The following is a 72,089-nucleotide window of genomic DNA, read 5'->3' on the forward strand; positions in this document are numbered from 1 at the left end:
CTTCAAGGAGATTCAAGCTTCTTTTGAAGGATTCCTCAAGAGTTACACGGTCTTGGAATGGAGCACTTGAAGATTCAACAATCTTCTCCAAGTAGTTTCATCACTATCCGGTGTATATTTCTACACTGTGAGCCAGAGTGAGATGTTTCTCACTCCCTTTTTCTCTTGTGTTGTTTTCCTTGACTGTCTTACAGGTAATTATCAGCATGAGGCTGAGGATGTTGGTGATGAAACTTAGGCTTCTATATTGGGATTTGCTCTGATAGGACATGTGACATCGGGGCGTAGATAGGATTTTATTAAATTATTTTGGAAAGCTTTAAATTAATTCCTTGTAATTTTTGTTGATTAAGCTACCTTTTAAGTTATGGATGTGGACCCTTTATTTAAACATGTTTGGTATTTCAATTTTGAAAAAAAAATTACGTTATTTCAATTTTGTTATTTGTATTATAATATGTGGGGTAGAGGGTGTCACATTTAGTGGTATCATAGCTGGTTGATCCAATCGGTCGTGAGTTATGTACTTATCATGATTCTGTTGTGTACTCTGACAATGTTTTGTTTGTTGTGTACTTTGATGATGCTTTGCTTTGATGATGATGATAATGATGCTCTCCTTTTGTTGATATTGTTGAGTTTGATACTGTTAGATTATATTGTAATTAGATGAATGATGTACATGATAGTGTTAGTTAATATCATTATGATTGTTCTTCTTCATTCTTATGAGTGCTTAATTGATTGATACTTCTTGCTTACGTAAGAAGTAGTGGATGAGTGATATCACTTGTGTTGCAAGCATATGTGCAAGTAGTTGTAGATGAGATATTGTGCTAATCAACTAGAAACTATTGAAACAGATTTGGGTGAGACATTGATTTGTCGAGTGTATTGAGAGTTTATGGTTGATGGAGTTTCTGAAATTTATAGTTTTAGCGATTGAATCCAAGGAGGTTGTATCTTGAGAATTGGAAGTTTTGATATTCTTGATGAGAGATTGAAATGTTGGTATTTTCCTCGAGTGTTGGTGTTTTTTAACCTTTTATGGTTTAGGTAGCATGTGAGTTTTATTTTCTAAGTTTGTTGTGCTAAATATGTGAGTTGTTTTGGTTTAGGATTGTATTGGGAAGCTTGAATATGAAGTTGAGGTGTGAGTTTGGAAGGATTGAGGTATTTGTTGTGGCCTTAGATATATTGATACACTATTACTATCTGGTGTAGAAGATATTTTCGCTGCAGTTTTGTTGTGCCAGTATGAGTACCGTATTAACAGATTTAGATTTTATGGTCTTGATAAAAGTTGTAGCCTTGGACGTTATCATTCCAATGGAACTAAAATCAGGTAAAACAGAGGTCTAGAACTCCAGTTATAGCTACTTTAGTGATCAAAGGTCTAGCTGTAAGCGCTGAATATATCTATGGTGGCTTTTGAATTTTTAGCTAAGAAGATGATCTTTTTAGAATCTCATTTCTTCATAGGAGTTGTAGCTTATTCTTTTATCTTTCTTTTGAGATAGTTTTGAGATCATTTGGATGAGTATAACTCCCTAGGTATCATTTTCTTTGACAGTTGTTGAAGGGATATGTTTGGTGTCATGATATTTTTGAGTTGTTAGGCAATGCAAAGATAAAAATTGATTTTTTTCATGATGTTCTGAGATGTTTTCGTGTGGATTGAGAGGTTGTTTAAGGTTGTATGATGATATGTGGTAAATTTGGTTCATGTACATGCTATATGGAGTAAATGATGATTGATTTGTACATGATTAGGGATGATATATATCGAATGTTTGAAGTAGGTATTTTAATATGATTTGTTATGTATGTATGTTGATACGAGGATTAATTAGTGGATGTTTGTGTGTTTAGTAAGGTTGACCTCAAGGTGTTATATCATCAGATTGGAGTTGAGAGTGAAGATTTATCCGAGACAGCTTTAGGCTAAGTTATCTAAGTATGATTTTTGATTGTATAAGACGAGTTTTCTAGGTCCTATAATTTTAGTGGAGCTATAATATAGATCTATCTAAGGTAGAAGTTGTACTTAAGTGGGAGATACCAAAGTCAATTAGTGAGGTTAAGGGTTTTCTTAGATAAGCTTATTATTATAGGAGAGTTATTAAGGAAATTCCTAAGATAACATTACCTTAGACTAGATTGATGAGGAAGAGGAGTTGCCTTTATGTGGTATGGAAAGTATGAGAGTAGCTTCCAAACTCTTAAGGAAAGGTTGGCTAGTGCTAATATTACTGGATTTTAGTAAGCCTTTTTATGGTATATAGTAGTGCTTCTAAGATAGGTTTGGGTGGAGTGTTGATGCAAGAAGAAACGGTAGTAGCTTATGCTTCTAGGAAATTGAGAAAATCATGAGAGGAATTACCTTACCCATGACCTTGAGTTAGCGGTTATGATATTTACACTAAAATTTGAAGACACTACCTATATGATTCTAAGCTTAAAGTATTTAGTGATCATTAGTGCCTTAAATATCTTTTGATCAAGGGAGAAAGTTGAAATTTCTTAAGGACTAGGATTTTAATCTTAGTTGTTATCTAGGTAAAGCCAATTTGGTGACCGATGCTTTGAGTTTGAGACCTTTATATTTTCCTTTCCTTATGATTAGAGAGATGGATCTTTTAGTTCAAATTAGGGATTTAAGCTTGACTTATGAGGTTATCCTTAGTAGTGTGAGACTAAGTATAACTCGAGTAACTAGTGGATTGTTAAAGGAAAATTGGAGGAACATAATTAGTTGATTCATTTTGGTGATAAGATATGAGGCTATAGGACAAGATAATGGATAAGAGTTTGCCTTGGGTATAGATGAAGTGGTAAGACTTTGAGATCGAGTATGTGTACCTAGTGAACTTATGCTTAGGTGTTTGATCTTTAAAGAGGGTCATAGAAGAAAAGCTAATATTGTGGCAGATGCCTTGAGTAGGATGACCATTCACCTACCATCTTTGATGATTTAAGGGTTGGATTTGATTAAAGAGTTAGAAACTTAAGCGTGATGTGTGAGCTCACCCTTAGGACCATTGAATTGAGTATGTTGAAAGTGACTAGTGAACTAATGAATGAGATTAGAGAAGCCTAAGAGTTAGATCTTTTCTTAGTGAACCAAGTGGAGAGGATTGGTAGGGAGATAGATAGCCCTTTATGAGTGGAAGTTGATGGTGTTTTGGGGTTCAATGATAGGATCTATGTACCTAGTAATCTTGAATTTAGGAAGATGATCTTAGAGGGAGGTCATAAAAGTATTCTTAGCATTCATTTAGGAGCTACTAAGATGTATCAGAGTGGCGTAGTGGAAGTGTGGTGACCTATGGTGAAGAGAGGAGTAGAGGAATTTGTGTACTCATGTCTATTATGCCAGAAATCTAAGGTGGGAACACTAGAAGTTTTTAGGATTTTTATAGCCTTTAGACGTCCTAGTTTGGAAGTGAGATTTTATAAACTTAGTTGTAGTTTTGCCTGATATGCTTAAGAAATTTGATCTTATTTGGTTAGTGGATAGACTCACCAAGGTGGCTCACCTTACCCTTGTTGATATTAGATATTCTTTAGAGAGATTGATAGAGATGTACTTCAACAAGGTAGTGAGGTTACACAAGATATTTTTACTAGTATAGTTTCTGATGGGGAATATTTAGAAAGAAAGATGCGAGAAGTCTACCCATTTCTGTTGCATTAAATTTTGGGGACAAATTTTCAAAAAGAAGGGAAAAATTGTAACATCCTAAATTTTCTACTAGTATAATAGGTTAATTATTGTTTATTTTTATATTTATGGAGGTTATTTTCTTATAGATATTTTAATGGGTTTTATAGAATGTTTTAAAGGATTTTTAATAATTATTAGTATTTTAATAATGAATATTTATGAAAATTATTTTTGTAATATTTTAATTTTTAGTAGCCTAGAACAGAGCGTTCTCAAACTGAAATGGACCGTTCCAAACTACAAAAATGGCCTATAAAGACTATGTTGGAACGGGTTGTTCCAACACAGAATTTTATGAGTAAAACTCAAACCTAGAACGGGCCGTTCTAATTTGGGAACAAGTCGTTCCAATCATGGCCATTATGGGTAAAATGTAAATTCAGAACGGGCCATTCTAGTTTTGGAACAGGTCGTCCTGAATATGAAATTTACGCATGATAAATGATTCCAGAACGGGTCATTCCGGATTCGAAACGGGTCGTTCTGGCCACATCTCATGCCTATAAATAAAACGTTTTGGCACTCCAAAATGCATTTTTTCACTTCTGTCCTATTTTTTCTTCTACACTCTCTGAAGACCCAGGGGAACCTAGAGGAGGAGACTAGCAAGATTCGACTTTAGTTTCAACTCCTTATTGAGGTAAGGGGGGAGTGAGAAACCTTGCTTTGAGTGTGGGAATGTATGTTGGGTAGTGGGATTGGCCTCCGATCCTATGTTTGTTGTATGCTCATGTATGAGGGGGTTTCCCCAATTGTATCTGTTTCATTTATTTTTCCTCTTGTATGTAATTAATTGTATGATTTGAGATTTTTGTGGGTTCCTACGGGAAACCCTATGAGAAATAGACAAATTTTGCATGATATCTAAATATAAATGTATAATTTTGAGATCTCTATGGGTTCCTATGAGAAACTCTAAGGGAATGAATTTGTAATTTTAACAGGCAAAATGTGAATGTTTTCTGTTTCACTCTCTAATTTCTCTATCGTGTTCCTTGTTGAATGAGATGAATGAATATGTGTTTCATTTTGAAAATAAACAAGTTTTGATATGAATTAGAGTGCTATGTGAATTCCTGTGAAAACCCTATGAGAAACAGGCAAATTTTAAATGTTTTTTGTTTTATCCCTTGAGTTTTCTATTGTGTTCCTTGATGTTTATGGAGTGTAAATATGTGTTTAATTTTGAAAATAGACAAGTTTTAATATGGATTAAACTGCTCTGTGAAAATTGTGAATGAGATGTGATAATGTGATATGGTAATGAAATATGATGATGAAACGTGATGATGAAACGTGATCATGAAATGTGATATGATAATGAGACATGATAATGAGACATGATAATATGATATGAGAAAAGCATCGCGTCTTGATTGACATGCATCATGTGCATAAATGTTTTTAAGAGTACGATATGGAATACACTGCCAAAGAAGACCCCCTAGTGTAAAAGCTTTGGGGATTATTCCTTGGGGATAGCTTGGTTTGTAAGTCCCAGTCCCGCCCATTGTGTGCATGAGATGTATCTTGCACGACTTAGCTATCCCGACGAGACTCTGGTAGTATGTCCTTCTAGTGAGAGTGCGCAGAGGGTGTGACCCGGCGTGTACTCCTAGACTACTCTTCGTGTATTGTTAGCGGCAATATGCCATGTGATATGTTACTGGCGCTACATGCATGATAAAATGTAGTTCGTGTCCTTACATGTGCATTTTAATGTTATATGAAGAATTAATATGTCTTGGATGAGTGAGATGTGATGTTATTATTAATTTATATATGTTATACATGTTTTGTTTGTGTTTGGCTATCTGGCGTATATTTCTACACTGTGAGCCAGAGTGAGATGTTTCTCACTCCCTTTTCTCTTGTGTTGTTTTCCTTGACTGTCTTACAGGTAATTATCAGCATAAGGCTGAGGATGTTGGTGATGAAACTTAGGCTTCTATATTGGGATTTGCTCTGATAGGACATGTAATATCGGGGCGTAGATAGGACTTTATTAAATTGTTTTGGAAAGCTTTATATTAATTCCTTGTAATTTTTGTTGATTAAGCTACCGTTTAAGTTATGGATGTGGTACCCTTTATTTAAACATGTTTGGTATTTCAATTTTGAAAAAAAAATTGTTATTTCAATTTTGTTATTTGTATTATAGGGGTAGAGGCTGTCACACAACACACCTAAGGTAGTCTAGGAGTACATGTAGGGAGCTACCCATACACTCTCAACTAGAAGGATGTACTGCTAGGGTCTGGTCGGGATAGCAAAGCTGCACAAGTTACGTCTCGTGCTCACAAATGGGCATAATCGAGACATCTAAACCGCACTATCACCTAAGACTCCCCAAAGTTGTTACACAAGGAGGGCCTTTCCTAACAGTGTACTCCATATTGTACCCTTCACATAGATGCACATGATGCATGTTACACACATTCACACTTCATGGACTTATCACTTTACTTGTTATGGAATCTCATGTCTTATCTCATTTCATCACGTTTCATATTCTCATAGTCATAATGTTCATAATAGCACGTATTTCACACCATGTCTAAAAAAAACATCACTTATGTTAACACAGCAATAAGGCAATTCCCACACAATTTGCACCATCAAACTAGACATAAAACATATAAAACATCATAGGGATCACGCCCGGCATGCCCCAACTCGCACCCGGTGCATTTAATGTCGTGCATAAAGCGGAGAATCTCGCCCAGCGCAGCTTCACATGCGCCCGACGTGGCTTTACTACTCCCGGCGCACCTTTCTTGCGCCCGACACAACTTTACTGAGCTCGGCTCAACTTTTCTTGGGAAACTATGAATTTGCGCCTGGCACAAAGAACTGTGCTCGGTGCACTTAGTGCGAACCTACACTTTGAAATCAGACGATTTTTCACAACAAACATGTAATCATATAAATCAATTAGTAAAAGTCCTCCAAATAACACCTAGAACATAAATCCATTCTCAATTTTACATAAAATACCTTAAATCTTGTCAAAAGATCATACCCCTAATTGTTTCTCATAGGGTTTCCCATGGGAACCTATAGAGCACTCTAATTCATATCAAAACTTACTTAATTTAGAAATTAAACACATATTCACGCATAACATCCAACAAGGAACACAACAGAAAACTCATACATCAAAACAGAAAACATTCATATTTTGTTTGTTCCTAAAAGCATGCATCAAGCAAGGGATTGGGAGTCAATCCTGTTACCCGACAATTATTCTCACACCCCCAAGCGAGGTTTCTCACTCTCCCTTACCTTGATGAGAAAAAGGTGAAGCTTTATCAGAATCTAGTTGGTATCATTCTCTTGATTCTCCTTGATCTTTAGAGAGCGTAGAAATGAAACACTACAAAAAATATGCAATTTAGCGACCACCAAAATCGGTCGCTAAATTGCAAAAATCGGTCGCTATTTACCTTAGCGACCGAATTCAATCATTCGCTAAAACCCTGGTCGCTAAGCTATTTAGCAACGAAAAAATTTTTGGTCGCTAAATGGTTGAAATGATTTTGGTCGTTGAAGTATATGAGACCAAATTAGTGACCGAATAAATCGGTCGCTAAATATTTTTTTTTTATTTTATTAAATTTTATAGACGTCGCAAATTTGGTCGCTATGAACCACTCATATTTGGCCTCTTAAAGATTTTATTTCATAAGTATTTAGCATGTTTTGTCCTTAATTACACAATTTTTGGAAACTTTCCAAAAGGTCACCCATCCCTATATTACTCCAAGTCAAGCACACTTAACTGTGAAGTTCTTATGAGATAAGTTATCGAAAAGCAAATGCATGTTTTTAGTATAAGTAGTACAAATTAATTCATTTAAGTCATCCTCAACTATCTAGTCCCATACTTATATTATTTTTGGATCCTTATCATTTTGGTATATCCGGACCGTTATAAATATATAATAATATATATAATAATTATATTACTAATAATAATTATATTATATTTAATTAATCTTTATTTATATATACTTACTTTTATAATTAACAATCTACTTATTTCTATTTAAAATTAATTTTATGATACAATTTAAATTATTTATTATAAATTTAAAAGTTTAAGTAATAATTTATATATTTTAAAATGAGAAGGGTTATAATAACATTGGTATAACTTTTAGTAAGTATTACACCACTCAATAAATTTATATTAAATGTGAATTTTGTAAATCCAATCGATAGATTAAAAGTTCATATCACTTTATATGTTTATATCAATTTTTGTTAAAATTGAACAACAACTTAAAAGTAATCAAAGTGCTCATATTTTATTTGAAATGTATATATTACGTCAATTTTGTTTTACAAGAATGAAGTATCAAATTATCTTGAATTCATATAAGATTCTGTATATATGATCTAAGAGTAAAAAACTTTCAATCGAACGGTTGAATTTATAAAATTCACATTTAATATAAAGTTATTGAGTGATGTAATACTTAGTAAAAGTTACACCGATGTCATTATAACCCTTCTCTTTTAAAATATTATTTTTATAAATTAAATTTTTAACATTTTAAATAAATTTTTAATTAACTTAATATATTTATTCATCTTAAATCTAAGATATAAAATTCAAAAAATGTATTTATCCTTGTTTTATTTTCTAATTATCAATCATTAATAAAATATTAATTTAAAATTTAAATATAAAAATTTATTTAAAAATAAAGTTATCATAAATTAGAAATATATATTATAAATATGGATCAAAATAAATAAGAAATTTTAAAATTCATATACTCTAATTAAAAAACTGTCTAAAAATCCAATCGTAAAAAAAAAATCTCTAAATATTTTTTCACATAAATAACTATTGATATTAATTATGTAGGAGTGCATATAAATATTTTTTTATTATAAATTAATGTCTTGCTCTTACAAAAAAAAAGTAAATGGGATTGATACTCAACAACAATATTATCATCACTTTTAAGCAATTTATAAATTTTGTTAAGTTTTACTTAGTGATCGAATAGAATTTTGTCGCTAATTTTGACTAATATTTAGCGACCGAATAGAATTCTGTTGCTAATTTTAACTAATATTTAGCGACCGAATAGAATTACATCGCTAATTGTAACTAATATTTATCGATCGAATTTAATTTTTGTCACTTAAAAAATCAAAATTTTTGATTTAGAGACCAACTTAATTCCGTCACTAATTTTAACTAATATTTAGCGACCAAATTTAATTCCATCGCTAAAAATCAAAATTTCTGATTTAGCGACCGAATTAAATTTCGTCGCTAAATATTAGTTATATTTAGCGACCAAATTTAATTCGGTCGCTAAATTTAACTAATATTTAGGGACCGAATTCAATTCTGTCGCTAAATTTAACTACTATTTAGCGACCGAATTCGATTTTGTCGCTAATTTTAACTAATATTTAGCGACCGAATTAAATTCCATCGCTAAAAAAATCAATTTATAATTTAGCAACCGAAATAGCGACCGAATTCAATTTCGTCACTAAATTTAACTACTACTTAGCGACCGAATTTAATTTCGTCGCTAATGTTAACTACTATTTAGCAACCGAATTAAATTCTGTTGCTAAAAAAATCAAAATTTATAATTTAGCGACCGAAATAGCGACCGAATTCAATTCCGTCACTAATTTTAACTACTATTTAACGACTGAATTCAATTTCGTCGTTATTTTTAACTAATATTTAGCGACTGAATTCAATTCCGTCACTATTTTTAACTAATATTTAGCGACCAAAATAACGACCGAATTCAATTTCGTCATTAAATTTAACTACAACTTAGTGACCAAATTTAATTCCACCGCTAATTTTAACTACTATTTAGCGACCGAATTAAATTTCATCGCTAAAAAAAATCAATTTATAATTTAGCGACCGAAATAGTGACCGAATTCAATTCTGTCACTAATTTTAACTACTATTTAGCGACTGAATTCAATTCCGTCGCTATTTTTAACTAATATTTAGCGACCGAATTAAATTTCGTCGCTAAAAAAAATCAAAATTTATAACTTAGCGACCGAATTTAATTCCGTCGCTAAAAAAATCAAAATTTAACATTTAGCGACTGAAATAGCGACCGAATTTAATTTCGTCGCTAAAAAAACAAAATTTCTTATTTAGCAACCAATTTTCTAGCGACGACTTATTTTGGTCGCTAAATCGGTTGCTATTTTGATTATTCATAATCGGTCACTAAATCAGTTGCTAAATAGCGACTGATAAATTTCGGTTGCTAATTTCGGTCGCTATTTTGCAATTTTCTAGTAGTGAAAATAATGAAGTTAGAAGCGTAAAATGATTTTGGTAGCCTCAAGTAACTTCCTAACTCCTGATAACTTCTTTCTTAATAAATAAATAAATAATAAATTAAGACATTTACCAAAACGTCTTTCCTTCCTTTCTCATAAAAATAAATAATAATTAAAGTATACTCCCTCTTTAATAATCAACATAAACATAAGCGTACATATTAATAAAATACATTTTATAAAATGTCTCTTGCTTCACTAAGAATTCATAATAACAAATCATGTTTCATAAATAAAATAGAGCTCATATAATTAAATAATATTAAAACTCTAAAATAAATACATTTAAATATCAAAATAATTTCTAAAATACCTTAATATAATTTATGAAAATTGTTACAACAAGTTTGTTTCTTTTGTTATAATTTTTGGTTCTGACAGGAAGCATAATCTTGTTCTCTTTAACATATTTGTAAGTTCCAAAATGATTTTCTAGTTCGATTTGTTAAGAAATTAAGCATTCAAATGAATTTTGTCATTAGTCTTAATAAATAATGAATATTTAATATATATGAGATATATTATATGTTTTGTTTGATTCACATTATTTTATAGACGATATGAGTCTTACACTTTGTTTGATAAGTATTTTTAAAAGCATTTTCTCTAGTAAAAATGTTTCTTTGTTAATATTAAAAAATCTAAAACTTGAGATATTCAATATAGTGTTTTGACCACAAAATCCATATATAAAATTAACTAGGTTAATCCTTCATTTTGGGGTTGATAGTTGATGAACTTGACTTGTCTCATAACTATAAATAATAATAATAAAATTAAAAAGTTATTTACAAAAATTTAAATAAATTGTTGCCATAATGAAAAGATAGTCAACATTAACCTTGTTTTTGAAAGTTGTTATCTCTGGTATAGCTTCATCAATGAATACATCGGAACCATACATTGAGTTTGATATAGATACCGGAAACATGCCTATAATAAAAATGAGTTAGTGAATTTCAAAACATACAAGAAAAATATAAAGTTCAATTAGGTAAAATTTAATCATTAAACCTTGTGTCTATTTGATCCTTACTTGGGTTAAAAAAATAATGATTGGTCCTGATCAAGTTTCTCATTTAAAAAAGGCGAACAATTTCACTGCATGTTGCTCCCACAATGTACAACTAATAACCTACCATTACATTGTCATTTACAACATAATTAAGATGAGAATAATTTAAAAAAAAAGTTAAAAATTGGGAATCAAATGAACTATTTATATATATATATATAAGTATTACCTAAAATACTTCATTGTAAATACAACCTTCTTTGAATTTTTGTTAGACTATTGGTAAATAATTTCATGTAAAGCACCAATAACATCTGTATAATTTATGAATTCTTATTTTTAATAATAAAAAAAAAGAAGTTAAAAAATAGTACCTACTAACATGTCACAATGATACTTTCCACTAATTATATTAGTAAAACTCTTAAACTTGACGATATTCTTTGGATCATCTAGAAGATTTTGTTCTTCAGGGTTGTGTCACCATAAACAATAGCTTGTGCTTATGGTCACAAACTTTACATTGTCCCTGTTTAATAGCACTTTAAAGTTATGCATGACATAAGTATTATTATCTTTCAATTTATTTCTCCACATCACTAACTCATCATTCTTCATCCACACTTGAATCTTATCCACTATTTGATTAAGAGCAACAACAAAGATCTTATTAGATACAATCATATCTATATATAATTAAATAGTGGGATGAAAAACGATAACTGATAAAGTTATATGATGAAATGGTACATTTGCATCCAAAATAACCATCTCAAGTTGTGTCCCTTATTTTGGTTTTGGACTAACCAGATATCTACAATTCTAAGGCCTAATTTCAAAGTGTTTTTCTTTGTCCTCTATATCTTTGATCGTCATAAACTTATGCGCATGCAATCTTCAATAATTGTTTGACATTGAAGGCAAAATTGAATTGTATTTGGATGAATATATGATCAAGTCAAACATTAAAATCATAACAAGTAGAGAATAAAAAAAAAAGATTAATACTAGTGCGAGGAGAAAACTCTTGCAATATGTTCTTAAAACAATATATTTTCGTGAGTGTTTCCTTCCTTTCTTGTATTGTGACTATTTATAGTTAAATTGGAGACAGCTCCACTAATTATGGATTAAGGTTTTGTAATTGACATATTTAAATTATTTAATTTTTAGATAATTTCATAAATTAAAATTATTTTATAATAGAAAGGTTTCATATTTGTGGATTTTGTAATTGGCATATCCTTTTTTTAATTTATATTTTGTAATTATTCTAGTAATTCTTTTTGTAATTGAAATATTTTAAATAAAAAAATTTCAGCTAATTTAATAAATAAAAAAAGTTTTATATTTAGGATTTTAAGGTTTATGATTTAGTGGATTTTTTTATATTAGAATTATCTTCAGGTAAAAAAATGTTTATAAATTTTATAATTATTCTAGTGATTTTTTTAATGTAAATCACATTTAAAAATTTTAACTTTAAATTTTTATAGAATTTGATAAATTAATTTTTTTATATAAATATAATAATTATATTATAATTTTCTTTGTAACTGAACTATTTAAAATCTAAAATTTTCAGATAATTTTATAAATTAGAAAAAAAAATTAGGGTTTAGAGTTTTAAGGTTTAGTGGATTTTTTATATTAGAATTAACTTTTTCTAAAAAGGATTTGTAAATTTTATAATTATTCTAGTGGTTTCTTTTTGTAACTGAAATAATTTTAAAATTTCTAAATTTAAGATTTAGGAATTAGTGATTTTCTTTTTATATTAGAATTATCTTCTAGTAGAAAAGATTTAAAAAATTTCATAATTCTTTTAGTGATTAGATTTGATTTAAAAATTTCTTATTTGGTGATTTTTTTAACAAAATTATTTGAAATTTAAATTTTTAGATAATTTGATAAATTAAAAATATAAGGTTAAAAGATAAAAATTAAAAAAAAAAAAAAAAAACCAAATCTTAACCATAAAAATACTTTATTAACCCAAGGTGATACAATTTTTTTATATTCTATTTTAGCTATTTTTTAAAATTACTTTTAAACAAATGTGATACAATTATATATATATATATATATATATATATATATATATATATATATTATGATATGCGATATTTTTTTCATATCTAACATAAATCTTTTATTAATATTTTATATGAATGATTTATAGTGTACCAGAATACCAGTAGTAATAATAATAATAATAATTATTATTATTATTATTATTATTATTTTAGTCCATTTGAAGACAATATTTTTTCACAACAACTTTAATTAATATATTGCGCTGAAATTCAAATTTATAAAAAATTTAAAATTTTGTAAATATGAAAAGACTTGACATTAATTTCAAGATAATTTAGAATTGATAGATTTCAAGATTTGAAGAGAATTATTCAATCAAATTTTATTGATTTTTTTCCTCTATCTATTAATTGATTTTGTTTTAAAATTTAAATTTAATTGAATTAAATATAATCTGACATAAAATCTGAAATATTTTAAATTGCATTGATGTTAAGAAGATAATTTATTAAGATAATTAAACTGTCAGTTTTTAAAACTAATCATTAGATGGCCTAAATCAGTGGAACCACACCCATGGACCCTCAACAAAATTAATGAAACAATCGCAATATACAAATGTTCGAAGAAAAATTAAGATATATAAGATTAGTTGATAAGGGAAATCAACAAATCAAAAAAATCAATAACGGTTATAAGGAAGATTAAATATGAAAATTTCCTTAAATATTTGCCTTATATATTCTATATATATATTATAATACTTTTATCAATTCAAGTATCATCACTTTTTCTCTATAATACTCTTTTCTATATCATTGATTCTTGTTAATTCAAACAAGAAGAAGGAGGATTATTAACCAAGATTCATCTAACATCTTAGAAACATCCATTCAAGCTTTGAATGTTTGAGGTGAAGAGATGCAACGATCAATTGTAGATACTGCTTATATATTTAATTCCATGGACTTGGGTCACAACAATAATAGAGAGACCAACGATAGACCTTTAGAATTAACTGCAGATGATGTTTATATCCTTGATTCAATGTTAGGTCCAAATCACAATGATGATGATGATTTTGAAGTGCCTCCTGCAAATCAAGACTCTATTAAAAATCTTGAAGTTGTCACAATTCAAGAAAATGCAAACAAACCTATGGATTCACCATCATGTTCCATATGCCTAGAGGTACTTTCCAATGGATCAAAAGCAATTTGCATGCCTCAACCTTGTTTTCATATCTTTCATCAAAATTGCATTGTAAAGTGGCTCAACATTAGTGGCACATGTCCTTTGTGTCGTAGGACTATCTAGTTACAAAATTATCCAATTATTATATATATTCTTTTTGGGTAGGATAAATGGTTATGTTCAGTGTATGGTGTCCTCCCTTTTGATGATTTTGTAATTTTTTTTACTCATAAAAATTACAAAATTTATTGTATAGACTGAATCCCATTTCTTAAAAAAACATTGAATTAAATTCATATTATTTGTAATAAAAATTCTAAAAGTTTATTATCATGGTTTGGTTTATTGCTTATTTTATGTGTGCGCAAGAGCATATTTATATATATGTATAATTAGGCGTTCATGTATGTGTATAATTTTGATGTGATTGACAACTACAGAAAATCAATTTGTTTAAGCATTTTTTTTTTATAATTTCATAATATAAAATCATGTATTTGATATATTAGCCTTATTTGTGTAGAAAACTGGCAATGTTAATCAAGAACATAGTATATGGTCAAGATTTATCGGTGGGTATACGAGTATGTATGGGCTGATTTTTTTAAAATTTTAAAATTTTTATTTTATTTATTAAATTTAGTTTGGTAATTTATCTATTCATTTATCTCTTTATCTCATTGATTTGATTCAATTTAATTTTTTTAAAATAAAGAATGTTTTCAATTATAAGATATGATCTTGGATATTTTTTTATTGATTTAAAACTTGAAATTTATTTCATTAGATTCATTTATATAAAAATTATTAGAAATTCAAATAAAAAGGTGTTAAAAACATGATGAAAATTGTACAAGAAAAAATCTAAAGATAATTAAAAAATTAAAAAATATAATTTCATACTATTTTCTAGTTGTTTATGAGACATTTTTTTATATAATTTTTATTATGTATGTTTATAGCTTTTTAGATTCGAATGTCAATTAAATTTTATAGATTTTATATAATTAAATATAATATTATAAGTTTCACATCTTAAATTAGTTAAAAGTTAACTAAAAATATGTCAAAAATTATAAATTATTAATTTTAAAAGGATTAAATTAATCTAAATTTAAAAATAAAAGATCAAAACAAACTTCAACATATTAAAAAAGTTAAAATAAATCTAAAAATAAGATAAAAGGAATAATAATAATAATAATAATAATAATTTAACTAACATATGTATGTAAATTAAATTATCCCTTTCACTTATGATTTTAGAATAACTCAGAACTCGATCTCTAACACGAGAGGTTTGACTCTGGTTTGTTTGCTCTTGCCTTTGTTATGGTGTTCTTGTTTAGTACAGAAATTTGACAAATATGAAAGCTCGACACAAGTCACGTTTGTAGAAAAGAAAGCAATTATTGTTGCAAACGTATAGTATATAACTCCAACATCTAGTCATGACAATTTAACTCGTACTCGTGGGTACCCGTCTCAACCTGCTCAATTTGGATGGGAAAAACCTGTATTCATCAGGTTCGGGTTCGGGTTTTTCTTGATTGATAAAACTGGGGTTGAGAGCAGAATGGAGATATTAATACTCGCCTGCCCTTGCCCCCATACCCACTCTCGCTCCCGCCCCGCTTAATAATATAATTAAAAAATTATATATATATATATATATATATATATATAAACTAAAATTAGAAATATTTATATGTAAAAATTTATATTATTTCACTTTACTTTTATTTTTTTAAAATTTGTTCATATTTATTTAAAAGAAAAAAAATAAGAACAGGAGCGGGACGGGGCAGGAAAACCTGAACCTCGCCAAGGGCGGAGATGGATACCCAATTTTATCCCTAGCGAATATCAAGGGCGGAGGTAGGGACGGTTTAAATTTGCAGGGACGGGGCAGGGAACGTAAAACCTGCCCCCGCCCCGCCCCGTTGCCATGCCAATATCTATTATATATTACAAAAGAATTTTTTTAATCAGGAACACCACATTTATTCTTTTATTCAAAATATTACAAAATTATTTTATTATTTTAATACATACAAATATAATTATAGTAATTAGGAGATTACGAAGATAATATATTTTTGATTTAAAATAATTAAGTTTTTAATATATTTTTAGTTTTTTACAATGTATGAGTTTTGATTTCGCTTTTTGTTAAAAGATTTTTGTTTTATTCTTATAAAATTTGTAAACAATTTTTTCTTCCTTGTAAAATATTTTAAAATGAGTAAATTCTACTATTGGTTCTTTTAAAATATTTTTCTCTTAATTTTTATCTCTCTAAAATATAAAATCATTAATTTTTTATCTTTAATGATGATTTTAAAGTAGATAAATAATTTTTATTTTAAAGACTCATAAAAAATTTAGTAAGTGTCGGATACTAATACAGTATCATTAACAATTATATATGAATAACACTCGATATTCTCACTTAACCTTATATAAAAACAAATAAATAGTTTAAAATGATTGTATAATAACAAAGACTAAAAAATATAATAGTTAAAAATTTTATAAGGATGAAAAATAATTTTTTTTAAATAACTAAAATCAAAACTTACTCTTTTTACAAAAATTTTAAATCATATTTAAACTAATAATTAATGTAATTATGATTGATGCATACATTTCAATAATATTTTAATTAAGATAATTATATTATTTTATATATGAGAATAATTTTGATATATGGGGAATGTTAATATACTGCCACCTATTTTTTAGTGGGAGTATGTTAGCAACCTACACCAAAAATTTAGGACAAGAAAATCACTCATTTCTTTTAATTTAGTTAATTTGTACAAATGATATTATAGTAATTTAATTTAATTTTAAAAGAAAATAAAATATTTTCTCTCTCTTATTAACTTCATTCTTAAATTCATTTTTTTTTATTAATTAGGAGAAAGATAAATAAGTTAGAGAAAGAATTTAATAGGAAAGAGAAATGGGTTGGAGAAAGAATTTAATAGGAGAGAGAAATGACTTAGAGAATGAAGTTAATAAGAGAGAGAATATTTTAATTTCATTTAAAATTAAATTAAATTACTATAATATCCTTTATACAAATTAACCAAATCAAAAGAATTAGGTGGTTTTTTTGTCCTAAAATTTTAGTGTAGATTGCTAACATACTCCAACTAAAAAATAAGTAGGAGTATATTAACATTCCCCTTTATATTATATTATATTATATTATATTATATATATATATATATATATATATATATATATATATATATATTTAAAAGAAGGTGAATGTACTATAGTATTACTATACAAGGTGAGATCCTAACTAAATTAACTTCCCACTATACATCAATCATCATATGGAATACATAAAAAAAAAAAAAAAAAAAAAAAAACTACTATTAAAAGTGAAAAGTAACAAAGCGACGGTGTCAAATCTAGCCCATAACGAAATTAGAGGAACCTGATTCATCATTTGAGTCAGAATTAGAGTCAACAAAAAGGGACTAATCCTTGTGTTTGGCAGCAAAACAAGGATCAGAATCCAGTCTAGGGGCCACAACATCAAAGTGCTTGCCCCAAGTCTGCCTAACAGGTTCTAAAACAGCTACTTTGGCAATTCCCAAAGAAATTGAAGTACCATAAGATTGAATATTATTTTTTTTTTTAAGAAAATGAACTTAATTCATTTCATTAATAATAAGAGTAGCAATACATAGAGGAATAAAATCAAAAGAGTGGTGACTAGCATAAGATCTTGACACTCTTGCTAAAGTGTGGGGGACACGATTAGCTTGTCTCCTAATAAACCTAACCTTATGATTTTGATGGGAACGTAATAGGGATCTACATTGATTTATAATAATCTCATAGTCAAAGTGAAGAACGTATGTGTTGTTTAGATGATCCGCTACTTGCATACAGTCAGTTTCCACACAGACATTTTCATATGGAGAATGAATGAGGTATTGGAGTGCTTCCAACATAGCTCCTGCTTCTGCTTCCTAAGGTGGTGATTGAATTTTTAATCAATGTATTGTGCTGGAATTAAAATTTATGAATTTCAAATTTTGTAAATATGGAAAGATTTGATATAGTATCGAGATAATTCAGAATTGATAAAATTCATGAATTGAAGAGAATTATTCATCAATTTTTATTGATTTTTTTCTTCTATCTATTAATTGATTTTGCTTTTAAATTTAAATTTAATTGAATTAAATGTAATCTAATCTAAAATTTAAAATATCTTAAATTGCATTAATGTTAAGAAGATAATTTAAGAGAATTAAGTCACCAAATCTTAAAATTAAATCATCAAATGACCTAAATCAGTGGAATCGACACAATCATGGACACTTAACAAAATTAACGAAACAATTGCAACAAATCTTGTAGGAAAAATTAAGATATACAAGATTAATCAATATGGGAAATCAACAAAATTAATAACGGTTATAAGGAAGATTAAATAAGGAAATTCACTTAAATATTTGTCTTATGCTATTCTATATATATTACATTACTTTATCAATTTTAGTATCATCACTCTTTCTATAACTATCTTTCCTATACGAGTGAATCATGTTAATTCAAGTAAGAAAAAGAAGAAGGTTCATTAACCAAAAATCATTTAGCATCTTAGAAACATTTATTCAAGCTTTGAATGTTTGAGGTGAAAAGATGTAACGATCAATTGTAAATGCTATTTATATCTTTGATTCCATGGACTTGGGTAACAAAAATAACACAAAGAACAATGTTAGAATTTTAAGATCAAATGAAGATGATGTTTATATCTTTGATTCAATGTTGGGTCGCAACCACAATAATGGTGGTGTTTTAGGAGTGAATCCTGCAAATCAACGCTCTATTAGAAATCTTGAAGTTGTTACAATTCAAGAAAAAGTAGACAAATCTACAAATTCACCATCTTGTTCCATATGTCTAGGGGTTCTTTCAAATGGATCAAAAGCAATTCGCAAGCCCCAACCATGTTTTCATATCTTTCATCAACATTGCATTGTAAAGTGTCTTAACTGTCATGGCACATGTCTTTTGTGTCATAGGAATATTTAGTTACAAAATTATCCAATTATTATATGTTGTTCTTTTTGGGTTGGGCATGTGGTTATGTTTTATGTCGGTGTCCATCCTTTTAGTCATTTTGTAATCTATTTTATTTGTGGTAATTACAATGATGGTAACAAGGTTCGAGCTTATTTTGTATATATTACACCAATATTCACTAGGGAGACCTTAGTAGTTTGAGGATAAAATTGAACTATAATACATTACAAGAAATATTACATATAGTAACATATAAAAAGTGTCACTATAGATATATTATATGCAAACATAAATTTATTTAACATATAGTTACACATAATGTTAGTGTTGATTTTGAATGAGATTTAACAATATATATTGTGTGTCACTATAGTCTATACTTATAATTTTTAACAATATACCAACATATATTGTATCTATAGGTAAAAGTAGTTTTTAGTGACAAGTATTATATCACTATAAAGTATGTGTCAATTTTTTTTGTAGTGATATTGTTTATATGATTTTAAGGAAAGCAATATAAGAAGATAAAGCTCATTTATGAAATATGTACTTTGTGTATGTATTGAGACACTCACTTTAATTTCTATTATATTGACAAAATTAGCTTTTCTGGTTTTTATAAAAGTTGTAGCATTGAATGTTATCTTTCCAATGGCACCGGAATTATGTAAAACGAAGGTCTAGAACCCCAGTTATGGTTGTTTTAGTGAACAAAGGTCGAGCTGTAAGCACTGATTATATCAGTTGCAGTTTTTGAAATTTTTGGCTAAGTAGATGATATTTTTAGAATTTCATGTTTTCATAAGAATAGTAGTTTATCCGCTTGACTTTCTTTTGAGATAAGTTTGAGCTTAATTTGATGAGTATAACTCTCTATATGTTATTTTCTTTGACAGTTGTTGAAGGGAGATATATATTGTTATGATGTTTTGAGTTGTTATGCAATGTAGGCATGAAAACTAATTTTTTTATGATGTTTTAAGGTGTTATCATGTGGATTAAAAAGTTGTTTGAGGTTGATTGGTGCTATGTGGTAAAGTTGGTTCATATACATGCTATATGGTGTAAATGGTGATTGATTCATATAAATGCTTAGGGATGAGATATATGAATGTTTAAACATAGGTTCTAACATGATTTGATATGCATGTATGTTGATGTGAGGATAGATGACCTTGTGAATCAATTAGTGGGTACTTGTGTGTTTAACAAGATTGATCTTAGGTTGAAATATCATTGGATTAGAATGAAGGGTGAGGATATACCCAAGATAACTTTTAGGAGACGTTGTGGGTACTATGAATATGTAGTAATACCTTTTGGTGTGATGAATGCTCTAACTATTTTTATGGATTATATAAATCGTATTTTTCATCCGTAATTAGATAAATTTGTAGTTGTCTTCATAAATGACAAAGTAGTTTATTCCAAGACTAGAGAGGAGCATGAGGAGCACTTGAAGGTAGTACTTCAAACTCTTAGGAATAGAGAACTTTATGCTAAGTTTCCTAAGTGTGATTTTTGGTTGTATGAGGTGAGTTTTCTAGGTCCTATAATTTCTAGTGGAGGTATAACAATAAATCCATCTAAGGTAGAAGTTGTACTTGAGTGGAAGACACCTAATTCAATTATTGAGGTTAGAAGTTTCCTTGGGTTAGCTAGTTATTATAGGAGATTTATAGAGGGATTTTCCAAGATAGCCTTACCTTTGACTGGATTGTCTAGGAAAGAAGTTGCCTTTGTGTGTGATAGTAAATGTGAAAGTAGTTTTCAAACATTTAAGAAAAGATTGACTAGTGCATCGATGTTAGTAGTGCTTGATCATAGCAAATCTTTTGTAGTATAATGTGATGCTTCTAAGGAGGGTTTGGGTGGACGTATTAATGCAAGAAGGAAGGTGGTAGCTTATGCTTCTAGGCAATTGGAAATTAATTGGAGGAATTACCTTGCCCATGACCTTGAGTTAGTAGTTGTAATATTTACACTAAGATTTGGAGACACTACTTGTATGGTTCTAAGCTTGAGGTATTTAGTGATCATAAGAGCCTTAAATATCTTTTTGACAAAGAGGAGTCGAATATGAGACAAAAGGGGATAGTTGGAATTTCTTAAGGACTAGGATTTTGATCTTAGTTGTTATCTGGGCAAAGCCAATGTGGTGGTTGATGCTTTGAGTAAGAAATCTCTATATTTATCTTCCCTTATGAGTAGAGAGATGGATAGTTTGGCTCAAATTTGGGATTTGAGTTTAGCTTATAAGGTTACCTCTAGTATTGTGAGACTAGGTATGACTCGAGTAACTAGTGGATTGTTGAAGGAAATTGGAGAAGCACAATTAGATGATTCATTTTTTTGTGGCAAAATGTGAGGCTGTGGGACAATATAGTGGAGGGAAATTTACTTTGGGTGTAGATGGAGTGGCAAAATTTAGAGATCTGGTATGTGTACCTAGCGAGCCTATGCTTAGGAGCTTGATCTTTGGAGAAGGTCATAAAAGTAAAACTAATGTTGTAGTAGATGCCTTGAGAAGGATGACCTTTCATCTATCATCTTTGAGGATTAAAAAGTTGGATTTGATGAGGAGTTTAGAGATTTAAGCTTGGTGTGTGAGCTTACCCCTAGGAGTATTAGATTGGATATGTTGGAGGTGACTAGTAAATTGTGAGATGAGGTTAGAGGAGCCTAGGATTTAGATCCTTTCTTAGTAAACCAAGTGGAGAGGATTGGTAGGGCTATAGATAGCCTTTTTGGAGGAGTTAATGGTATTCAAAGGTTCAAGGATAGAATTTGTATGCCTAGTAATCATGAATTTAAGAAGATGATCTTAGAAGAAGGACATGGGAGTACTCTTAGTATTCACCCAGGAATTACTATGATGTATCGAGACCTTAGAAAAATGATCTGTTGGCCAAGATGATGAGAGAGGTAGAAAAGTTTGTATACTTATGTTTAGTATGCTAGAAGTCTAAGGTAGAACATCAGAAGCCTTTAGGACTTTTGCAACCTTTAGATGTTCCTATTTGGAAGTGGTATAGTGGGTCTATGGACCTTGTTGTAGGTTTGCCTAGGATGTTTAGGATGTTTGATTCTATTTAGGTTATGGTGGATAGACACACCAAGTATTCTCACTTTATCTCTGTTAACATTAGTTATTCCTTGGAGAGATCAACAATTGTACATGAGTGAGATAGTAAGGTTACGTGAGATTTGCTCTAGTATAGTTTTAGAGATATAGACCCTAAGTTTACTTCCATATTTTCAAAGATTCATCATAAAACCTTGGGTATGAAACTTAGGGTGAGTTCGGCTTACCACCCATAGATTGATGGTCAAACCGAGAGAACCATAACATCTTTGAGGATTGAGGACATGAGGGTGAAACAATTGATAGGAAAGGATGTCCCCTTGGTCAAGATGATTTGGGGAGGAACAACGTCTGAAAGTGCTACTTGGGAGTTGGAAAAAAGATGAAGAAGTCGTATTTAGACCTCTTCATTTTGAAAATTCGGGGACGAATTTCTTAAAAAGGGGGGTGGGAATTGTAGCACCCCATTTTTCAAAATACTATTATTATTATTATTATTATTATTATTATTATATAGTATTTGGTCAATATTATTTTATTATTATAAGGTAATATTATTTTGTACGTTTTAAATAATTATTTTGTACGTATTAAATAAGTATTTTTATTAGCATTTTAAATAATTACTTATATGTTTTAAGGGATAACTCGGGAGTTGATGAATCATATATTTTATTTTAAAATCTAAAAGGTTAATTTTATAGGATATTTTAATATTAAAATTATATTATTATATTTTAGGTTATAAATATATTATTATTATTATTATAGAGAAAAAAATATTTTATATTGTATATGTATTTATTTTATTTAATTATTTTCGGGAAAAGAGAAGGAAGAGAAGGAAGATGGGTTGGGTTGACCTAACCTAGTGGATTATTTTAAGAAAGGGGTCAACTATAGTTAACCCTATCTGTCTCATTTGCATTCTAAAGGGTTAGAAAAGAAAGAGAGGAGAAACAAAGAGCTTTGAGAAGGAGTACCCAAGAAGAGATCAAGAACAAATTCTCCTACATCAGAGTTATTTGAGTTTACAGAACCAGGTACAAGGGAAAAATGGTTTATTTATATCCAAAGTCACAATGAAGGATTGGGTAGAGGAGGAATTTCGTAGGACTATTGGTAAATTTACAATTATTTATGTTTGAAGAATCGACGATTTCATTAAATTCTATGTATTTTGAGGATTAGGAATATGTAAAAAATTAGCAAAGATGCTGATTTGGGAGAGAGAACAAAATTGTAGAAAAGTGTGTGTGAGTTAGATTTTGAAAAAATTGAGAGTTTTACTATTTAAGTTAAAATTTTATAAAATTGATAATTCAATCGGGTTTTATATTGATTTATAAATGTGATTGTTATATTATTTGGTAAAATTGATGATCTAGATGATAATTGGATTTATTGGGATGTGCTCTATAAGTTAGGGTTCTTGTACATTGATGAATGCCCTTAATTATACGAATTAATGAGTAATTGAGAGATTTTACTTATGTAATTTTGTAATTAATGAGTAATTTTGGGGAAAAGAGAAGGAAGAGAAGGAAGATGGGTTGGGTTGACCTAACCCAGTGGGTTATTTTAAGAAAGGGGTCAACTACAATTAACCCTATTTGTCTCATTTGCATTCTAAGGGGTTAGAAAAGAAAGAGAGGAGAAACAAAGAGCTCTGAGAAGGAGTACCCAAGAAGAAATCAGGAACAAATTCTCCTACATCAGAGTTATTTGAATTTACGGAACCAGGTACGGGGAAAAAGGGTTTATTTATATGCAAAGTCACATGAGGGATTGGGTAGAGGAGGAATTTCATAGGGCTATTGGTAAATTTGCAATTATTTTTGTTTAAAGAGTTGATGATTTCATTAAATTTTATGTATTTTGAGGATTAGGAATATGCAAACAATTAGCAAAGATGATGATTTAGGAGAGAGAACGAAATTATAGAAAAGTGTCTGTGAGTTAGATTTTAGAAAAATTGAGGGTTTTACTATTTGAGCTAAGATTCTATAAAATTGATGATTCAACCGGGTTTTATATTGATTTATAAATGTGGTTGTTATATTATTTGGTAAAATTGATGATCTAGATGATAATTGGATTTATTTGGATCTTCTCTATAAGTTAGAGTTCTTCTACATTGATGAACGCCCTTAATTATATGATTTAATGAGTAATCGAGATATTTTACTTATGAATGTACCTTAGTAATTTTGTAATATCTTTTTGTTTGATTAACCAAATCAATTTTCGTTTGTTGGCTTAGAAAGTAGACACTTGGGGATATAATTTAAACTCTATAATTGTTTAAAAATGTTAAGAATTGATTGAGTTATGTAAGTTATAAGTTTAATTTCCATTCTAGTTCGTGAAATATTAAGTTTTGTGTTGTCAGCCATGCGAGGTGACCTTAATGACATTTTTAGGCTTCGTATTCTTCACAAAAGTTGTAGATTTTTGTGTTATCTTTCTAATGGCTTTGGAATTAATCAAAAAGAATGTGTATAACTCAAGTTATGTTCACAATAGTGAGTAGAGGTTAAGCAGTCAGGATTTATGGTGCACGAAGTGGGTATTCTATTTTAGTTTGCGTTTTTAACATTTTGAGACCCCCTTTTTGGAATGTTTGTCATACTTTATGATTTCTTAGTGATGCTTTATAATACTTATGATATGATTGAAAGAGTTTAATGTGGGATTGTGAAATATAGTATTATATTGATGAACTTTGATAATGGTTGTTAATCGTATGATGTCCAGTAATGACTATTGTATGAAGAGATACCAAGGGTGTGTGTTGGATGGAATGTAAATTAATTATGAATTAAAGATGTGTATGAGTTATTATAGAAATGTTGGTTGTGCATGTGATGTGGAATTGAATTATTAATTGTGATGTGATGATTGGGCATAGTCGTATGCGTGACATCGGGCCGTAAGGGCGTGCACGTGATATAGTGCTATTTATGTGTTGTTGTAGGCATGGTCGTATGCATGATGCAGTACTAGATGTGTGATGCGTCGGTACAGTCGTATGCGTGATATCGGTGTCGGTAGTGGAATGCATTGACACAGTCATGTGTGTACATGATGTTGGGCGTGTGATGCGACAGCGAAGGTGTGTATGCGATACAGCGATGGATGTGTGACACAGTGTATATGTCCAATTTTCTTATATGTACATATGTGGATTGTGCTGAGATGATGGAATATGTGGATTGTGATGAGATGATGGAATATGTGGGATTTGAGAAATGATGTTGAACATGTTTGAATGATGAATGTTGTGTTTATGGATTATATTGCTTTGAGATTACTTTGTGGAATTTCATGATATATTTTTTATATAAATATTTTTTTCTCACCGTACGTTTGTGGTTATTTTTAGGTGAGGAAGATGTGGACATAAGTGGCATTCAAGGTGCCAATAATTGAGTCATGGGAGCACTCTGATAGTGTGACATCGGGGCAAGGGTCTTCTAGGACTTTAATTTTTATTGTAATTGGAGTTTTTACATTTCCTTTGAAACTATTTATGAACTTATTTGCTTTCTAAACTTTATTTTAAGTTGATCGGATATTGATAATGTATTTTCTTTTGGATATGTGAACCATTTTACCTATGTTAAATTGATATTTTTTTTAATTTACTTTATTATGTATATTAGGGTAGAATGGGTGTCCATTAAGTTTAGCTTGACAAGGTGTATTTTATTTTTCAAATATGCTACTAATGCATATGAGGGATTCTCAATATTTTGTAGTTACAAATTGATAGATCTTTATGAAGATTGAATTCTCCTAATTGTTGAACGTTGAACTCATGACTTTTGCCTATATAAAATGAACTTAATATTTGAAGATTCTTCAATTTTCCCAAATGCACTAGAATCTTTCTTATAGAAGTATGCATAAATTCAAGGGGCCACAATTCGGTGAGTCTTCCAAATTCGAGGAAAGTTCCTCTAAAGAAATATAATTGTTTAGGTTCAATATTTTCAAGTTATAGAGTGAACATGTTGAGTTTGTTAATAATTTCTTTATCCTAGTATATGAAAGGTCCAAGGAACGAAGATGGTCAATAACACCACTAAAGTTAGGTACCTCTGTAAGGCTACAACAACCAGATAAGGATAAGACATGCAAAAACTTAAACTTGGAGAAGAACTCGTGTATCGACATCTTGAAATTTCAACTAGTGAAAGGATAATCCATTATACTACTTGTTGGAATAAATGTATGTAATCTTTTAGTATCATATAAACTCCAAAACCCATCAAAATATTGAATGTGTTTCACTACAAATGAAAAATAATGGGTTTTTATTAGTATATTTTTTTCTTTATCATCATCTTCCAACCTAAAACACCTGTCCCTACAAATATATTTTTCCAAATCGTTAACAAACACTTCATATTTTCTTTTTTGTTCAAATAAAGACTTTGATAAAAGATCATTGAAGTATTGTTCACTCACTTTGTTGGAGAAAAAAATACACACCAAAATGGGGTTGAATTGTGTATATCAAAAACTTGCATTTTTTGCAATGAAGTAGTAAAAGCTATAATAGACGAAATACTGGAAATCAACATACGAAGTGACCCAAGTGTTTTATACTGGTTCATCTCAAGCACCGTCTAGTTTTTAATCCAACCAGATTGAGTTCCACTATCTTGTACAAGATACAAGTATTCTTTCACAAGTCACTTCTAGCTCAACACCAAGTACTCTTTCAACAAGCCTCTCCAGGCTCAAACCCAAGTATTATTTCAACACACCACTTCAGGCTCAAACCCAAGCATTCTTTCAACAAGCCTCTTCAACCTTAACACTAAGTATTCTTTTACACAAGTCTCTTCAGGCCCAACCATTACAAATAATTTTGATAAGAATTACAAGGATAGCTTCGTCTCTTCTAGACGTGATGCTATAAAAATACAGCACAAATAAACTACAAAGAACTATATATGAGATTTACAATGAAGATCTTCTCTGAGTGCTTCAACTTTGTTCTTAGAGCGTTTAATCAATTTGAACTGCTTAGTGAATGTTGAACTTTTTATGTACATTGCTTTTTCCTCTTATGAGTATTTTGAGATTATCACCTTTTGTAGTATGATGGTTTGATCCTTATATAGTAGTTTCAAAGAAGATGACCATTGTAGTAACGTTGGATTTAAACGTTCAAAAAATTCTTCATAGGTTGTTTTGTCTATCTTCTTTGTTGATCCTAGAGATTACTGTTGATGCATTTGATGCGAGCATTAAATGCTTATCAGTAAAATGTGCATCTCTTATCTAATTCAGGAAGCTACTTATCATCATTTCCTTTCATTTTAAGTGTAGTAAAGAAGTGTCAGTGTAGAGTAGTTGGAGCTGGTGTAGAGCAATCTTTTTCAGTACCTTTTTCGTGATATTTGGGATCTTGCTTTTTGGCTTTTCTCAGACGTTTTCTCTTGTTCCTCTTTAATTCACTTCGAGAGTTCTGAAAAAATTCCTTTTTGTTCAATCTGTTGAGGAATAATATATTAAAAGAAGTTATAATGTTAATCTTGAATAATAGTGCTCATTTGATGTCATTAGACAGACTATATGTTTCGTTTGATTTCTTTCATCTTACAAATAATATGTATTTTCTTCACATTTCATATGATATGTTCTATCTTTAAAGAATGCTGATTTTTGCTTAAAGAAAATTTTGTTTGTCATCATTAATACGTAAAGGATTGTTTGTTGTCTTAAAGCAGGATTTTTGATTTAACACACTTCTATTGTACTCTTACTCTTTTGAGTGAACTATACAAGATTCTCAGCCATCCATAATAGTACTAAAGAAATTTTAGCAAACTCATAATCTTAGGGGAACAAGGCACAATCAGCAAAGCATCGCTTGAGATGAGAAGGGAGGTAATGATAACTCAAAAATAAAGTAGGAATGATTTCACTTTCTTCTTTCAATAAGTCCCATATCTTGCTTGTCAATACACTTTTCCATTCTCAAATAGATGACTTTGTTTGTAGAAAATTCCAATTTCTTTCAAGGCAAGAGGCAATCCATTAAACTTTTCAACTATCTTTATACCAACCTCATTCAATTTAGTATTTAACTGAGAATTACACTTGGGAAAGCATGTTTGGCAAAAACTTGCTAGCAAAGATCTTCTTTTAGTTTCTCTAGGTGATATACTTTATTAGATCACATGGTAGAAATAACTTTCTTACCACATGTTGTGACGAGAATTATACTTCCCCAAGCCTTATAAATAATAGGAGTTTCCATAAATTCCCATTTCTCTTGCCTTTCATTCCAAGCATCATCTAAAACAATAAGAAAACTCTTTCCTAACAACTTTTCTTTCAATCTTCCATTAGCCATTTTTAGGTCTCCACCATCATCTTTTGATTTAGTAATTGCCTTAAGAATAGCTCTTGCAAATCTCAAAACATCAAAATCATTTGAAACACAAACCCGAGCTTTGATATGAAATTTAACTTCCTTCATCTTTGGGTCATTGTATACACAATGTTGGACAAGTTTAGTCTTACCCATTCCGTCTATACCCACAATAGAAAGTATTGATAATTGGTCACAATTGTAATGTCAAATGTTAGCCAATTGAAAAGGTGTCTTTTTGTCATCATCCATGCCATAAATAACACTTTCAACCACCAAAGATGTTGATGGGCATTTTGTGACACTTTATTGCCTAAAAATGACCCAATCCAAACACCTATAGCCTCATTCAAACCTAGATCGCCCTTTTGGATTGAGAGAAAATCTTGACTACCAAGGACTTGTTTCATCCTTGATTCAATTTCCTATCAAAGGTCCTGGCAAAAGAAGTATTAAAGAAAATAGTGGAATTTTCTTTAATAGAAAGTTACCACGATACTCATTGTAATTTTCTTTAATCCTTGACCAAAAATTAACCATGATTGGATCCCCACAATTGTACCTTTTAGTTTACCCCCACAATTGGATCCTTTGAAATATTTAACCATGATTGGATGAGAAGTTTATCTTCCTCCGTGTTGAACGTTGATCTTTTTTGTTTATAAGTTAACTCCTCTTTCTCTTGTTCATCAAATGTAACATTATCCAACTCAATTTAAGTTGAAAATAGTGAGACTTAAGATTCAAATGCAAACTCAAATGGTGTTTCTAGATCTCTTTCACAAGATTAACCTTCATTGGTACCTATTGAAGTGCCATGATCCATTGTGGGGTTAATTGGTGGTGATTGAAACATGGGTTATCCATATGAAAATGAGAATGGAAACTGAAAATTGTTTATATTTGTGTTATTTTGTGATTCTAGTAAATGTGGATAATTTTGAGAATTTGGATTAATGGGAGGTTGAGATTTGACATGAAATTAAAACAGGGATTGAATTGGTTTTGATTTAGTTGCATTAAGTGAAAACAAATCAAAGAGATAATTGAGAGTAGATAAAATTGGCTTAAGAAGCAAATTTAAAAGATAAAAAAGTCGAAGAAAAGAAGAAAAATTAGGAAGTTTATGAGTAAAAAATATATAATGAATTCTATTTATACAAGTATTAATAGATAAAATTATATTAAAAAATAATTTTATAACATTATAATAAATATACGTCATGTCAATAATGTTAATTTTAGCATTAATAAAAGTTGTACTAGATTTTATAATATTTTATTATATAAATTTAATTTTTGATTAAAAAATTGAAGTACATCCATTCATCCATAAGCCCTTGCCACTTAAATAAAATTACTCAACAATAGAAGATCTTATACAATTAGATCTTCTGAAGAACCAACGAGATCTTAGCCTCCGCATTATAGATACCCTAAGTAAGCTAGGGTTAAATCAAACTTCCCAAAAATTTCAAATCAAATCTATAAATACTATAACTAATAACAAGTCAAGCTAATTTAAGCAAAGTCTTGTTTAACCAAACTCATTGCTAAATTTCAAAAGCACCTTAAACACATTTCTTATTCATAAACGCATGATGCACCGTGATCTCCTCAACTATGATAAATAAAGATTTTATTTCAAATTCATAGTAAATAACGAAATAAAAATTACAACAACAAAAAAAAATTAAACCGACATGTAGAAAAACAAATAATCTAAAATAAGATTAAAAAGAGTCCCACTAGTTCCTAACTTGATAACAAGTGTTACCTTACATGATAAAAAGAAATCCATTTTAATTTTTTTAAATTTTTAATTGCCGTTAAACTAAAAAAGACTAAAGTAGACATCGTTATACTAATGATTGATGCTATGTAAAATAAAAAACTAACCGAGAATATTTTAAATCTCAAAAAACTAAAATGTTCAGCTAATACAATCTGAGGGAATTACGTTACAAACTTAAATAGCATTTTAGCATGACAATTGTCAGAGTTTATAGTAAATTGATATTCATTTTTCACCCAAAAAAAATAATACCAACTTACATGCTTTAAGCTTTGAGAGCGTAACTTTAGTATCAAAAGTATGATTTTCTTGGAAGAGTTTCGCCCATTTCCTATTCAAGTGATAGCAACTGTGAAAATAAAATTAAAATGTGCTGAAAGAGGGGCAATTGAATTTTCTCATCAGAAAAGATCTCATTTGCAGAAAGGGCTAAAAGTTAGGAGGTAATAAGATGAAATATTATCTTCTCGTCACAACATTTTATTCATGTGGCGACGGTTTTGATCCAACTTGGATACTTAGAAATTGGTAGTGTTTGAATAAACTTCAATGTAAATATTTGAAAAAGAAAAGAAAATAAGAAAGCAAAGCTAAATGTTTTTTTTGCATAACCTAAAATTCATTTACTTTTGGGAATGAGTTAAAATTAATTGAGTTTAATTGGTAGTAAGTCATACACTATCAATGTAACAAGTTTTATATTGTCAACCAATTAAGAATTCATGCCTCGTTATTGTAAAATCTACGAATACACAATGATTAGTAATTGAATAAGAATGTAAAATTATTTTACATTAACAATGCAGTCTTAATTCTCAAATTAACGTGTTTAAACTAATTTATAAAAATTCTCTTATTTAGTTTTTCAAAAAATTGATTTTAACTTGTGTATACATTTCTATCCAAATATAACTTATGTATACATTAATTTTAAATTATGAGAAAAATTCATTTCATTTATATTTTATTTTCTTATTCTATTAAGTATTTTGGAGATATTTATTCAAACAAGACTCAAAACTCAACAAACACAAAAAACCAATAACATAAAAGTCCTATATTGAACAAATGTCTTAAAAATATCTCTTAGCTGCCCTCAAAACATCTCAGAAAATAGTCACGCATATAGATCAATCTATTGTACGTAGATAAATGAGGAAAGAAATTTGGATTTGGACCCCAAAACCGATGAAAGGCTAAGAGGTTTTCTTGGGAGGTGCCATGTTTAAAAGAAGGGAAACAATTGCTTTAATGGTACAAAGCTTGAGCACAGATAAGGCGACAGTATATAACAGCAATCCTGCAAAAAGGTAAAGCCCACTTACTACTACAGATACAAATAATCAACTTAAGACACTAATTTGCACAACATGAACAACATATTTAGAATTTAGAAAGAGAACTTGCCAGTTTGAAGGGCCGATAAATCATTAACATCAAACTTTCCTGTTCTCCATAATTTAGAATCCTGGATAGCCTACATAAGAGTTCCATGCAATAATAAGAGTATTTAGAAAGAGAACACTCAACTTCCAAGTTCCAACCATATACTTATGTAACAATACACTTATGCATGCACATAACTATATTACAAACAAAGGCAATAAAACCTGTGATGGAACTATAATACTTTCATAACTTGTAGAGCCCAGTGCAGTACATTTATTGTATTGAGGAAATCCTCTGTAATACAATTGCAAGTTTATGGTTCGATAACATTTAAGTCATACACCTTTTGTGGGATTATTGATCTGAAGTGGAGGGGGAAAAGAAATAATACAAAAGGGAAAAAAAATATTAAACGCAGGAATTTGCTACAAAAATAAAGTTCAAACACCCGTTTTGTCTCTGGTGAAGAAGACAAGAGGCTTAAAAAAAAAAAAAAAGCGCATGAGACCTTCTTGGGAAGACCCTCATTAGTCAAATTTTAAAAGGTGTAGCTACCAAGTAACTTTCTGTTAGAAGGGAAACTTAAACCAAACCCCCACAAGTTAATAAACACCAACATTTGAAGTGCTGATTGAGCACAACTGGTGTGAATCCCCATGAAATGATGAAGATGACTAATATTAAATACAAATAAGTATCATGAACCAAAACACAAAAATGAAAATTATAGTATTGATTGTCATTAGTTCCTGACTTCAAGAATTTAGATTCACATCAGATGTTTACTTATTAGCTACAATGTTTCTCATGATAGTTTACAAAATTTTTCTAATAAAATCTCCTGTCAAACACCAACATATTTACCTTCAACAGCAAATGATGCTTAGCAAGAGAAGCAATCAAGAGAAGCATTGCAATAGATGATACAACAGCATAAAATCTAAATAAACCGGACCGGCTTCGGGTTCGACCTATTCACAAAATTGAGAAGAGCTTGCTTATAAGAATTTTCAAATAAAAAATCCAATATAACAAATGAAAGTAAAGAAATCCGGGTTTAGGCATTTAGCAACCTATATTTGCAATGATTAGTGAAACAACACTAACAATAACAGATGTATAGGCAACTGTATTTGGAGAATCCGCATCTGTTCCTGGTAAATATGCAAATACGGCTCCTATTAACAGCAACACAGCCTGCAGGAAACAATTCAAAATTTCAAATTATAATGTATATTAGATAAAACCAAAGATGTCAACAGTTAGAGAATAAAGAGTATAATTCAGCATTTATAAGCATGGACTCTCATTAGCTAAAGAAATTATATTACATGGCTTTGAACTAGCATTTATAATCAAAACTTCCAAGGATTATTGGAAAAATAAAATGCTTCAATTTTTTAATACTCGGTTAGTAGTTTTTTCATTGCTAGATACTAGAACATAGTTTCATAAATCTGTCATCATTCATTTGGTTAGAGGTGAAGAAGCTATTTCACTTCAATAATATTAATGTGTCCTATGTTCTCCATACTTGCACAGAATTTGTAACTACTACTAGTTGTCTGTGCAGACTGCAGAGTTGTTTTTATAATCTAGACTTTGTGAGAATATGTGAGGGAACTTGGCTATAGAAGATGCAATTACATGGTCCTTTTGTTCCTAGTGTCTTAAGACACTCGACCATGGTACAATCTTCTCGTTAAGACCCAGTGCAAGAATCTTGGGACATTTTGAAACAATTGAGGATGGCTCCTTTCTTGAATGGCAATGTTGTCAGATACTCCCAATTTTTATTTGCTCTTTCCTGATGAACAATCTCAAGGCACCTGCACTTTCTGAACATTCGTTGTATGCTGCTATCATCAAACCCTCTATCCTAGAAACAACCTCATCATGCTAGTGCTGTTATGGCCGTTAGTGATTTGCATATTATTCTAAAAATACTTTTCAAAAGAATGAATATAAAAAACATATTTAGCTTATATTTGCAAATACCATGTTCAGTATGGTTCTAGTTAAAGAACAATATTTGTATACAAAAGTCATTGGAAACTCATAACATCAAGTAACACATGAACACTCAAAATTTTGTTCTGCAGTTAAGTGTTGGATCAGAGCAAGTCCTGAGATTGTTAAACAGAATTTCGAAGGCCAACACAGGATAAAATTTGAAAGATAGAATCTACAAATTCTATGTTTTCACATTGCTTTGCTCCTTGCAAAATGATTTAATCTTTGCTGTCATCTTGGGCTATTCTCTCGAAAGCACGGATACGCCAATTTTTATCCCGTATCCGTATCGGATATGTATCCGATACGGATACGTTTTGATACGCCTAGGATACGTATCTCAAACGTATCTAGAATGATTTTGTTAAAAAAAGAAAAAAAGAAAAAATATTTTTGCAGATTTATTGTTATACGATTCCATTGATCAAAAATCAACCATAAATACGCAGGAAAATTAAGAAATTTGAGACGAAGAATACAGAGATGTGTTGATGTGTTGCGCTGCCAAACACCAGAGTTTCCGAGCACCAGACCCAGTCAAACACCAGAGTTTCCAAGCAGCGAGCACCAGACCCACTCATCCAGGTAAAAATCGTCACTCCGTTTCTTCATTATTCTTCCCCGCAGTGAGTGAGAAGGGGACTGGGCAGTGAGTGAGTCTCGCGTCTTCGCGCAGTGAGTCTCTTCTGCAGCGTGTATGTCTTTTGCGGGGACAGGCAGTGGGCACCTTTTTCTTTTTTGAATGACAAGGTTTTTATTTTCTTTATATTTAAATTGTAAAAGGGGTTAATATAAAATTATAATTTTATGATGATTTTATAATCATTAAAAATATAATTATTCTTGCATCTTTACACATTTAGAATAATCACTTATTGTTTTTTTACATTTAATTTTATGATTTATTTAAAAAGTTTTTAACTTTATGTAAATTGTAAATTAATAATAATTATAATTTTTTTAATTCTTTTTTAGCATCTCTAAAATAGTAAAATGTATAAAAAAATTGTAACAATTAGCAATTTAACATAGATATACTTTTTTTATAGTTTATACTTTTATGATTTAGAGTGATTACAATTTTTAAGTTGTATAATTTATTTAACAATTAGCAATTTAACATAGATATACTTTTTTTTTGCAGAAACATAAAAATTATTTATTTATAATGTCAACAGCAAATGCTTCTGGTTCTGATTCTAATATCAATTCTAAAATTCCAAGTAAGTTCGTTTCTGATGATGTTGTACAAGATGATCATGCTCCTCTTTGGTGTTATGTTAGCATATTAGATAAAAATTCAGAAGGAGGAGGAAATAAGAGTTGGTCTTGTAATTTTTGTCAAAAGGTTTATAGAAGTTCTTATTCAAGAGTTAAAACTCATTTGTTGAGGATTTATGGAACTGGAATTTCTGTGTGTGCAAGTATAAATGATCAATATTTGGTTGAATTGAAATCAATTGTTGAATTGGCTGAAAATAAAGTGAAAGCTAAGCATGTCCCATTGCCTACAGAGAAAATGCATCAGAGTTCTTTATTGTAAAAGAGAAAAGTTGGTCCTTTGGAGAAAGCATTTAATTTAGAAAATAGAGATAATCTCAAAGCTCTTATTGCTAGAATGTTTTATTCTTCTGGATTGCCCTTCAACCTTGCCAGAAATCCCTATTATGTGAATTCTTATTCATTTGCTGCAAATCACATGCTTAATGGTTTTCTCCCTCCTGGATACAATGCCTTGAGGACAACTCTCTTACAACAAGACAAGGCACATGTTGAGAGGTTGCTTAAACCTATTAAATCGACTTGGAATGCAAAAGGTGTTAGCATAGTATATGATGGATGGACTGATGTCCAAAGAAGACCTTTAATTAATTTTATGGCTACAAGTGAAGGGGGTCCAATATTTTTAAAAGCTATTAATGCTTCTGATGAGATTAAAAACAAACATTATATGGCTGATAAGATGATAGAAGTTATAAAAGAAGTAGGAGAACAAAATGTTGTTCAAATTATAACAAATAATGCTCCTGTATGCAAAGGTGCTGGAATGATTGTTGAAATTTCTTTTCCTAAAATTTTTTGGACTCCTTGTGTTGTTCACACATTGAACCTTGCGTTGAAGAATATATGTGCTGCCAAAAACACTGAAAGGAATGAGGTAGCTTATGCTGAATGTAATTGGATTACTCAAGTTGTTGATGATGTTTCTTTTGTTAGGAACTTTATCATGAATCACTCAATGAGATTGGCAATTTTTAATCACTTTTCACCTCTAAAATTGTTTGCTATAGCTGAAACACGCTTTGCATCTATTCTAGTGATGTTAAAGAGATTTAAACTTTTGAAAGGTGCTTTGCAATCGATGGTTATTAGTGAAGAATGGAATTCTTATAGAGAAGATGATGTGGGTAAGGCCCAAGCTGCAAAAGAATTTATTTTGAATGATGTGTGGTGGGACAAAATTACATATATTTTTAATTTCACCGAGCCTATTTATAGTATGCTTAGAGCTTGTGACACGGATAGTCCCACGCTTCATTTGGTCTATGAGATGTGGGATAGTATGATAGAAAAAGTAAAGACGTCTATATATAGATATGAAGAAAAAGAGTTAAATGATACATCAACATTTTATGAAGTTGTTTATTCTATACTAATTGATAGGTGGACTAAGAGTTGCACCCCTCTCCACTGCATGGCTCAGTCTTTGAATCCTAGGTAAAATTAGCCTATTAAATATTTATTTGTTTTTAGTATTTATTTATAAATAATTTGTTAGTTACTAATTTTTTTTTATTTATTAATTTTTTTATTTATTCACAGGTACTACAGTGATTAATGGCTTCAAGAGGCTCAAAATAGAATTTCCCCACATGAGGATGAAGAAATTTCTATGGAAAGAAATAAATGTTTAAAAAATCTTTTCACAACAGCTGAAGAAAGAAGAAAGGTTTCTCTTGAATATGCTGATTTTTCATCAAAAGCTCATAATTTTGCTTCTTTTGACTCAATTGAAGATAGATGGATATTAGATGCTAAATCCTGGTGGGTAATGCATGGTTCTTCTGCCCCTCTCCTTCAAAAGCTTTCTTTAAAGCTTCTTGTACAACCTAGTTCTTCATCTTGTTGCGAAAGGAATTGGAGTACTTATTCCTTCATTCACTCCTTGAAAAGAAATAAGTTGAATCCTAAAAGAGCAGAAGACTTGGTTTATGTACATACTAATTTGCGACTCTTATCTAGGAAAAGTGAAGAATATATGCAAGGGAGTACTAGAATGTGGGACATTGGTGGAGATACATGGGGTAGCTTTGATGGTGTTGAAAATCTTGAAGTGGCGTCATTATCTTTTGATGAACTAGAAATGGAAGCTGTCTTATTTACAGATGATGGTCAAGGAGGGGATGAAGTTGATACTATTCCTATTTCTCGACAATAAAAAAATGATTTATAATTTTTTTAGTAGTGTTTAAAAATTAAAAAGCAAGAAATGTATTCTTAATTTTTGATTTTTGAATGATATTTATTTGCAATTACTATTTTATATATATTAATTTATTTATTTTTAATATGTATCCTAAACGTATCGTATCCTATATTTTCAAAATTTGACGTATCGCCGTATCGTATCCGATAGGCGTATCGTATCCGTGCATCATAAGCTATTCTGGTCCTGGTACTCATTTCCCTTTCTGCCCAAGTCTGGTAGCAATATCCACAGATATTGGCACGTGATAGATACATTAGTTTGGTTGAACTGTGGCTCAGCAGTTTGATTCACTGATACTGGTCAGGGTGGTTGTGCATGTTGGTGTATCAGTGGCTGTTTGCAGACACTGTCAAGAGTTGGTGGGTTTTAGTGGGCAATTCTATTCCTTTTTTAGAATAATAATTAATTTGTTAATTTTATGGGGAAAAAAAGAGATAAACTTTCCATCAAAATAGCAAAAATAGTTAGTACCAAATAGTAGAGTGGTTACACATTTACACTAAACTTGTCTAAAATATTCCATTAAAAACTCCTCAACCTATTCCATTGAAAAATACTCGCATGAATATGGGTGGCAATGAACCAAACTAACTCAAAAATAGTTTGAAACTTGATTCGATAATTAACTCGTTGAACTTAGTTCAATAACTAAATCAACTAAGCTTGATCTCGATAAATAAATGAACCAAACTTGAGTAGTTGCACACAGTTTGGCTCATTTGGTTCAAGAATCAGCTTGGCATATAAATTAATTAATATATAATTTATATAATTGATTTTCTATTTAATTTCAACTCATTAAAATTTGAAAGAACTTTCAAAACATAGTTATAAGTTAATAATAATATAAAAAGTGGTAACCTTAGGGTTTCATGGGTATGGATTGGGTTTTCTAATATTTTATGCAAGGTGGATAAGTTTTTATTTATGCGGGTTGCAATTATATTTTTGGGGTCATACCATGTAGTCTAGCAAAGCTAATAAAAACAAGTTTTATTTTGTCTTACCAAAAAAACTTAAAACAATCATTTTATCCAAAACCTATTAATAAATTGAAATCTTGAAATGTATAAGATTCAAAAAAAAATTTACACTTGGTTCATGAAATTCGGCTAAGAGTCTAACATGATACATCTTCGTAATGAAAATGGAGGATAAATCAAAATTCCCTCCATAAAGGGATTCTTTCCTACATGTAGTAGTGAATATCAGAAGTCGAATGTGTTTGGTTGTTGACCAATAGAAAGTCAAATGTTTTTGCTTCCATGAGATGGGAGCGCTACAACAAAAGTGGTTCACATCACCTAATTAATTTCTACAATTGATTGCTTTTGACTAGTTAAGGCTGTTTTTCCTACCTCTCCTTAACAGTCAAGCATCACTAAAACCCTGTCAATACCAGTCTACCATCTTTGTTACTAACTAAACAACTGGTTGATTTGCATGTTTTAAGCATATAGCAGAAGTAGCATAATTGGAGGCTCTTAAAACTTAGGCTACTTACTATAAGCTTGAACCACCTCTTAGATATAGACAAGGGCCACGTAGAAAGACTTTCTTATTCAATTGATAGAAGATCACTCCCCCAAAAAAAGTTGCCTCCTTTATATACTATACCACCAAACACACCCCTTTGTTCCAATTTTGCTTCACAAACTAACCAAATTCTTTCTTCATGAGTATGAGTCAACCTAGCCACTTCAAAGAACAAAGGTCTTTGGAATGTTGGTTGAGATCACTTTGTAGGTTAGAAAGAAGAGGGTGGTGGTGGAATTTCACTAAAGGCAGATTCCGAACAACTACTTTAGGGAAAAATGACATTCCATCTTAAACAAAGCTCTATCTAAGCTCTAATACACAACTGAACCTTGGAGACTTTTGTCCTCACCATGCAAAATGGGAGCCTAGATGTACCCAAGATCAGTGATTTTTCTTTCAATCTTTAAACTTCCCATATCTGAAGAACTTGCTTCCAGAATCAAGCTTTCAAACTCTCCATAAGTTTCGCATAGAGAGCAATCAACAAGCACTCACTCTTCTTTTCTTAAATTACCTATATAAATATGAACGAACTAAAAGTCATCCTGAAGGACATCCACTAATATATCTTTAATCTTTCACAAGACCAAAATCCCACCAAAAGAACCTTGAGGTTCTAACCAATGCAATGACAGTTTTAACCACTTTCTCAACCTTCTCACCACTAACCCTAGTTTCAAAAAGAAAAGACACAACTCTCGGGTGAATTAAGTCCATTCTTACACCATGAAACCTCGGCGGCAATTCCAAACCAGAATCTTCCACACAATAAGGTAAAGACTATACCACCCATCTTGCAATGAGGCTACCCATCAGATGACAAGCAATCCAGTTGCATTTATCTCATCTCTCAAAAGATTGGATTGGTTGGACACCCTTATGATGACTGCCAAAGCTATGCAATCTTTATTCCAACTTCCTTTGTGTTGTTAAGGATCTACACACGCATAATGTTGTAGCTATAGGGTGCCACCCGTAGCCAACCCCTATATGCTTTAGCCCTCATTTTCCTCTAATTTATTTTTGGCTTCTTCATTACAAAGAGCTTCCTAATCTTTGGCAACTAGGGGATTTATAAGGCTCCTCTTGTTGTAGGTCTTCAAACTACATTAAACAAACTAGAACACCTTCAATTGCTTTCTGCATTCGCCAGTTCGACATTCTCAATCTTTTTTCTAGCAGGGATGGAAATCAAACTAAAATGTGACCTTTCTTTCTATTTACATTCTTTTCCATTCAATCTCTCTTTCCTCCCTAGCTACTACAACTAGAAGTAGCAAAGCTTACTCGAAAATGAAAGGCATCCAATATGAGTATGCCACAATTATAGCTACTCTTCTTATTCCTACCTGCATTAACTTAGCATGTTGGTTTAATCTAACCTTATAGACTAAAAGGAAGGGATGAAAGAATTCTAGTCCACGAAAACCTAGGCTTTGAAGATGTATAGGTTTCCATCCTAATGAGAGATTGCTAGAGGAAGGCAGTGCTTGGGTAGTAGTCATATATCTTATTCTTAAACTACTACATCGTATCATCTCTTCACTTTCTAATAAGCTACTTTAGCAGCAACAGCTTTAGGATTAAGGCTACACCGTCCGCTCACTAATCCCTTATCCTCCACTTGCTTTCATGAGTCATCATTTGCTAGTACCAGAATTGGATGCTAACTTTGCTTTCTTTCCTTATTTATTTTCCTAGCTTGAAAGCCATTCACTCACCGAAATGAGCCACCAAGTTGGAGCCCAGGAAAGAAGCACCACTTCTTTATTGTTTTAAAACTCCACTCTAAACCTGAATCGTAGAACTCAAACATGATAGATTTCTCATCTCAAGTTAATCAATTCAATGATTGGCTTATTTCTTGCTCAAGTCAAATCACAGCCTGATCAATCAAAGGAAAAGGTGTAACTGTTTACCAGGCTATTCCCATTTCGAAAAAGACCAGATACAAATACCATTATGAGTAGCCTTTCCCACCATGTCGAGCAAAGAAGGCAAAGGTGCCCTAGGGAAGACTAAGTCAAGACGAAAGCCAAAAGCTTAGTCGTTTTCAAGTCTATGGGTGAACGAACAGAATTTCTATTTCATTCAAAGCCTGGTCAAGGACTCATTGAGAATGATACAACAAAATATATATAAATGATGCATGAAGAATAGAAAGAAAGAAAAAAAAAAGATTGAAAAGAACTACTAGCACATATTGAAGAGTTTGAGCAATGGCCTTTGTTCACATCCTAATTAGGTTCCATCTAGAGGAGACTCATTAGGGTAAAGGATGCAATAGTTTTAAAAGTCCCAATAGTTACCAACTTACCATCTTTGGTGTGATAAGCAAAAGAAGGGGCAAGTTAATTTTCAAACAAAGATTGTCACATTATTCCTTTCATACTTTACTAAAAATGGAAAGTGAAAATGATAAAAGAAAGGGATCAACTAGTCGCATAGAAAACAAACCTTTTCTCTTTACTGACTATGGAAAGTTTTCCACCAACCATGAAGAGAAGTAGATGTACTGAAGCTAGAAAGCAAGGAGTATAAGGCCAAGAAGCAGAGTAGGCATAAATGACGTTGATCAAAAGTGAGTCGTTCATGAAGCATGGAAGTAAAAGGAGGCACAGAGAGCGTCGCTACTCTCTTTTCGGGAAAGATCACTCTTAGGTTAGGCCCACAAGACATCAAGAGGGAGAGGAAAAAAAACCCCTCTATCACTACCCTAAGCTCCCTTTTCACTTGCTTACAAAAGAAGAGAAAGGCAGGTATTTTTTTTAGTACAAATAAGGAAGAAACTGATATATGTCAACCCTCACATTATTAGAGTGAAGAAAAGATTCCTACTTCAAGGTCCTTAGATTAGACCATTGGCTTATTTGGCCTAAAGGCAAAATCAAAGCCAAGAGCAAAATCAAAGCCAAGAGGAATTACAAACAAAAGCACTTCTACTCCTCTCTTAAATTGAAAAAAGTTGTTCACAAGCTTGAACCGAGTCAAACTCAAGCTGGGAAAAATGTTCATGTCCTACTCTAAAAGTTTCAAGTTGAGCAAAATATTATCAAATGGAGCTGAGCTCAACTCGACTCATTTCCAGCCCTACACACAACATCTAATGCCATTGACATAGAAATCCAACAACTATATAAAGAAAAACAAATGAAAATCCATGATACCTCAATGATAAAGTGTCGAGAGAGGCGTTTCTTCCCCTTTGCAACCAATTGATACCCTAAATGGAATAACATCAAAACCACAATGACCAATAGGAATATTAAATCAATAAGATTTAGCCAAAAGATAAGCTATTGAATCAATTAAGTGCAACTTTATTAAAATATGTATATCATAAATTAACAAAAGAAAATGAGAGATCCAGATATAAGATTGAAGCTAACTTGAATCAACTACCATACGGTAGGAGTAATCAGAGCCATCAGTTCCAGAGGGCCTTCCAGAAGCCAATTTTCTATGTTGCATCTTCTTTGTTTTCACACCTTGAAATGTAGATGACCCTCCTTCCTAATCAAGCTGAGTCAATTATAACTACAAGAGAATTAGAGAAGTTGTTAGGAATGTGGGGAAGGGTAGTTTCAATAGAGTTGCAATTAGAATTTTAGTTAGTTAGAGGGAGGGAAATGATGACATAAATAAATATGATAACTTAAGGGACGCAAATTCACTAATATCTGCCACCATTTGTAAATTGAGCATTTGGTTTTTGAGAAGGTAGAAATCCTAAAGGAGAAACCCTCCGAGGAGAGATAATTTTGCCCCATTCTCAATGCTTCAATAAAATTGTTCAACAACATTGTTTGTTTCCATCAATTTCTCTCTTCTCATTCCCAAGTTCATAACAGAAGTTGTTTTTCTCGGTTTAACAGGTATAAATAGCAACTTCCTAGTGTAACTTACCCATTTTAGGAGTAAATTAAAAACAATGGGAACATGACAAAAGCAGCTTTTGAGTACAAAAACAAGAAAAAAGAAGAAATAACAATAATCAGTTTACCAGGAAAACCATGTGTCAAGAAAATGATGACTGATGACCATCTAAGGATTTGCTAATCTCTGCCCACTTATGAGGATTTATAGCTGTATTGTTATTTTGCTACAAGTTAGACATTTATCTCAAGGAAAAAAAATGGTTTAATGGGGTTTTAAATAGTAAAGTACAGCAGTATAGAGGCCTCTGGCAACTACAGTGGCTGCTGTAGCAGGGAAGTTTAGTGCTGCAATTGTAGAAGACCAAATAGTGGGCTGAATAGTGACTGTAACAGACAGGATAGTGCCGTTATGTGTTGATTCTATAAAAGCCCTCTAGACAGAGGTTAGGACTTTAGTGGAGGGGGGGCATTTTTGGGATTTCAATCTCCAAAAATGAAATCTGCAGCTGTAATGAAAATGATAAAGAAGACTTGGATTTAGAAGATGATAATTGATGATTCCTATCATGGAAACTTGTATTTGACTCTTGGTATTTACTTGAATGTTTTGTTTAAGATACCTATGACTTTTTATTGTTAATTATGTATGTCATGACTTGAGTAACTTGTATCATTTTTGAGAATTTATACATATATAGTATACATTATATAAACAAGATAAAAAATTTCAGAATGGTGGCTATCCCACTATCCTGCTATAGCAGTTTTGGGACCAGCCACTATATCCAGGATTTAAAACACTATCATAGCCAAAACATACGTTACGGCCAACTAGAATTTTAAACAAAAGTCAAACATCAAAAGGTGTGATGCTCATATAAAACACTCTTCAGGTAACAACATCCAAGACTATCAATATATCCTTATTTTGTATTTAATAATGTGATATATCAGAATTAGACATAACAGGTTGTTCTCTGAATCTCTGCAGCTGATGATAGCAGTCCATGTTTTGCTTTGTTGTCCTGGTATGATAAATCATGTCTGACTTACAAGCAAATCTTGCAGACAACAATCCTAATGCACTATGGCTTATCTCTGAATTGATATAGGTTTTGGTCTTATTACTATGCCACCTTAGATTTAAATTGTTCTTAACTCTGTTTTGCAGCATAAGATGTGTTGGAGCAGGTTGTGAATTGGATGACCATGGATGAGATATTCAATTCTTCAATCAATTTGGAGGAAACCTATTATAACTTATGAGGAAGGCTGCATCCATGGTCTGATCACCTGTAAAGAAGGAGACTAGAAGGTTTGCCTAAAGTATAACTTAAGGGTAAGATGAGAATCTCAGTTTCTACAGTATGTCAGCATCTAGACCTCTAAGCAACCTGAGCAGTGACTCTCCATGGGCAAAAATGAGTATTTCATAGAAGGGGAAGTTGATACAAAAATAAACTCTCATGGATCCATAAAATCTGCAATTGCAAGAGATCACTCCAATTCAAAATTAGTTTTTTTTGCTGCATTTCAAGATTGTGATGGTTTCCAAAATCCTGCGTGAAATGATATATCGAACCACTTGTGATTTTTTCAATCTTCTAGAAAAATTCTTGTGCAGAATTACACATTAGAATTTTTATAAACATTAGTACAAATCAATGTACTAAATAACAATTTAATATTAAAAATGTGTATAATTGCTTATTTATTCTAGATATGTTGTGTAGAGAACATTCATACAAGAACCTTGCTTTTTGTTATTTTTTATGCATAATTGTTAGTGTCACACAATTCAAAATTTGAAAATCTTAACAAGCAAAAAGGGTTCATGTGATAAATGGCAAATGTCTTTGAATTGTATGCATAAATTGGTGCACTTCCATATCATTGATATAAATCAAATGATTCAACAATCATCTTGAGACACCTCAAATTTCACAGATTTATTTATAATTGTGTTAATGGTATAACGTAAAATAGTTGTACTACACCCACTTGCCTCACATAGCCTTGGATGGATCAACAATCAAATAATATTCCTTCACACTTATGAGGAACATTTTACTATCTCATAGTGTTCCTATCAAACTTCTCATTATTGGTGACCACAATGGAAAGTTAAGAGCACTTTAAGCATAAATAATACATGCCCTTGTAGCGACATAAAACTCATCTGAACTCAATTTTCACCTGTAAAAAATCATTTGCAATCTTTGCCCCTTTTTGAAAATTTTAACCAATGATTCTTTAAGACAAATGTAAAAATAGGTCTGAATCTAGGCTGAGCTGAACCCAGCAAAAAATGCCCATGCCCTAAATCTCACATAATGTCACGAAAGCAACCACAAAACAACAGTGTAAGTGGCTGAATGTGACAAAACCTTTTTCAAAAGAATAAAATGAAATAGAATAAAATCAGATAAAGGAGTTATCAAATAGGGTGCGTTTAGCGGTGTTCCTGTTCATTCAACAAGTTATATTTTTTGAATTTTCAATTTTTTTATAATAATTTGATTCATATTGACTATATATAATTGCAACAATTAATGAACATCCATATAATTCAAAGTCATTTGCGATTCATCACATGATATGAACCTTGACTTATTTAACCATATTGAATCAAATCACACAATTTTAACTATGCACAAAAATAACAAAAGAAAACAGTGATACTTGAATAATATTCTCTACACGACTTATCAAGAATACATTCATAAACAATATATACTTTATCATTTTTAATACAAAATAATTATTTAAACAATGACTTACACAACTGTTTATAAAATGATAACATGTAATTTGCTCATCAACTTACCCAACTTAGTGTTTCTCTACACTTGGATATCTCTAGAAGACTGAAACTATCTTAAGTGGCTCAAAACTGAATATCATTGGCCTCTGTAGAAGATTTTGGATAGCCATTATACTCAAGTTTAACATGCAATGAAGAACAAACCATCTTGAACTTAAGCCTAAGACTATCCATGATCTCTTGCACTCGTACATTTTCCGGATCCATGAGAGGGTATTTCTGGATCAACTCCTCCATCTGGCCAATAATTGTTTTGGCCCTTGGAGAGAAACAGGTCGGGTCAAGCTGGATTGCAGAAGTCCAAATGTCAACACACCCCCTATAGAAACCAAGCTCCTCACCAACCTCAAAGCCAACCTTGAGGCCAACCTGTCTGGCTTCTTCCTTGCCAGCGACAAGGCCATGGCTGTAGCCTTCATCATAGCCTTCCTTGTAATGGGTGTCCTCCAAATTCAGCGAGGAATCAAACAAGTCATCCATGGGCCTGCTCCAACACAACAAATGCTACAAAACTGATACCAAGTTGAGATCAAACTAAAGGTGATATAACATAGTAAAAGGACCAAAACCCGATTCCAATCAAGTGAAAATAAGCAACAATGCAGGAGACATTTTATCAAGATTGGAAAGAAGTCTGCACTGTAATTTCTCACAAAACAAGCCCAAATCCAATAATCATAAAATTCACTAAGAAATTAAACAACACACATAGAGAATAGCGTAAAACTTCCACCGATGTTAATGTAAACAGTGCTTACTGATTCAATTTCATTTCCCATTCGATCTTCTCCAGAAAAAAAGGCACAAAGAAAAATAGGTCCTCTCGAACAACAAAAGCAAGCGCAAACAAAACAGAAGGAAAGAAAAATAAAATCACCTGCCTGTGATTGCTGTTCTGCCACTGCCACAAGCTGAAGAGAGAAGAAGTGAAACAATGGAGCTAGGGTTTGGTTTCAGACTTCCGTTCGCGTAAGAATTTCACCGTCAAATATCTCCCATTTTTTTTTCATTTAATTTTAGATTAAACTAATATTTTTTTAAGCTTCTTCGACTTAAAAAGTGAATTAAAGATAAATTATATTTTTACTCTCTTTCCCAGTGGTAACCTGTCTATATGTATTTATCTTAAAATTAAAAATTATTTATTTATTGATATAAATAATTTTACACTGTTTATATGATTATTTTATCATTATTAATTAATGAAATGCATATTAATTAGTAATACTATAAAATTATAAACATTTGTTATTTTTTTTACTTATGCCTATATTGTTTTCTTTATATTTATTTTATCTATAACAATGGTTAAAATATAATAAAAAAAGTATATTTTACATAATTATATCTGGAAACATAGATTAAAGTAATATATATAGAGTTAATCACTTATACAATGTTAGTGTAAAAATTTTTTACACTGACAACCAATTATATCTTTTAATTGTGTCATGTCACTATAAATATATAATATAAAAATATATATATATAACTTTTAATAGTGACATGGCACAATTAAAATATATAATTGGTTGCCAATATAAAAAATTTTACACTAACAGTGTATATGTGATTAACTCATATATATATATATATATATATATATATATATATATATATAAGAGATCATTTTACTCTAGGAGGAAGTCTACTTAGACTTACTTCGTTTAATAACTCATGTTATACATCAAATTTCAACGATCCAACTGTTCAATTTAAAGTTCTTAATGTATAGATCAAATTTGCGAACTTTTATAAAAATTAAAAATTATTTGATACTTGGTTTCATTAATTCAAATTGACGGATAATCATAAAATCATTATATACATTGATTCGAATTAATGAAACGAAGTATTAAATGATTTTTAAATCTTCTAAAAATTTGCAGATTTAATATATGCATTAAAAACTTTAAATTGAACGGTTGGATCATTAAAAAAAGGACTAAATTTGATAAACACATTCAGTGTATAATTACATAAAATTAATTAATTAATTTAATTAAAAATAAATAAATATTGATTAAATTAAAATAGAATTATATAATATTTAATTATATTATAAAAAATAATCTTATTTATAATAATTTTCAAAATAATATTTTAATCATGTGAGGGAGAGATTTGTTGGGTATTGTGTTCCCTTCCTATGTGGAGAAAAGGCCCAAAATAGAGAAGTCTAAATTTTGTCTCACTTAAAAACCAAGTAGAAATGGGTCTCTTAAGGAACAAGAGAGAGAGAAAGTTACACAACCGTCAGAAAGAGAAAGAAGAGGGAAAAAGAGCAAAAAATTTTGTATCTTCCTTTTGATTGTTGAGATTGTGGATTGGAGGTCTGTGGTTGGAAAAATCAATTTCGTACAGTTGCTCTAATTTGAGACTTTTTCTTCTTTATTCTTTAGTTGGAAGGCCTTGTTGCTTTAATATATTGGTTGGTTGTAAGCATTTGTTTATGCATTTGATTAGACTCTAATTTGATCATACTAGAGCTTGATTGACTAGCTTGTGTCCATGAGTTTTTATTTCTCACATTGAGAGGGTTTTCCCACGTTAAAAATATTTGTGTCTCTTTGTGATTATTTTTTGTCATTTATTTGTTTTGTTGCTCCTCGTTGGATTTTGCAAGTTGGGAGAATTATTTTCGTTGTGTACTTTGGTACTCCTGATTATTCTGTTGTTGTTTCCCCTATCAAAGGTAAGGGGAGGAGACTTTTTTAAATTTTCTATATTATTATATTTATTTACTTTATGCTATATTTATGTATATTTATTTACTTTATGCTATATTTATGTATATTTATTTAGTGAGGTGCCCTAACTTTATTTATTTGTTTAATCTATGATACTTTTTATTCTAAATAATCAATAAGGTGTTTCTAATTTATGTTGTTTATAAGTGTCATTTATTAGATTAATATTCTTTAGTACATCTCATTTCTGTAAACTATGTTATATAAATTTTAAATAATAAAAAATATTCTAATTTATTTAGCTTAATTATATTATATTAATTCTAACTATAATCTAATCTTGTTAATTTCTTTAAGCTCATCTTATTATTATATTATCTTTCATTATAAAGTTAAGTGTTAATCTATGGCCATAAGAAAAATGAAAGTTTGAATTAAATTGTAGTTGAAGGTTTAACCTTGGGGATTTAAGTGAGTAAAGAACTTAAGGTGAAATATCCTTTTGTTATTTGAGATTATGATAAAGCTCATTCATCCTGACTAGTCCCAACAAAAATAATTCAAATTCTTATTTAGCAAGAAAAACTAATATATACCCTTAATATTGGTTAAAATATTCCTATGCATTTTATTTAACTCTCGGTATTTATTGAATAATTGTTCTCACTCCTTATTTTTCTTTGTTTTAAAATTAAACTAAAAATATTACAATAGAAATGGATCTACTGGTGATTCCAAACCCTTTTACAGTTGTTATTACTACTGTCTTCCTTGGAGGAAATTAGAATATGGACGCAATTTCCAACTCCGTCACTTTTCAAGGAATAGGACTATCTTCATTTGTATTTTTCCCCCAACCAAGAGAACCCTACTATTATCGATGGATCTATCATAGTAACTTTCTTTTTACCACATGCCAACCATGTCAATCCAATTGTAAATTTATTTCCACCACCAATGTAATTATTGTAATAATTGAGTAAAAAAATAATAGTTTGTAAATATGTACTTATTGTAAATATATGTACATTATTTCATGGAATTTCTTTTGTCTTTATTAAAAATATTATTAATTATTAATTTTATAATTGCGTTAGTAAAACATTGTTTAGTATTAAAATTTAGAACCATAAAAATAGGTGTTATAAACACACATTTTTATTTAATGACATAGAGAGCAAGCAAGTATGTATATATTTGCTTTGGTGTTCTGCTGCAAAACATTGTAATCTTCCTAAGTGTATTGATTTTTAGGCTTAGTTGCCTTAATGTCACATTGGCTGATAATCCTCCACAGCTGGTATTGGGTGTGGACTTAATAAACGTTTCCATCCTGCCCTTCCATTATGGATAGTCCTATTTGTTAAAGGCTAGAGGCCTTGTGAAAAAAGCTCTTTCTAGCAAGTACTATCTTTCACTACTTCCCATTCTAGATCTTTTTCCTTTAGCACTACTAGATGCTCAAGCCCGTCAAAGGCTAAGCTCTAATACCAATTGTTGGATAAAAAGATATGAAGTTAGCGGAAAAACACACAGAAGAGGGGTTGAATGTGTGTGTGAACAAAAGAATTTTAAAACCATTTTGGCAAAGAGACCCTTTTTCGTCTAATATAGATATTATTTTGAATACTTAAAAACTGTGCAAGGTTGGCTCAACAAAAGAGTTTGCGTTTGAGAGTTTATCGTCTGCTGAAGGAAAATGTTTCTTAAAAGGAAAATGTTTCTTAAGATAATAAGTTAAACAAGTATATTTTTCGTTTGAAGATAGTTAAAAAAAATAAGTAGTGGACGAAATTTTCAGTATGATATAACAGCTAAACAAAATTGCGTTTGAAAATAGATAAAGAGTGCAAAGAGTTTTATACTGGTTCGCTCGACTTGAGCTACGTCCAGTCTCCTTCAACTAAAAGGTTCCACTAATCACAACAGATTACAAGTATTATCAACCACTTCTGGTTCGTCAACTTCACTCGTCGACACTAGTATTCTTAAACCACTTCTAGTTCCCCAAGTATTATCAACCACTCCTAGTTTGCCAACTTCACTTGTCAGCGCTAGTATTCTTAAACCACTTCTGGTTCTCTGAGTATTTTCAACCACTCCTGGTTCTCCAAGTATTCTTTAAACTAGCCTCTTCAAGCTTTACAATAGATGGATGGTTTGAGTGTGTGTATAACTCTCACAGAGAGGATAGGATGATTTCTACACTCGCTAAGGTATCCAACCTAAGTTTTACAGAGATGTGTTGTTGAGTGTGTATATTACTCTCACAGAGAGGGTGGGATAGTTTCAACACTCATTAAGATAAGCTATCTTAGATCTACACAAATATACGAGACTGTACAGGCAGAGATATAAGTTTGCTTTAACGTTTGCTTTTGCTTGTTGCTTCACTTCTCTTCTTTCTTCTCTTGTTTGGTCTTGATATTTATAGCCTCATGGTAATTCTGACCTTTGTTTGAGTTTGAAAGTGTTCGTTGGAGCGAAGCTTCCCGTTGGTGCAGATAGTAGTTCGTTCATGGCTATATAGATCTTTCATTTAATGCATTTGATCTTGCATTAAATGTTTGCTTGCCAAATTTGTGTTACGTGAAGTCTTTTGCATAGTTTGTTCACTTTTATGTCTGACTTCGATCATAACCTAGGTATATCTATTCACTTTCCATCATTTTAGCTATAGAGGCATTGTCTTTTTCTGAAAAGCAGGTGTACTTTTTCTAACACACGCAACTTTGACTTGTGGATTCGCGCTTGTCTATCTTTCTTCTTTCTTCTCACGATTTTGATGACTTCGTGTGCTCTTCTATGAATGTAGACGATATATGATATCTCTCGTTGTGAACAGTGGACTTTAGATGCTTTTCAATATTCTTCGTCTGCGTCTGGTAATGCATCTTAAATTTGACTTTGACTTTTCCATCTGTTTGGTCAGTTGTGAAGATGGACGACTTTAATTCCGTCTAGAACGTTTCTTCGTTTTATGTTATCCATCGTCTGATACTTTGTTGACCCTCGTCTGGTTGTATGCCTTGTCTTGTATTTGTTGTATTTTTCGTTTGGTTTTTGATCATTATCGTCTAGTATAACTCACCCAGGCTTCGTTTGGTTTGACCATAGTATGTGTAATAATACGCACTTCATTTTTCAGTTTTTCCTGTTCTTATATTTATCTGAAACACTAACACACATGTTAGAAATAACAATATGTATTATAATTGTCATGTTCAAAACTTTGTTGGGAATTTCTTCGTCTGACCTAACAAGATACACACTAGAAGGGGTTTGAATAATGTATATCGAAAACTCACTTTGCATAGTGTAGTAGTAAAAATGTAAGCGAATGAAGTATTGGAGGGTGATCAAACGATTCACTCAAAAGCATATGAAAAGGCACAAATGTTTTTATATTGGTTTGTCTCTAACCCAAAGACTACATCCAATTTTTAATCCAACCAGATTGAGTTCCACTATCTTCAACAAGATACATGTATTTTTTACAAGCTACTTCTGGCTAAACATCAAGCATTCTTTACAAGCCACTCTTGACTAAACACTAAGTATTCTTTCAACAAGTCTCTTCAGGCTCAACCCTTACAAATAAATTTGACAAGAGTTACAATAATAGTTTCGTCTCTTATAGACATAAAGCTATGAAAATACAACACCAAAAAACTACAAAGAACTAGATACACGATTTTCAAATGAGATATTCTCTATAGTGCTTCAACTTGTTCTCAAAGTATTTGATCAAAATGAACTGCTTAGTGAATGTTGTTCTTTTTATGTATAGTTCTTTTCTTCTCGAATTCACTTTTTTGTAGAACGAAGGCTTAATCCTTATATAGTAGCTTCAGAGAAGATGACTGTCGTAGCAATGTTCAAATTTAAACGTTCATATTTTCTCATGTGTTCCTTCATCTGTCTTCCTGAATAATCTTAGAGATTATTGTTGATGCATTTAATGCAAGCATTAAATGCTTATTAGAATGCATGTACCTCTTATCTGATCTAGGTCGTAACTTTCATCATTTTCTCATTTTGAGTATAATAGAGAGTATCATCGTAGAGTAGTTGGGGTTGGTGCAAAGTAGTACTTTCCAGTCTCTTTTCTGTGATATTTGGGATCTTGCTTTTTGGCTTTTCATGGTTATTTTGTCTTTTTCCTCATTAATGCTCTTCAAGACTTTCAAACTCTAAGATCAGCTAAGAAGACAGACAAAGCAACACATGAAGAAATATGAATGTTGTTGCAATAGTCATCTTCTCTAAAGCTACTATATAAGGATCAAACCTTCATTGTACAAAAAAGTGAATCTAAGAAAACATATGTAGAAAAACATTGTACATAAAAAGAACAACATTCATTGAGCAGTTCATCTTGATCAAATACTCTAAGAACAAGCTAAAGTACTATAGAGAATATCTCATTTGCAAATCTTGTATCTAGTTCTTTGTAGTCTTTTTCTGTTGTATCTTCATAGCATCACGTTTAGAAAAAACGATGCTATTTTTGCAACTCTTGCCAAATTTATTTGTAAAGGTTGAGCCTAAAGAGTCTTGTTGAAAGAATACTTAGTGTTTAGCCAAGAGTGGCTTGTAAAGAATAATTAGGTTTAGCTAAGAGTGGCTTGTAAAGAATACTAGGGTTTAGCTAAGAGTGGCTTTTAAAGAATACTTGGTGTTTAGCCAGAAATGGCTTGTAAATAATACTTGTATCTTGTTGAAGATAATAGAACTCATATTGGTTGGATTAAGAATTAGGCGTAGTCTTTGGTTTGGAGACAAACCAGTATAAAAACATTTGTGCCATTTTGTATGTTTTTGAGTGATTCATCTGATCACCCTCCAAAACTTCTTCCAGTTGCATTTTTACTACTTCACTATAAAAAGAGCAAGTTTTTTATATACACTATTCAACCCTTTTCTAGTGTATATCTTTTTTCTCCAACAATCGTCTTATTCATTTATTTGTTTCATCTATTATACTTCATCTTATGCCTATATGTACATCTCATTAATCTGATTGAACAATATTTCTAAATATAAACACTAACATGTTGTCTATCCCTCTTAAAAGGTGTCATATTTCCTTTAATTCTCATAAATGTTCTATAATTGTTATGTTTTTGATTTTTGAAAAAGAATCTATGGAGAAGTGGGATAGACATAGGCACATCACGTTGCTAGTATCTTTTCTCTCTATTAACCATTCACCTTACCAACCATGTTTTGAAGATAAAACCATCTCTCCCTCAAACACTTAACCATTTCATTCTTTTTTGCTTTCTTGCACTCATCACTCTAAAATAAAAAAAAACCTTCATCTTCTACACATTAACCTTCACTTCTTAGATGGAACATAAGACTCTAGCTATCTACATTAGCAATGAGGTTCCCATGGATGAATACTCAAATTCTACCTTCCTACCTAATATCAAATTTCACTTGTATTATCACACATAATTGGAACCTTTTCAAATTTGAGTAAGTAATCAAGGAATTGTTATCTAATCCAGATTATTTGTGTACAACATGCAACCACAACTACACATTCAACTTCTATTGTGGATAATGTTATTGTTGCTTCCTTTCTAGATCCCCACAAAACAAGAGATTTTCCCAAAAATTGAAAAACTCCACTTGTACTTTTTCTTTCCACTTTATCTCCAGCAAAATCAGCATCACTATAACCTTTTATATCCATGCTTGTTCCTTCTCAAACCATAAACCATGATTTGTGGTTACGTAAATATTCTTTTTATAGCAGCTATGTGAGATTCTTTATGAGAGGATTGAAATCTAGCACATAAACCAACTAAGAACATTATATTTGGCCTACTAGTAGTTAGATAAAGGAAAGATCCAATCATACCTTTGTACTCTTTCTCACATACTAATTTACCTTTTGAGTTAGCACAAATGATGTGTGATGGATGCATAGGTGTGCTCATGGCTTCAACTTCATTCCTTATGAATTTCTTCAAAATTTTCTTCGTGTATTTCTCTTGATGTATGAATATACCTTGATCCAACAACATGATTTATAGTCCCAAAATGAATTTTCATTTTCTTATCATGCTCATCTCAAATTCTCCTTTCATCAACTCTAAAAAAAATTTTCACATCTTTTAAGAGGCTGCTCCAAATATTATGTCATCTACATATATTTAGACTATCAAAAGGTGTTGGTGTTCCTTCTAAACCTTTCTAAAAATTTGGTGTCTATTACTCCTCTTGTAAGTCAATTCTTCATAAGGAAGCTACTCAACCTCTCATACCAAGCTCTTGGAACTTTATTTAGTCCATATAATGCCTTGACTAGCTTATAAATATATTGTGGTTTTTTGTCATCTTCTAAACTTAGAGGTTTTTCGACATAAACCTCTTCATTCATGAAACAATTTAGAAATGTACTCTTGGCATCCATTTGGTATAGGATTATGACTCGACATGTTGCATATGCTAGCAATATTTTTATTATTTCATGTCTTGTTACTGGTGCAAAGGTTTCTTCATAATCAATTCCTTCTTGTTGATTGTAACCTTCTACAACCAATCTTGCTTTGTTTCTTACCACTTCTCTTTACTCATTAAGTTTACTTTTGAACACCCATTTTGTACCAATGTGCAGAAAAATATGATGTATATTTCTCTGATTTGGGAAAAATACAAAGGTAGTATAAATAGAATACAAGGGAATAAACCTACATGCTAATCTATCCTTGAAAATTTAGGAAATAATTCTCCCTATAAATGTTGTATCTAAATAATTAAAGGAGGGGAAATAAAATTGATCTTATTTACATTAAATCCTATTATGGGCTGTACAAATTAGAATTGAATGATTCTGATTGATATATGCTAATCTCCAACAAATTCTGATTGATATGCGTTGATCTCTAACACTCCCCCTTAATCTGGGTGGTAGATGTCCATCATACCCAGATTGAATCTAATGTTTTCATATGTGTTCCTTAGAAGAGCCTTTGTCAGGATGTCTATTGTTTGTCTGGATGATGGAACATGGTCAACACATATAATATCGTGGTCAATTTTTTCTTTAATGAAGTGTCGGTCAATCTCCACCTACTTTTTCCTATCATGATGATTTGGGTTCTTTGCAATGCTTATGGCAGCTTTGTTGTCACATAATATCCTCATAGTGTAACTGATGGGAATTCTGATTTCATCCAGCATCTTCTTAAGCTAGATTCCTTTACAAATACCTTGAGTCATAGCTCTGAACTCAACTTCTACACTACTCCTTGACACCACTGGTTGCTTCTTACTTCTCCAAGTCACCATGTTTCCCCACACAAAGGAGCAATAGCCTGTAGTTAATTTTCTATTAGAGGGGCATCCTGCCCAATTCGAGTTAGTGCAGACTTTAATGCCTTAGTTTGAGTTCTTTTTGAAGTAGAACCCTCGACCCAGTGTACCTTTAAGATATTGGAGGATTATGTTTGCCATTTTCATGTGGGCCTCAGTTGGATTAGATGTATAGTGACTAGCTAAGCTCACAACAAAACCAATGTCAGACCTAGTGTGAGTTAGGTAGATTAACTTCATAACTAGGCATTGATATCTATCTTTATCAGCTGGTGGACTTTTTTTCTTTACTTCTCTTTTTCGGTTCAATAGGAGTATTGGTTGCCTTGCATCCAAGCATGATGGAATAATACTAAGACCAAGAAAACCAAGAGGTGACATATTGAAGGAGGCAAGAGGAATGGGTTAGTGATGAAAAACCATAAAGAGGAATAAGCCCACTTTTGGGCCTTAGCTAGGTTTTTATGACATTTGTCTTTGTTTTCCATTTTTAGCCTTGTATTTTGGGGTATTTTAGTCATAGGATTTATTTTCGTTGTATTTCCCATTTTACCCTTGTATTTTGGGGTATTTTAGTCATATAGGATTTATTTTCTTTGTATTTCCCATTTTACCCTTGTATTATGGGGTGCTTTAGTTAATTAGGGTTTTAATTATTGGGCTAGGGTAATATGCTAGAAGGGTGACGCATCCTTGGTGGTTATTGGACATATTTTTGGTGTTAGAAAGGCTTAGGCTCAAGTGGAGGGCAAAGGTTGCATGGACTTATCATGCACCTAGTTGTAGCCAATCTAACCCCTTAGATTCCATCCTTGGCCACCAAGTAGCATCTAGGGTTCATTTGGCATTGCATTTGGAGTGCATTTGCCTTGTGAATTTCGGCCATGCATTGCTCCAAATGCAACCCTAGATGCCTCCCCTCCTATAAATACCCAACACCCCACCACTTGTAAATACTTTGGAATATATGAATTTGAGTGAGCCTTTTGTGCCTCAAATCCTCTCCTTAGTCACTAGGGTAGTTTCGGCTAGCCTCCTCCTATCTCCACCCTTGGAGAATAGGAAACCTAAAGTGGCCTCCACCTACCTTGGAGTGAGCCAACTTTGAGCACCCAAACACCACCACCCTAAGTGCTTCCGCCCAAACACCTCCTTTTCACGCCTATCTTCATTTGTCCACCACAATCCTTTCTTTGTCTACCCTTTGGTGAGCCTAGATCAAGGGCAAGGTGTCTCCCTTTGTTGCTAGACTTGTGAACTTGGACCTTTACCTATGCATTTGGGAGTTGGACTTAAGACATTTTTGAGCCTATTTTGAGACCTTACCTTTGGCTGGACCGAATCATATAAAGGACTTAAGCAAGTGGACTAAAACACTAACCTAATTCTAGTGCCATTCTAGGATTAATCTTTTGTGTGCTTCCTTTTGTGATTGAGTCTTAATTTTTAGTTTGTCTTTCTTTGGCCTCTTTTGTTTTGTCTTAATCAATTCCCTCTGAGTTTAGCCTTCCTAATTGTGCCTTTTCAGTTTTATTTTTCTTGGACTCTTGCTCTTGGGTTGGTTTCACTTTATTTGTAGGTGAAGAACTTCTCTAGCAAACTAATACACCTTTGGTGGATTTGAGTGGAGGAGTGAACCGAATCCAAACCTAGCCTTTGGAGGGATTTCACTACACTAAAAGGAGTGAACAAACACTTGGAGAGGACTAACAAGATTTCTCTTTGTGAAGGAACCCAAGTGGAGGAGTTTGAAGACTTAATTTCTTGTTTTGCATAATTTTTGCTTGAAATTTTCTCTTTTCGGCCTCTTTGTTTTTGGCCTTGGTTTCATTCTTTTGGTTTGTAATTTGGCCATTTCTAAACCTCTTCAACTTGGTTTTAGTTCGTGTAGTTGAAGGTGATTTGAAAACCTTCACCTAGGACCTCGACTAGAACATGTTTTAAGTGCTTTCCTTTTGCATGTTTTAGAGTTTTTGGTAGTATAATTGTTTAGGCTTTTATCTTTGTCTCCAAATCCGTTTAGAAGGCTCTTGCCTACTAGGGGTAACGTGCACACACTCACTTATTGTTTGTGCCAACTTGTTTTTGTGAGAAAAGTGGAAAGGGCTTTGTGATTTTTACTTGAGAAGGCTTGGTTTTTAAGTGATTCTTTGTAGTCCACCTCCCTTTGAAAGTTCAATTTGTACACTTAGGCCTTTTCTACCTATCTTGCACTTGAAAACCTTTTTGAAAACCTTTTATCACTCACTCTTTGTGAAAACCTTTTTTACCAACCTTTTGAAAACAAATTTGTGAAAACCTTTTCTTGATCAAAGATGAGTGATCATTCTAGTGTCCATGGTCATAATTCTCGTAGTACTAGGTCTAGTGTTAGGGATGAACTTAGGGAATTGAAAGAGTACCTAAGAAAAAATATAAAAAGAGAGGAAGAATTAAGACAAAAAGAAAAAGAGTTTGAAAAGAATAATGAGGAAATAAGAAATTTACTTGCAAACTTAGTTGAGAGGAGAGAAACTAGTAGATCCAAAACTAGGGTTGTCTCAACTAGGTATCAAAATCAAGAAAAGAAAATAGAAAAGAAAGAAAAAATAAAGAAAAGTATAGAAAAAGTTCAAGAGTGGTTAGCAAACGAAAAACAACCAACACTCTTAGAGAGGAGTAAGGAGGATAATTTTTCTTCCAAAGGACTTATGCTTGAAGAGAGTCACTTTCCCATTGAAAATGATTTAACAAAGACTTTCTTCATTCATCAAGACCTTAACTCTTTCTCCCACATTGCCACTAGTCATGAAGTAGAGATTCAAAAACAAACCCTTTTTACAGAAAAAGAATCTCAACTTCAAGATTTAGTGAAGAAGAAATGGACTTCACTTAGTTCCACTTCTTGTGCTACTTCCTTGGTGGTGCCCAAGGTAGATAGCCTTCCTTTGTGTAGGACTTTTCCTACCTTAGTTGTGTCAATAATGCACCCAATTTATGGAATATATTATTTGTTGGATATAACATATGAACCTTCAAGGTTCCTTGTGACAAATTCTTTTCATAACTATCCAACAAATAATATAATCCAAAATTGCTTAGAAAATTTTTTAGTTGTATTTCCTTTGTTTTCTAGGACATGCCTAGGTTACCACATAGGGTACTTTAGGCAAGATGTTCTAGTTTTTAGGACTAGTGCTTTAGTGTGCTATAGTTTTAGTCTTTTTAACTTTTTAGGTTTTAGTTATACACCTAGACTTCACCATAGGAAGGATCCTATCCTTAACATTAGTGAGTCTAGTCCTTTTAGTTTAGACAAGAATTTTAGCATTTTTAGTGGAACTCCTCTTAGGATACACTTTCCATTTCTACCATATACTGTCACCTTTAATTCCTATTTTTATGTTTTTGTTGGTCAAGAAGCCCACCATGAAGAACCTCTTGATTTGAGGTCAAGTCCTTTTCAAGAGGGAGGGGATGATGGAATAATACTAAGACCAAGAAAACCAAGAGGTGACATATTGAAGGAGGCAAGAGGAATGGGTTAGTGATGAAAAACCATAAAGAGGAATAAGCCCACTTTTGGGCCTTAGCTAGGTTTTTATGACATTTGTCTTTGTTTTCCATTTTTACCCTTGTATTTTGGAGTATTTTAGTCATAGGATTTATTTTCGTTGTATTTCCCATTTTACCCTTGTATTTTGGGGTATTTTAGTCATAGGATTTATTTTCTTTGTATTTCCCATTTTACCCTTGTATTATGGGGTGCTTTAGTTAATTAGGGTTTTAATTATTGGGCTAGGGTAATATGCTAGAAGGGTGACGCATCCTTGGTGGTTATTGGACATATTTTTGGTGTTAGAAAGGCTTAGGCCCAAGTGGAGGGCAAAGGTTGCATGGACTTATCATGCACCTAGTTGTAGCCAATCTAACCCCTTAGATTCCATCCTTGGCCACCAAGTAGCATCTAGGGTTCATTTGGCATTGCATTTGGAGTGCATTTGCCTTGTGAATTTCGGCCATGCATTGCTCCAAATGCAACCCTAGATGCCTCCCCTCCTATAAATACCCAACACCCCACCACTTGTAAATACTTTGGAATATATGAATTTGAGTGAGCCTTTTGTGCCTCAAATCCTCTCCTTAGTCACTAGGGTAGTTTCGGCTAGCTTCCTCCTATCTCCACCCTTGGAGAATAGGAAACCTAGAGTGGCCTCCACCTACCTTGGAGTGAGCCAACTTTGAGCACCCAAACACCACCACCCTAAGTGCTTCCGCCCAAACACCTCCTTTTCACGCCTATCTTCATTTGTCCGCCACAATCCTTTCTTTGTCTACCCTTTGGTGAGCCTAGATCAAGGGCAAGGTGTCTCCCTTTTGGTGGGGGGAGTAGCCGAGGAAGATGCATTTGATGGATTTTGGGTCAAGTTTGTTGCGATAAGGATTAAGCTTGTGGATGAAGGCTAAACATTCGAATATTTTCAAGGGAATAGATGTAAGAATAGAGGGTGTTAAAGTTGAGCATTCAGGAAGGCATTCTGTTTATGAGGTAGGTTGTAAAGAGAACGGCTTCTCCCCAAAATTGGTTGGGTACATTTGTAGCTAACATAAGAGATCTAGTCAAACTTCTAGGAGATGTTTATTCTTTCTTTCGGCGACTTCGTTCTACTGAGGGGTATCTACACATGAATTCTGCTATATGATTCCATGTTTATGAAAGTAGGAATTTAGTGTAGAGTGATAATACTCTCAATCGTTGTCACTTCTAAGCACCTTAGTTTTGCTTTGAAATTGTGTTTCCACCATAGTATGAAACAACTCAAATATTCTGTCAACTTTTGATTTCTCCTTCATTAGGAAAACCCAAGTGACACGTGTGTGATCATCAATGAAGATGACAAACCATCTTGATCTAGTGACATTGTTTACCCGTGATGGTCCCCATATATCACTATGAATTAGGAAGAAAAGTTGAGAGGGTTTATAGGGTTGAGGTGGGTAGGAGTTACGAGTATGTTTGGACGATTGGCATATTTCACATTAAAATAACTCCTGATTTTTATTGAATAATGTGGGAAACATTGTTTTCAAGTACATAAAATTTAGGTGGCCTAATCGATAATGCCACAACATTACAGAATTTTTCCTATTTGGAGGTACAATTGCACAAGAGTTGGCCTTGGGTTCCACTTTTGACTCTTCAACTTGGAGGAGGTAGAGTCTAGCATATTCTTCAGCATTGCCAATTGTCTTCCCTAACTCCAAAATTTGAAATTCACATAGTTTGGGGAAGAATTTAGTGACACACTTCAAATCCTTTGTCAGTTTGCTAATGGATAGCAAATTACAGTCAAGTTTAGGCACATAAAGAACTAAATTCAGGGTAATATTTTGTGAGATAATAAGTGAATCTTTACCCATGACCTTAGAAAAAGTCTCATTAGCTATCCGACCTGTGTAATTATTTAGGCATGGAGAATAGCTTTTAAACACAGTTAAGTCTCAAGTCTTGTGATCTGAGGCTCTTGAGTCAAATGATCCATGACTTTGGTTTTCCTTTGCTAGTATTTAAAGCATGCAAGAAATTACTTTTTTGTGCCACTACAGCTGTACCAATTGTTTGTTGGAGAATTTCTGTAGTGCTTTCATTTGCTCCTTGCTGAATGGAGATGGGTTAGAATTTACCTCAATTGTGTTGCTTCTGCTGTCTAGGTTGGTCTGTTTTGCCACTGAAGGTCTACCACGAATGATCCAGCAAGTGTCCTCAGTGTGACCCAGTTTCTTGCAATGATCACACCAGGGTCGATTTTTCTTTTGAGATGTACGAGGTCGGTTCCCCCTTGCTGCCATTATTGAGCCTTCAATGGATGAGGTTGCACTTGACTTTCCAAGCATAACTTTCCTCATGCTCTCTTCTCTTCTCACTTCCGAATTTACTTCTCGGATTGTTTTAAGAGGTCTAGTTCCAAGGATTCTACCCTGGACTTCATCAAGTTCTGTGTTCAACCCCAATAGAAACTTATAGATCCTATCTTTCTCCACCAATTCTTTATACTTCTTATTATCCTCGATACAACTCCATTGAACATCTTTATATATGTTCAATTGCTGCCAATGTTGACTGAGTGTATTAAATTACTCGATGATTGAGAAATCACCTTGTCACAGGTCATGGAGTATGCTCTTGATCTCAAATACTGTAGACGTATTGTCCATATTTGAGAAGGTTTCCTTCACTACATCCCACATCTCCTTGGCAGTATCATAATACATGAAATTTTCCCCAATTTCATTAGTCATGGTGTTGAGCAACCATGACATGACTAAACTATTTTCCAGTTGCCATTTGTTGAGTTTGGGGTCACCTTTTTTTGACTCTTGGAGTCTCCTATAATGTAACCTTCCTTCCCTTTTTCCTTGAAGAAAGATCTTAATTGATCTCACCTATTGAGGGTAGTTCTGGCCATTTAATGTGTGACCAGTGATAGGAAGAGTAGGTCCTTCGACCAAACTGGTGGCTGATCTTTCTACCTTGTTCTCTCCCATGGTTGGTGGCACTAGGTTAGGGATGGTTCAGATCGAGCTCTGATACCATGCAAAAAAATATGATGTATATTTCTTTGATTTGGGAAATATACAAAGGTGGTATAAATATAACACAATGGAATAAACCTGCACGCTAATCTATTGCTAAAAATTTGGGAAATAATTCTCACTATAAATTTTGTATCTAAATAATTAAAAGAGGGGAAATAAAATTGATCTTATTTACATTAAATCCTATTATGGGTTATACAAATCAGAATTGAATGATTCTAATTGATATATGTTGATCTCCAACAAATTCTGATTGATATGTGTTAATCTCCAACACAATGATTATTTGATTCTTTGGTGGTGGTACAAGGTGCCAAACTTTGCTTTTCTCAAATTGATCCAGCTCATCTTTCATGGCAACAACCCATGATTTATCTTTTAAGGCTTCCTTTACCTTCGTTGGTTCTATGTTTTATAGGAGAACAATAAGATTGCTTTCTTTGTTGATAGCAACTCTTGTTCTTACACTAGATGTAGGCTCTCCAATTATTAATTTTGGTGGATGAGATGATGCAAATCTTCAGCTTCTAGGTATAGTTGATCTTTATTATACTCATGATATGATTCCACTACCTCCTCTTAAGCTAGTTCTATAGAGACACCCTCTAGGGTAGCTTATGAAGGTCCTTTGTCTTTAATAGATAATGTTTCCTAGTTATGATTTTATATGCCTTTGATGTTGAAGAAAATCCTAGAAATATGGCTTTATCAAAATTTTCAATAAACTTTCCTAGGTTGTCTTTGTTATTCAAAATATAGCATATACAACCAAACACATGGAAATATGAGATAAAAGGTTTCTTGTTCTTCCATAATTCATAAGAGGTTTTATTTGAAATCTTTCTGAGAGTAAATTTATTTAGAATATAGTAGGTTGTATTTACTACCTTAGCCATTTTGAAAATAGTTTTGAATTCCAAACTCAAAAAGTAATGTTCTAGCCATTTCTTGATGTGGTTTATTCTTTTTTTTTCTACAATACCATTCTATTATGGTGTTCTTGGACAAGAAAAGTTATGTGTAATTCCTTTATTTTTACAAAACTCTTTAAAAATAGTATTTTCAAATTCATCACCATGATCACTTTTTATTGAAATAATTTTCAAGTTTTTTTTTCTTCATTTTGTACCTTCTTATAAAAGCTTTTGAAGGCTTGAAAAGATTCATCTTTGTGAGAAAGAAATAAGACCCAAGAATATCTTGAAAAATCATCAACAATAACAACCATATTTCTTTCCTCCAAGACTAAACAATTTAGTAGGTCCAAACAGATCAATGTGAAACAATTCAAGTATCCTTTTAGATGTTATATTTTTCTTAGATCAAAAACTTAACTTTGTTTGTTTTCCTTGAGTGCATGCTTCACACACTCTATCCTTATAATATTTAATCTTTGGCAGCCTTTTGACTAGATATAGATTAGATAATTTGGATAGATTTTTCTTGTTTATATGTCCTACTCTTCAATGCCACAACCATTTATCATTTTCAATCATAACAAGACATAGATGTCAATGATATCTTCAAGGTGAACACTATATAAGGTATTTTCTCTGTTTCTAGAAAAAATAACTTTCCCTATTGATTTTTCCTTAATCTGATATGCATTAGGTTTAAACATAACTTCATAGACACTATCACATAGTTAGTTGATGCTCAGAAGATTATGTTTTTCCCTTTCACACAATACACATTACTTGTTTGCACTTATTACATGTTACCTATTTTTCCAATGCCTTTGATTTTTTTATTGTCTCCAAATGTGACAGATCATCAATCTTCCTTCTTCTGAAGGGTCAAAAACTAACTGTTATCTCTTTTCATATGCCTTGAACATCCATTGTCCAAGTGCCATTGCCTTTTCTTGTTTTGTGCATAAGGCATTCCTACATAAGAAAGTAGAATAAATTTAGGTACCCATACTCTATTAGATTCTCTCATGCTAGTAACCTTTCTTCTAACCATGTTCCTTTTCCAATAGCATTCTGAAGTGTTGTGTCCCACTTGTTATAGTTGGGACATCTTTATTTTGGCCTTTTTAATTTCAGGTTGATTGTATGCAACCTTTCTTTGATCTTCTCTAAAACCCAAGTCTGTTCTATCTTGGAAATGTCTTTGATAATCGATTAGCTTATCAAGATTTCCTTTTTCATTTACAAAATTTAATAGATTTTTGGTTAAGGTTTCAACTTTATTTTTAAGAAATCTATTTTCATTTCCTAATGATTTCATTTCTTTGGTGATTTTTTTTAATTATTCAGGCATACTAAAGTGAGTATCTCTTAGATGGACATTTCTTTTATTCAAAATCTCATTGTTTAAAGAGAACTTTTCATTTTCCTTTTGAGCAATTAAAAGTTCCCTTTTTAAAGAGGTTCACTTCTAAGCTAACAAATTTGAATCATATACAAGATTATCAAAAGCAAATACTAAATATTTGTCATTTTTAAATAACTCAAGTTTAGATTCACATACCTGTTCTTTGTCTGAATCTGTCATCAAACATAGGTTTTTTATTTGTTCATCTCCTTCATCAGATGAAGAACCTTTTGAGTCATCCCTGTAACCATCATGACTTTCTTCTTTCCTTTCTTGTCATATTTCTTAAGTTGTGGACATTTCGATTTATGATGTCCTAGCTTGTTGCATTCCTAGTACTTAACTTGACTAAATGTCTCTCCAGCTGGTGAATCTTTTCTGAAGGAAATCCTTTTCATTCCCTTTCTCCTTTTAAGTAGCTTTGGCACTCTTTTGGTAAGCAAAGCTAACTTATCATCTTCTGAGTTATTTTCCTCAAATTCTTCTGATTCTAACTCTTCTACAAACTTTGAATCCTTTTATTTTTGGCTTGCCTTTAGAACTACAATTTTGCCCTTAGGTTGGAGTTCTTCTTACAACTCTTGCTCATGAACTTTGGGTTATCCAATTAGTTGATCCATCTAGAGCATCTCCAAATCTTTTCCTTCCTAAATAGTTGTGATCTTTGATCTCCACATCTTTGGTAGACTTCTTAGAATCTTCTTTATCCTTTAATGTGTTGTATATTTCTCTCACAGATCATTCAACTCATTCATTGCAATAGTAAATTTATTAAACATGTTATTTATAGATTTATGTTCCTGCATTTTAAACGCTTCAAATTGGTTAGTCAAAATATTTACTTCGGAATATTTTTCCTAATCTGTTCCTTCATGTGCAACTTTTAGTTTCTCCTAGATTTCTTTTGCAGTGATGCATTCTCTAACTTTGTCATATAGACTTCTCGTCAATACTTCGTTCTTGTTTTGGCTTTACTACAATAACCCTTGTATCTAGAGTTTTCTTTGGTATATATGGCCTTTTTTCTACTATTCTAATAAGATCTACATCATGTGAATTCAGGAACAACTTCATTTTGTCTCTCTAGTAATAGTAATCTTTTCCATCAAATCATGGAGGTCTATTTTTTGAAGCAACTTTTGGAATAAACATTGCTAGATGTTGACCAGCCATCACTTCCTCAAGATCTTTTCTCCTACACTGTTAAGTATGCTCAACTATAGGAGCCAAGCTCTGGTACCAATTGAAGTGAAAGTTAGGTAACAAGAAAGGGGTTGAATTGTTGTATTCCTTAAAAATCTATTATTTATGAAAATTTGTCCTTTAGAAGGTGAACCTTCTGAGTGTTTCAAAAACTAAGTTTTCTTGTGAGACTATCTTTTGAGTAGTTTAAAGTAATAACAAATTATGCAGCATGTTAAGATTCATATCATAAGGAAGCTGATGAAGTGAATTCAAAAAGGTTTTGATGATTAAAAAAAAGGAAGCAAGAAGATCAAAGATGTGTATAAGATGAATAATGTTGTAATAATGTAGTTTCTAACTTGTATTGATTTGTGTTTTTATCTTTATGCATGTTTAAGTGTTTTTGCTTTGTGCAAGTAACTAAATTTTATCCTAACTAACATAAGAATGGTATGATAATGATACAATGTGATTTGGAAAACAATCTGAATGAAGAAATTGAGATTTTACTCAAAATAATCAATTATTCACTTAAAATAATTGATTATTTGATATATATTTTAGAACCTGAAAACCTTTGTTGTATTAATCGATTATCTGGTGAAACAATAGATTATTCCATAATACACCTCCCTAGAATAATCAATTATCCTGATAAATAATCAATTAAATTGTTGATGGAACCAACTTCTCCATGATGGCTAGTGGTTGATTCTTTCTCTTCTCCAAGGTTGATATGACGTGAAGCATGTCCTCCTCAAGGGTAAGGAAGTGGCAGATTTGGTGTTTGGGAAGGTGAAGGGTGACGCACAAAATGAAGGAGAGAAAGGGATGGTGTTTGGTGGTGTAGCTCCTTTAGGCTAGCTCACTTCACCTAGGATGATCAAGGCCAACCAAGGAAGACCCAAGCTCACTCAAGGGAGAGAGGAGAGGATAGGGGGCCATGGAGTACCTAGGGGACTCAGGAAGGAATGAAGAGACACTAGGCTTACTCAATATCATTAATTTCCAAAGAGGCTACATGGTGGGTAACCTAGAGTACATATAGAGAGAAAGGCATCTAGGGTTTCTTGGGAGCATTTGGCCAAAAATTCCAAGTCCAAATGCACCCTAGATGTGCCTTAAATGCAGCCCAAATGAAATGGCTTTCATTTCTCCTAAAAGACTAAAGTACCCTTAGGTCTAGAAAAGGAAAGAAATGGACTTTGACCTTGTAAAATAAGGTTTAAGTCCTAAAATAAATCCTAAGACTAATTTTTCCCCATAATACAAAGGCTAAATAAAAAATACAAATGAAATCCCAATATCTAATGTGCCCCAAAATACAAGGGCAAAATAGGAAAAGAAAGCAACAAACTAAGGAGAGGGCTCAAAATCCACACACATCATGATCATGGCTTTTGGTGTGGTGTGTTCTTCATCTCCCTCTACTCTTCTAGTCATGGACCTTGTGATAGGCCCTATATGATGCTTCAAGGATGGTCTTCCATCAGTTGTATCATTCCTATAAATAATCGATTATTTAAGAATGAAAATTTTATAAAAATCATTTTCTCATTCATAAACAAAACCAAGTGATGTTGTGAGCTAACCTTTATGAAATATTCAATCTTTGTGATCTTCTTGAAGTTTTTCTTTAACCAAGAAGTAAAACAATTTGTGAAAGTTTTTTTAAGATCTCATCATCGTCATTACTATCTTGAAGAAAGGATAAAGATTTCCCTGGAATTCACATTCTGATATGGTCAACATATTAGGCGAATTCATTCCTTACTTTTTAGGTGTAAAAGTAGCAAATCTTGAGTAGGTTTCTCAAGTGTGGTAACTCTTGTAGTGGGTGACTGTAAGAAGTGTTTTTTTAGGTTTAAGAAAAATGATATCTTGTATAGAGAACTAGGTTTCATGTGTGTTGTGTGATTGCAAACCTTCTGACATAAAGATAGTGGACGAATCTTTATCAGGTTTGATTGAAGACTGGATGTAGGTCACATGTGGAGTGGCTAAACTAGGATAAATCTCTTTGCACTTTTCTCTATCCTTGCTCTTTTTACATGTGTAATGTTTAAATGATATTTTAACTTCATTAAATCTGATTACATATGATTTGTGATACTGTATGATTGATATATTAATTGAAATATAATATGTGCATCATACATTGTTAAAGGTTCTAAAGATTAAAGAAAGTTTAGGAGAGCATATAGGAGAATATCCAATATAACATGAACTCAATATACTTCAATTGGAAAGTATTTTAGAAACTTTTTTCAAATAAAGATCCAGAACTCTTGATGGAAGAAGTTGAAGAAGAAGATTGAAGTTCTTCTTCACTCTCCACCTTCACGTCCCAATCAAGCTCTTGAGGTCTTCAATGGTTGAAATGAAGGAAGAAGAACACGCTCCAATGGTGGAAGATACAACAAGGTGCATTCAGTAGCTTCTCCAAGAAGCTAGAAGAATTGTGTAACCAAGGAACAAAGGAGGAACTCCTTTGTGAGGAACCTAGGGAGAAGATGTTTCTCCACAGATTCTATGGCTTTAGGAAGAGAGAATTTTGAGAGAAAAATCTGATTTCATTCATCCAAAGTGGGTAAAAATGAGAGGTTTACAAATCTATAGAAGGAGGTAGTGTTAACGTCAACTTGTACTTTACTTTTTAGTGTTGTCAATAATTTCTTCAAAAGTTGTTACCTTCTGAGCAACCTTCTAATCAAACCTTCTTATCAAAGTCTTTAGTACTAGTCTCCTAAGAAGTTGAGTTTTAATTGAAACTTTTTTATGAGTGGTTCAAAGAAGTGGAATCTTGAGCTAAGTTTTCAAGGCATTTTCCTTGAGAGAAAATGTTCATCTTGAACCTTGATCAATAGTCATTGTGTGCTCATCAATCAACTAAGACCAATGATGCTACATAACAACTCAATTAGCTTGAATGCTTTTTGTTGAAGCTTCTGAGTTGTAAGCTTCTGAGCACTAAACAAAGTAAATATGAAACACTTGAACAAATTTGTTACTATGGTATTTACCTATATCACCCCTAACCTAATTAAAACTAGTTATGGTAATGGGAAGATAATAATCTTTCTTATCATTCCCACCATTTTTCCTTTACTGTCAAATTGTAGAATCCTTTACATTATCTTCTACTTGGTTTATAGTTTTACTCAACCCAACCTCATTTACATTACTGGACTCAGAAATTTTAGACATCTTTCTTGATGACATATTGCCTTCCAAAAGACCTATTACAAGGAAAATGCAAAGGAGGAGGCAAGAAGAATGACATCATAGTGAAGTTAGAAGGCCTAGGTTTCTTTTGATATATAGGTTAATTACTTAGTCCATTTTTTTTTTCTTTTTAAGTATATTTTCCTTGTAAATATTTTTCATTATTTTTGACATTTTATTTTTGGGTCAAGTAATGTAAGAATTTATTTCCTTGAAATTTTTATTTTTAGGGTGTAATTAGTAGTTTGGGAGGGGTGTAATTATTGGGCTTGAATGGCCCATGAACACCTCCTTGGGCATATGGTCCAAAAGGAGTGGACATCCTGTGACACCCTTACTACCCCAACACATATATAAATAAATCTTGTAATTAGCTAAAGAATAAAATATTCAATAATGGTAAAAAGGGTTCACATAAAACCTTCATAAATAACCAAAATAATTAAAAATGAAATTTAGAAAGTAAAAATTGAGAGTTTACAAATTGTTTTCAAAAGAGAAGGTATAACTCTAAATACATATAAAAATTTATCCTAGAATCCTCTGCCCCGATGTCATAATATCATAGCACACCCATAACTCAATGGTTGGCATTCTAGATGCCACTCAAAGCCGGATCTTCCTCACCTAAAACATCCACAAATTATACGGTGAGAAAAGAAAACATCTATATGGAAAGCACACAAGGAAAAACACAACATAATCCATCATAACTCCTTACTGAATGAAATATTCACAAGCATTTATATATATCATAATTTATCAATCATTCATCATCTTCACATCTCAATTACATCAATCCATCACAATCCACAAAAATCTTACAATTAACACTATGTCAAGGCCACGCCGCAACTGACATAAGTGATACGGGTTAATTGCCTCACTCATCCAACACCACGTCAGGGTCACGCCCTCCCTGTAGCATCACTTACCCAGGGGTCGTGCCATCCCTGGTCATTGATGTGAGGAACCACAATCACTTCACAATCCACACAATCTCTTGCAATTAACCCTATGCCAGGGCTATCATATTTGACATAAGTGATACGTGTCAATTGTCTCACTCATCCCACACCATGCCAGGGTCATGCCCTCCCTGTAGCATCACTTACCCAGGGGCCATGCCATCCCTGGTCATTGATGTGAGGAACCACAATCATAATCACATCCATACAACATCTCATCTCATATCAAACAAGTCCAAAATAATGAGTTTCATACACATCAAGCAATTCACATCTAAATCATCAATTTTTATCAAGTAATATAACAATAACATCCATAAATTAATATAATAATCAACGGAATTACCAATTTAATATAATTTCAACATAACGGTAAAACCCTCAATTGTTCCAAAACCTAGCTCACAGGCACTTTTCTACAGTTTCGTTCTCCCTCTCAGATCACCATTCTTACAAATTAAATATATATTTTTAATCCTCAACACATACAGAATCTAATGGGATCATCAATTCCTCAAACAGAAATAATCCAATTTTTCCAAAACCTAACCTACAGGCACTTTTCTATAATTTCGTTCTCTCGCCCAGAGCATCATTTTTACAAATTAATCATATATTCATAGTCCTAAATACATACAGAATCACATAAGACCAATAATTCTCCAAACAGAAATAATTATAAAATTATTCATAATCCTCTTCTACCCAATTCCCTCATGTAACTTTGCATACAAATAATCCTTTTTTCCCACGTACCTGGATAAATAGTAGTTGAACTAAAATAGGGATCTCTTGGTCTCCTCCTCAAAGTGCCCCTTGGTCTTCAGAGAGAAGAAGAGGAAAAGAAGAGAGAACAAAAGATAATAGGAAGAGAGAATGAGAGATGTGTGAAAATGACAGGTGAGGGGCGCTATTTATAGGATTTTAGGCTCACCTACCGGAACGGCCCGTTCCAAAAGTGGAACGGTCGTTCTGGACCCCTCGAAACTACGCAAAATTCTCAACTGGAATGGCCCGTTCCAAAACCAGAACGGCCCATTCTCAATCCCAGCATAACGGCCTGTTCTCCCACTAGAACAGACCGTTCTCCAAACCAGAACAGCCTGTTCTGCTTCTCCAATTTTGAGCATTTTTCTCCTTCCGGAACAGCCCGTTTTACTTTTGAAACGGCCCGTTCCGGGCAATCAATTGGGCCTCTGGCCAAGCGATTTTGTGCTGTTACACATCCACTTGGTTGTTGTAAAAGGAATAGACATCCAACATGGAAGAGACAAAGGTTTCTCATAAGCCATTCAAGTAGCCAACATGTAACATGGCCTTGTCTAGTCACACCTTCGGCACCTTACCTTGTGGCAAGTTCCCATTGGTTCTTCTAGATCTATGATGTTGACATGAGTCACATTTTCCTTGCATTTCCATGTGGAAAACTTCTATTAGCATTTCTAGATCTAGGATATTGACATTTTTAGGAAGGAAATTTGAATTTCAAATTGTAACTAGGATTAGTAATCTTTAGTTGAAATTAAAATAAATTAGGTTATATTTAACCTGGGTTATCTTAACTTACACCACAAACTATCAAACCCTATATATAGAACCTCACCATGGTTGAACTCTATTGAGTGATTTGAGAAATACTATTCAAATTTTCTCTTCTAAAAACCTTAGTTTTTTTTATGGAGATTTTTCTCCTTATGAACTTCTATCAAGGAATTCCTCCTTGTGGCAAATTCTTCACCATTTTTGCTTATCTTCCATGAAGTGGCGTGCCTCATCTTCCTCCTTCTCCACCATTTGTGTTTTTCTAAGCTTTCAAATCCATGGAAGAATATTGAGAGCACATTGAAACTAGTTGAAGAGAAACTACAATCATCTCCTCAAATAGTTTCATCATTTCCTATAAACAACAATATTTGAAGACAACATAAGAGAGAAGAAAAGAAATAGTGTACCTGAGTAATGCACACTAGAAACCCCAAAGCCAAAAACCGAATATTTGAATTCA

The 72,089-nt window shown here is 31.9% G+C and overlaps 2 protein-coding genes and 1 long non-coding RNA gene across 10 annotated transcripts; 1 reads left to right on the forward strand and 2 right to left on the reverse strand.

Annotated features, from left to right (window-relative positions):
- The first annotated feature begins 23,245 nt into the window (after positions 1-23,245).
- LOC145950753 (uncharacterized) lies at positions 23,246-26,275 on the forward strand. 2 transcript variants are annotated; one of them, XR_014428612.1, is made up of 3 exons: positions 23,246-24,216; positions 25,451-25,588; positions 25,859-26,275. It is a non-coding gene; the product is annotated as an uncharacterized LOC145950753 (long non-coding RNA). The 2 variants fall into 2 exon arrangements; XR_014428611.1 differs by lacking the exon at positions 23,246-24,216 and having other exon boundaries at positions 24,223-25,588; positions 25,859-26,120.
- A 2,391-nt stretch (positions 26,276-28,666) lies between these two features.
- Positions 28,667-29,020, reverse strand: LOC145950436 (putative disease resistance protein RGA3). Its single transcript, XM_083061525.1, has one exon. The coding sequence runs from the start codon at positions 29,018-29,020 to the stop codon at positions 28,667-28,669; it is 354 nt and encodes a 117-aa protein (XP_082917651.1).
- A 2,660-nt stretch (positions 29,021-31,680) lies between these two features.
- Positions 31,681-46,828, reverse strand: LOC109817586 (jagunal-like protein). Of its 7 annotated transcripts, XM_029275251.2 has the most exons (8): positions 43,258-43,474; positions 43,094-43,176; positions 42,480-42,627; positions 42,258-42,313; positions 33,122-33,245; positions 32,913-33,019; positions 32,067-32,136; positions 31,681-31,959 (listed from the first exon to the last, which is right to left on the reverse strand). In XM_029275251.2, exons 3-8 carry the CDS (start codon positions 42,559-42,561, stop codon positions 31,856-31,858), a joined length of 543 nt encoding a protein of 180 aa, XP_029131084.2. In that variant the 5' UTR covers positions 42,562-42,627; positions 43,094-43,176; positions 43,258-43,474; the 3' UTR covers positions 31,681-31,855. The 7 variants fall into 7 exon arrangements, 6 of the variants coding, with proteins under 6 accessions (XP_029131084.2, XP_020238456.2, XP_020238457.2 ...); XM_020382867.3 differs by lacking the exons at positions 43,094-43,176; positions 43,258-43,474 and adding an exon at positions 46,674-46,828; XM_020382868.3 differs by lacking the exons at positions 43,094-43,176; positions 43,258-43,474 and adding an exon at positions 46,670-46,824.
- Between the last annotated feature and the right edge of the window lie 25,261 nt (positions 46,829-72,089).

The sequence above is a fragment of the Cajanus cajan genome, chromosome 8 (genome assembly GCF_000230855.2).
Source record: "Cajanus cajan strain Asha chromosome 8, NIPB_CcT2T_4, whole genome shotgun sequence".
Taxonomy (NCBI): domain Eukaryota; kingdom Viridiplantae; phylum Streptophyta; class Magnoliopsida; order Fabales; family Fabaceae; genus Cajanus; species Cajanus cajan.

Excerpts from the sequence above, each read along its gene's own strand:
- LOC145950436 (XM_083061525.1), bottom strand. The coding sequence starts at position 29,020 with ATGGGTAAGACTAAACTTGTCCAACATTGTGTATACAATGACCCAAAG.
- LOC109817586 (XM_020382867.3), bottom strand. The coding sequence starts at position 42,561 with ATGCAACATAGAAAATTGGCTTCTGGAAGGCCCTCTGGAACTGATGGC. Across the intron at positions 42,314-42,479 it reads CCGTATGGTAGTTGATTCAA|GGTATCAATTGGTTGCAAAG; the intron begins GTTAGCTTCAAT and ends TATTCCATTTAG. Across the intron at positions 31,960-32,066 it reads TTTATCGGCCCTTCAAACTG|GATTGCTGTTATATACTGTC; the intron begins GCAAGTTCTCTT and ends ACCTTTTTGCAG.